Genomic DNA, 72,089 nt, shown 5'->3' with positions numbered 1-72,089 from the left:
CTCATTGATCGTTTTCAATTCATTTGATCCGACGGTCTAAAATTGAAAGAAATATATGAGAAGTAAAAATAAATATTTGGATAACAATACCCTATAGATAATGTCGGTGATGTAAAGTGTTAATTGCTTTACAATTTATGAATCTTAACTTTATAAAGCATTTTATCTGACTAGATGAGTTAAAACAAAAATTACCATCTTAAATTTGAGAAGTGACATTCCCGCTCCACTCTTACATTTTGATAAGTGTGTGAAAGTATAGTACCCAATCACAGTAACGTAATTCACGCGCTCTTACGTTAGTGTATATCAATCATCGACAACTCTTACTTGTTCTTACATTATCCAACATCAATAAATTTAATTACGCAAATTAATAATGACGGATTATTTGGAAAATCAATAACATTCCTTAAAACCCTTATAACCAAAAACATTAAAGTTTCTTAAACTCGTGCAAATTTCCTTTACACTATGTTTGGATAAGAGAAATAAACTTGAAATTTGAATTAAAGTCGGAATTTATAAATTGATATGCACTAATTCCCTTGTTTGGATTCATAAATATATAAATTTTGAATTTCCGCAAGGAAAAAAAATTTGGAATTTGAGACCTTCAATTCCCAAGTTTAAATTCAATGTAAATATGTGTCATTTCCCAATTTCTATGATTGAGAGTTTAAAAATAACAAATTATGTATTCAATTCCATTATTATTTTTTTTGGTTAACTAAACAAGAAAATGCACAAGTTCTAGAAAATAAAATCTCATCATTTTAAAATTCATTAGTAATCTTAAATTTCTTCATCCAAACATGTGTTAAATTGTGTAAATTTCCAAACAAAACCAACAACTCGCCCACACGTCGGGGACCTTTTTTTGTTGCATAACTAGAACAGCTATCTGCAACTGACGACGGATAATGTGGCAAAACCGAATCGCACATAGTACAACGGTCTGGTGGTAGAATTTTTCATTTAGAAGTGAGATGTCTCATGTGTTGAATCTCATGGATGATGAATTCGATACCAAATTATATTGACTATTGTGTGACTTAGCTACACTCTGTGTTCCCTTAGAGTAACTCCACCCATGGAGCCCCCCTGGCAATCCACTATTGAATCAACCCTATTGAACAGTAATTGCCTTTAATAAATAGTAAATGTCCTTAATGAACAGTAACTGCCCTTAATGAACAGTAATTACCATTTGCATCTGCACCCTTGGAGCCCTCCCCCTGGCAATAAGTAATAAAATATTAGTTTTTTTTGTTTGTTTAAATAATACAAAATAAAATTATTTGTAATTTCGGATAAGATTTTTTAAATCGTTCTCGTTGCGCCACGTGTCATTTTATAAAAAAAAATTATTTAGCGATGGATTTCGATAAGATTTTTATCCAATGTCATCGTGTCACGTGTCGTTATCTTTTGAGAATCTTGTCTAAAGATTTCGATCAGATTTTAACTCGTTCAAAATTGCGCCACGTATCATTATCCGAACAGATAATTATTAGAGATTGATTTTGATAAGATTTTTATCCAATACGATCGTGCCATGTGTCATTATCTTTTCAAAATCTTTGAGGATAGATTTCGATCAAATTTTTAACGAATGACGGCATGCCACATGGCCTTATCTACAATCCAATCCTTTCTGAATCGTCCATATAATCCACCATCCATCCTCACAAATCTCACACCAATTTTCTCAACATCTCTATCTCATTATTCATAGTTTCTGCTTCTTCTTCACCATCTATCCTTACAATGTCTTCTTCTTCATCAAGGATGATGTGGGAAATCGATCAGCAAGAGGAAGAATTGTTTAACCAATCTGAAGGAATGTTTAACCTTCAAATAGCCAAAAATGAGATGGAAGAGGATGAGGAGCGTAGAAGGAGAGATGACGAAACAAGAATGGCCAGAGCCTTACATTCCGGTCGAGTCATCCAGACTGTTGCTCAGATATGCAGGCCCAACCGTTCAAGAAACCTTGATAGAAGCAGGCAACGATGGGTGAAGAGCTGTTGGACGATTACTTTGTCCATAACAATGCATTTCCTGATACGTAGTTCATACGCCGTTTTAGAATGGAACGACATTTGTTCAACAAAATCATAACTGATGTTTGCAACCATGATTCTTACTTTGTGCAAAAGAAGGATGCTTGTGGTGTTATGGGTCTCCTGCCTCAGCAAAAAATCACTGCTGCGTTGCGGATGCTTGCGTATGGAGCATCTGCAGACCAAGTGAATGAGATAACGAGGATGGGGAAATCAACCATTCTTGAGGTCCTGATGAGGTTTTGTGGAGCAGTCGAATCTTTGTACACCGCAGAGTACCTCCGAAAACCTACTCACATGGACTTACAAAGGCTTCTGAAGAAGGCGAGATGCGAGGTTTTCCTGGGATGATAGGAAGCATCGATTGTATGACACTGGACGTGGAAAAACTGTCCAAGTGCATGGCAAGGCACATATGAGGACAGAAAAGGAGCAAAATCTATCATTTTGGAAGCAGTGGCATCTTTTGATACATGGATATGGCACGCCTTTTTCAGGGTTCCGGGGGCTCAAAATGATCTCAACGTCCTTACCCAATCCCCAGTGTTCAACGACGTCCTGCAAGGAAAGGCACCAAAAGTCACGTACGTCGTCAATGGACGTAGGTACGACGGGCCATACTATCTAGCTGACGGCATTTACCCACAGTGGGAAACATTTGTCAAAACAGTGCCACGTCTGCGAAGTGCAAAGGAAAAACACTTTGCAAGCTATCAAGAGGGGTGCAGGAAGGATGTGAAGCGTTGTTTTGGTATCTTTCAAGCTCGTTGGGCGATCGTCAGAGGTGCTGCCAGAATGTTCGATGTAGAGTCACTTCGATCCATCATAATGACGTACGTCATTCTTCACAACATGATTGTGGAAGATGAGTTCGATTATGATGCGGTTGATGAATATAAGCCAGAGCCAGACACGATGAACAATTCAAGAACACGGATATATTGTGCGCATGATGCTACCGAAGAACCCGCGCAGCACGAGCCATTAGAAAGGGATGGATGTTACATTGAAAGGGTCATTCAACGATATACTACACTTCAAAGGTCATCTATGCACAATGATCGGCAAATTGACTTGATAGAGCACCAGTGGGCATTGAAACAAGCTGAAGATACTTAAGTTTATTTAGTATGTTTGTTTGTATTTGGTGTGTTTATTTAATTTTATTTGGTGTGTTTTTTGTAGTGAGTTTTTTTATTATTTGCTATGTTTATGTATTATTTGGTGTGAATTATTTGGTATGTTTATGTAATTTTATTTGGTGTGTTTTTTGTAGTGAGTTTTTTATTATTTGGTATGTTTATGTAATTTTATTTGGTGTGTTTATGTAATTCCATTTGGTGAGTTTTTTAGTTTTATTTGGTGTGTTTTATAATTTCATTATACGTGAACAATTTGATGAATAAAGATTCTATTATTAGCATAAATATATTACGAAATTAAATGAATGTACTCTTACTTTAAATAAAGTACTAACTTCAATAAATTGGAAACAACATAAATAATAAATTACAACCCAAAATGATTGGAAAACTATGGGCTTCGATTACAAAATGTACCTTATTCATCATCACTTAACCAATCTGTGGTGCTAGGATCATCTTGTCTTGTTGTGCTAGGACCATCTTGTCTTGATCTGGCTTCTCTTGCACGCCTCATTTGCACCACATCCGCTTTCTCCGACTACCAAAAATATTTAGAATTTGGAGACATCCCTTCTAAACGCGTGTTCATAATGTCACGATCTCGTTGTGCAATTCTTTCTTCTCTAAGCAACTCCCTTTCTTGCCTAAGTAGCTCTTTTCCCTCTGTTCAGCTTGAAATGCTTGTTGAATAGTTGCAGCTTTTGCCTCATCTCTAGCCTTTTCAGCCTCATATTTCACCAATTCCCGCGCCAACGTCAATTCACCTTGACGAGCAAGTTCTTGCATGTACTTTCCAGAATCATTCTTGGAAGCACTCCCTTTCCTCTTTGAAGCCTTCTTACCTTGAGGCCTAATTGGATAATGGGTCGACCCCAACGCTTGTTCAGGAATGGGCGTTTCAGGCACTTCTTCTCCTTCTTGTTCATCAACATGGGAGCCATGATTGGGTGTAGAGTGTGGAGTGGTGCTGTGTAGAGGGGTGTTGTGTAGAGGGGTGCTGTTCATGCATACTTTTGGACCAACAGGCACAACTTTGAATTTAGGACAATCTTTAACAATATTCCAACATTCCCACCGGTTGAATGATTTGTTTCTTGATTTGATTTTGACAGCATACCATGCTTGTGCTTGAAGTTGCTACAAATGAATAATAATGAAATTATTAGGTAACAAATAAATAATACAAACAAATAATACTAATGAAATTAGGTCACAAATAAATAATACAAACAAATAATACTAATGAAATTATTAGGTAACAAATAAATAATACAAACAAATAATAATAATGAAATTATTAGGTAACAAATAAATAATACAAACAAATAATAATAATGAAATTAGGTCACAAATAAATAATACAAACAAATAATAATAATGAAATTAGGTAACAAATAAATAATACAAACAAATAATTATAATCAAATTAGGTAACAAAATAATACTACAAACAAATAATTATAATATATTCTTACCTCATCCGCATAATTTGCCCCACTTCGAACATTACTACTAGCTTGTGTCAAGGCATCTCTCCACGTACTATAGGAATGGCAAAGTATTTTCCAACGACTGGACATCGATTCTTTGGTTCTTTTCCCACCTATTTGCTCAAGAAATTTGGTATGAATTAAACTCCACATTTCTCGCAACTGCATCTCATTATCAGTAAGGGAATTATGAGTAACTTCAACCCAGCTAGTGCACAATGCAACATCTTCAAGAAGCGACAAATTCGTACCTGCATTAGTAGTCATTTTGTGGAAAAAAAATTGGATTGAAACTTTGAGAGAAAAGATAGGAATTTGATTGAAAGTAGTTGAGAAAATATGAAATTGTGGTGTAAGGTAGATGGAGAAGAAGTGGTATTTATAGAAAAGTAAAAACAATTTTTTACAATTTTTTTTCAGATTTTTTACAATTTTTACGGATTTTTTACAATTTTTTTAAATTTTTATTCAAATAATTAATCTCTGCCGTTGGATTTTAAAAAATTTGAATTCCAACACTCCAGATTGTGTCATGTGTCACAACGATAACTTTTCTTAATTTGAAAACTATTTTTTCTTTTTTTTTTAAAATTTATAAAGCAGATTAATATCAACCGTTGATCTCAGATCGAACGGTTGATATAAAATCAGCTTTTTTTTTTATTACCATTGGAAATCAGACGGCTCGTATGAAAGAGCCGTTGGGATCGAACGGACCGTGGGAAGCCACATGGCTTCCCAACGGTCACTAGGTTTTCTACCTCGCGCGGGCCCATGCCCTGAAATCCAGTCGGGCGACACGCCCCCACTCGCAAGTGAGGGGCACGCGCCTGACACAAAAAAAATAAAAAATAAAAGGCCGAACCCAGGCCTGACGTCACGGGCCTCGGGCCACAGGCTTGTCGATTCCCCACCCCCCCCTCCCGACCCTCAGGCTCTCCAAGGCTGGAGGCCTACCAACTGGCCCTCAAGCCCTTTCCTAGAGGCTGTCCCCCGAGCAACCACCATGGGTGGACTTGCTCTTAGTGTAAAAATATATGAATGTACCAAAAAAAAAAAAAAAAAACTGAATCGCACACGAAAAGCCACATTCTTTCACGGCGCGTACTAAAACGCGCTGATACGCGCGTCCACACGCCCTTATGGGAATCGAATCCTTGTGAAAAAGAACCCCAACAACCTCCATGCAAATAAAATATATATACACACATATATTTCATCTCCACAGAGTGAGTCCTTTTCTCTAAACTCTCCAAAATTCTCCAGAAAAAATCCAAAAAACCCAAACGAAGGGAAATCTTACTTTCTCACTCGTCAAAACCACTCTCTCTCTCTAACAGTTGGTGGTGCAATTACTGTAGATTCAAAGAACCGAAGAGAAACGCGGGGCATTTGTTTATTTTTTTTAATTATCTGTGTGCGATCATGGCCGTTAACAATTCTCAGACGGTGGTGGGGGGTGGGCTGACGGCGGGGGGTGTGCCGGCGGCGTCGCTTTACGTCGGAGACCTCCATCCGTACATGACCGAAGGTCAGCTGGAGGAGGCTTTCAAAGGCTTCAAAGGTGTCACGTCCGTACGGCTCTGCAGGGACACCGCCACCGCCACCAACCGTTCTCTCCGCTATGGCTACGTCAACTTCACCACGCCTGAAGAAGGTTGTTTTTCCTCGATTTAATTAATTTAATTAATTATTGGTTTTTGTTAAGTAATTGAATTTTGGTTATTTGTTCTGTTTGGTTACTGAGAAAGTGCATGCGACTAACTTGGATTGTCATGGTTATTTGTTCTGTTTGCAGTAATTTGATTTTGTTTTTTCCTGACTGGAAAAATACGATAAATTTTCATAAAAATTGAGATGAGTTTTTTAACTTTTTATTTATTTAATTTTTTAGTATATGTTTTGTATTGAGATTCTTGTGTTATTATTATTGGAATTTGGATATCCATAAACATTGTGAAATAGAAAAGGGAGGAATTACGATTTTGTAATTTTGGCGTGTTTGATTGTTCCACTGCGTGCGATTTCTCGATTGATCTGTTTGGTTTGTAAAGAGGGACAGCTCCTCTCATGCACCTGCCCGCGAGAACATAAACAAATGTTAAATTGCTATGTATATGGTCATAATCTTATTCTAATTGCGTTTGGTTTTCGTTTAAATAGCAATTCGAGCCATGGAGGTGATGAACCATTCAATGCTGCATGGAAGAGTGATAAGGGTCATGTGGTCACATCGTGATCCCGATGCAAGGAAAAGTGGAATTGGGAATGTGTTTGTCAAGGTATGTCTCGTTGCTTTAGACCTAAGTCATGGAGAAATGCTGATATGGTAAAACTATTTTGGTTTTCTGTTGTAGAACTTGAGCGAATCGATTAATAGTGTAGAGCTTGAAGAAATGTTTAAGAAGTTCGGACGTACTTTGTCTTGCAAATTGGCCATGTTTGAAGATGGGAAGAGTAAAGGTTATGGCTTTGTTCAGTTTGAGTCTGAGGAATCTGCGATTGCCGCTATTGAGAAGCTAAATGGCACCACTGTCGGAAATAAGCAGCTGTATGTGCAGGTTTTTTTTTATTGTTTCCTGTTTTCCTTCTTGTCTCTGGACGTTAATCATACAATAATTACAACTCGTGTCACAGGTATGTTGCGAAATTTGTTAGAAAGAGCGATCGGGTTTTGCCCAACCCTGGTGTTAAATATACAAATTTGTACATGAAGAATTTGGATCCAACTCTCAAGGAAGAGCTTGTGGAAGAGAAGTTCTCTGAATTTGGGAAAACTGTTAGCTTCGCAATTGCGAAGGATGACCATGGGAATTCTAGAGGTTTTGGTTTTGTGAACTTCGAGAACCCAGATGATGCTAGACGAGCAATGGAAGGAATGAATGGATCACAACTTGGTAAATTATGCATTTTTTATGGCATTAAATTGGGAATATAGTTTTCCATATACAGACCATTAATATTTGGTCCAGCGGTTTATTTTGACTAGGCTCCAAGGTTCTGTATGTTGCAAGGGCACAGAAAAAGGCAGAGCGCGAGCATATTTTGCGTTGGCAGTTTGAGGAAAAACGAAAGGAGCAAATGTTGAAGTTCAAGGTAGTTTGATTTCCCATTGCTCTCCCAAGATCTCTTGGCTCCATTAGGTTTACAAAAAATGGGGCTTGCATATGGAATTTTTTTGCTTTCCCATGTTTGGTATGGGAGATTAATTACACCGCGTCATTATTCCCAATATGCCATCTTTAATACAATTAATATTAGTAAATTCTATCCTTTGACAGAGACTGATTTATGGATATAATTGAAACACTGAACAAAATTTGTTTCCAACTCTTGCCCAAAACTAACATGGGAAAGGAAAAAAAAATGATATCCCATGGTTTACTTTCTCAACATCACAAACACGGGAATGACATGGGGATCAATTCCCACCAATGCATTTCCGCAAATCAAACGGGGCATTATAGTAGCATCTGATCTTTCTATTTCTTTGTATTATATGCAGGGATCAAATGTCTATGTGAAGAACATTGACGATGATGTCAGTGATGAAGAGCTGGTAGGACACTTTAGTCAGTGTGGAATGATTACTTCTGCAAAGATTATGCGAGACGACAAAGGAATAAGCAAGGGGTTTGGGTTTGTTTGCTTTTCTACCCCTGAGGAGGGCAACAAAGCTGTGAATACTTTTCATGGTACGAAGTTGATTACATGCATTTGTTGCTTTTAAAGCTAAGAAATCTTCGTATGGTAATATCCCTCAGTTTTGCTATTCAACGGTTTTCTTTACGATTATTTTTAAGGAACTAACACACACGTATTCAATGTTCCTCTTCCTTAATCATATAATATCTGCTGCTCTGTAATTTTTATGCCTACATTTTTAAATGTGTTTCTATTTATGGTTTTTATTTCACGGTAAGAATTTTAAGCTAAGTGTTAGCCTTTGTATTTCGTGTTTTCTTCGAGCTGCTAATCATGCTGCCTCTGATATCTCACAGGATACATGTTTCGTCGGAAGCCATTGTATGTGGCTATTGCTCAACTAAAAGAGGAAAGACACGCACAGCTGCAGCTTCAGTATGCACAGCGTATGGCAGGATTTGTGGGTCCTTCCACAACTGTCATCCCTGGTGGATACCCTCCTTTCTACTACCAAGCACCCTCTGGGGTTGTTCCACAAGTGCCTCCTCGACCGGGACTGATGTATCAACCTTTGGGTTTGAGGCCAGGATGGATACCCAGTGGCTTTGTACCTACGTCCGGACCAGCCTATCAACCACCACAGGTTCCCGTAGTGAGTACTATTCTTCCAGTGCCTAATTATCTAGCTCATGCAGTCATCTGCATGCATATTTTTATGCCTTTTTTTACGCAATCATGTGGAATAATTGGATTTTTTTTTAAAAAAAAGCAGAGAATTAATATAGCAATCGTGCTTATGCTAACTCAAAAATCTTCATCTGCAGATGCCGAATGCTCCAAGACAACATAGGCAAAACAGGGGCAGAATGAATGGGCAAATGATCCCACAGGGAGGCGCATATATACCACATTTACAACAGCCCACTCAGTTGCCACACACTGCAAAAGATTCAGACAATCAGCAGGCTTGTGTTCTCTTACTTACAAGCTTTTGTCACCGTTGTGTGTATACATATACGACCTTGTATATAACCGCACAACTTATACCTTTGAGTGCTTAACGAACCTATAAAGCGAGTACTGATATTGACTACTGTTGGGTTTCATTAAAAAATTAATAAGGAATAAAAAACCAACAAGTTCTTTAGGACTGAGATGAACGTTTGTTTCCCTGGCTTTTAAGTATGCCTGATGTGTCCGTTACTCAAGAAATTCTAATTCTCTGAATGACATTCATTGCAGCGGACGGGGCAGGCTAAGTATGTTGCTAATGAGCGTCAACGCGACATGAATAAAGGAGTCTCGTCTGCTGCTTCCAATTCTGTTGGAGTTGGGGTTCAACCAGAGATGCTGAGTAGCATGCTTGCTGCTGCTTCTCCTGAGCAGCAGAAACAGATACTTGGCCAACAGCTCTACCCACTCGTCCATAAACAAAAGGTGATGCCTTCACCACATTGATGTTTAATTTCTTTTTAAGCATACCGGTGTACAAGTTTCTATAGTTGTCGTCTCTAGCAGTATTAATGCTCCATAAAAATTTCTGAAGGGCCCGTTCGGTAACGTTTTTTAAAACTGTTCTGCAAAACGAAAACAACAAATAGGATTTTGCATTTTTCTGATTTGCAAGACGTCAATGAACATATCCAAATTTTCTTGATGCAGTTTCTATCATTTTAAAAAACTTTCAAACATGGTATCAGCCAAACACAGGCTATCAAGGGCCGATACTAAAATTTACTCACCACTTTTACGTGCAGCCCGACCTAGCTTCAAAGATAACTGGGATGCTACTTGAAATGGACAACTCGGAGCTGCTGAATTTATTGGAGTCACCCGACTCTTTGACTGCGAAAGTGGAAGAAGCAGTTCAGGTGCTTCAGATCTCCAAGACGAAAGTACCTAACAAAGAGAACATTCATCCAAGTTATCTTTCTGCCGAGGTTGCAGTCAATTGAAAATGGGAGATGGATAGACGCTTTATCGCAGCTCATGACCTTCTTTCTTTGGCCCATCACAATGTTTTCTTTTACTAGTTTTTTGTTCTCACAGCAGAGTATTTTTCTTTCCTTCATACAACATTAACTTCTTTTTTGCTCTACATTCTCTGGTATCGTAGTAATACTGATAGAACTGATGAATTTTCGGAACTTTAATATTTCGGGGTTTCGGATTCAAGTTCTTTTAATATTTTGGCAAACATAATTCTCTGTTTTCATTTGAATTTTCTATTGCATCTCGTCGTATTTCATTGATCTTTAATCGCCTAATCGTGTATCAACTCTAACCATAGTGTTGAACTTTTGATAAAATAGGAATTATTCCATCACTAGCGGTATCCTAATTTTTATAGTATAAAAATGTTTTAAATTTTAGCGGCAAGACCTTTGAAATAAAAAAGGCTTGTGACACTCCACCTGTAGACCTGACATTCGTGTCGTGTTTCTCGTGTTCATGTCGTTTTCGTGTCATACCCGATAGTTTAACGGGTCGTGTCGTGTAATACCCGTTAAATTAGTATATACATACTAAATTTCGAAGTTGATCCCTTTATGAAAGTTGTAAAGCTTTTCATTACAAGTGATTACATTTTTCACACTTCTACAATAATTATTATTCATTTTGCACTCAAATAAAAAAACATTGTTCATGAGATTTGGAGGGTTTTAAAAGTCTAAACGATCATGTAACTATCGTATAAGCGTTGAAGATGCAATTATGAACTTTTATTATGCTTTCACATATTTCAGACTTATACATTAATGATTATGAATTTTGTTTATTCTGAACTCCCTTAAAATTACTATTCATGAGAGTTTGTAAGGTTTTAAAAATTCAAACGATCATATACCCATCCTCAAAGCGTAAAGAATGCGAATACAAGCATTTGCATATTTTTTTTTCATATTTTTTTGCACATGTAAATTAATTATTATAATTTTTTAATGCGTTTGGTATTTTTAAATTACTTGATATTTTTATTTTTAATGTGTTTTGTGATTTTTAATCTCAATATTTGCCTATAATATCCTATAAAAATAAATAAATAAATAAAACTTACATTTAATATATAGAATAATAATTAATAAACAATATATACATATTCATTATATCTATTGTATTTTATAGTAAGTTTTTTTAGTAGTTTAAAAAATTATAATCATCAAAATAACTTTTTTCTTATCGTGTCGAAATAGGTTACTCGCGTGTCACTCTCGTGTAAACCTGTTAGAGCAAGTCCACCAGAGTGGACTTTGCCCAGCACTCAGTCCAAATAGCAGCCCGGCACCCTATCCATGTCCTCCAGCCCGCACAACAGCCTGGCACCCATCCCATGCTGGTCTCTGGGCTAGCACAAAACAGGCTGACCAAGAAGCGGGGCCATTTGCTGGCGCATGGCCATGTGCCCGATCCTGGGCTCTTGGATTTGAATATTTTCAAATCCAACAGTCCAGATTAATTAACTACATTAAAATTAATTAAAAAATATAAAAAAATACAGAATTTTTTTTTAAATACAGTAAAATTAAAAAAAAGTTATTTTTTTTCTATAAATACGTAACCCTCATCTTCCACCTTACACCACATTTATTTAGTGTGTTTTTTTTTAAGTTTATTTGATGAGTATGTAATTTTATTTTAGTGTGTATTTTTTTTAAGTTTATTTGAAATTTTATCCGAAATTGATTAAAAATCTTATCCGAAATAAACTTAAAAAAAAAAAAAAACACACCAAATAAATGCACTAGGTGCCAGTGCATTTTTTTTAGCGGTGGAGATGCCTTGGCTTATTACTGTTCACTCAAGTATATTACTGTTCACTTGAGTGGATAAATGCGCTGGGTGCCGGCGCAAAGTCCTTAGGGGGTGGACTTGCTCTTAAGGATCTGTTATTAACTGGTTATTATCGTGTGACCCGATAATGATTCGATTATTTATCATATTGATCTCAAACCTGTTATTTTCGTATCATTTATATAACGTGTTAACGATCGTGTAAGAAATTATCAGGTCTACTCCCTGACCCTGTGCCCAACTTTCCCTCTTTTTTGGTTAAAGGCATATGATAATAAGATGTGCCGGGTTTGGGCCCCCGAAATATATGACCGACTTAACTCCAATTTTAATTTGTACATCCGTTCGTTTCGATACAAACCCAAAAAAAACCTCTGGAAAATTATTACCGCGAAATATGGGCAGTCACGGACGCAGCAGCCGAAGAAAGGAGGCGCCGTCGTCTTCCTCCAAGAGTCGCCGCAGAAGAAGATCCGACGACTCCGATTCCGTGTCGTATACCGACTCCGATGATTCCGACAGCCACGACTCCTCCCCGGCGAGGAGCTCCAGGAAGCGCAAGGAACGAAGCAGTCGCAGAAAGAGCAGCCGTCGGAAGGACTCCGACGACGAGTCGTACGACAGTGATGAGAGCGAGGAACGTGACCGCAAGACGAAGAGGTCGTCGAAGAACGTTACGGAGGAGCAAATCGCTGAGTACTTGGCTAAGAAGGCACAGAAGAAGGTTTGCGATTTGGTCTCTTAGGGTTTCGTTTTGAAATTTTATGTGAATTTTATGATATTGACTGTACGGTGCTCTTGGTTTTGATTGAGTAGGCAGCTCGAGTAGCCAAGAAGATAAAATCGAAGACGGTTTCGGGTTACTCGAATGATTCGAATCCCTTTGGCGATTCCAATCTCAATGAGATGTAAGTTTTTATTAATTTTTGTGGGATTTAGACTCTATTCATTGGTTACATTGGGTTCGGTATTCGATGTTGGGTTATAGAGCACATTTGGACACCCTATTGCGAAATTAGTTGGCTTTGTGAAGCAAAAGGTTATTGAATGCTTATGCTTATCAATCGTGGAAAGCTTTCATTTATAATATGGTCAATTATGAGTGTTGAATATGGTTAACCTCAAAGGACGAGGAAGAGCGTTTATGCTGAAATGTAACTGTTTACATTTTGCCGGAAGCATAGGCCATTCATATGTTACAGGGTGTTTTGCTCCTTCTTTTATATTCTCGTTATAGTTGGTTGTATTTAGTAAATTTCAGATTTGAATATTTTTTTAGTACAGCTATAGTTTCGTAGTCTTATTGGCATATCTCATTGGCTCAACTATCTATCTGATATGTGGTGGCTGACAAATACATATGTTTCGTTAGGATATGCTTATGTGGTGGCTGACAAATACATATGTTTCGTTAGGATATGCTTATGTGGTGGCTGACAAATACATATGTTTCGTTAGGATATGCTTATGGATTGTAATGTTTTTTTTTTATTTTTTTTATTTTTTATTTAACTTTACACTCTGCCATTTTCAGGTTTGTATGGCGAAAGAAGATTGAGCGTGATGTGTCACATGGTGTTCCGCTTGACGAGTTTTCAGTTAAGGCTGAGAGAAAAAGACAGAGAGAAAGAATGGTACATAATTCTAGCCCAAAATTACTTCTCTTATGTTACTTTTCTAATTTTTGTGTTCTATTCCTTGTGGTTATGGAATTATTAGTCTTAAACAGGGGTTTATATATTCTAGCCCAAAATTACTTCTCTTTTTTAACTTTATTCTGTTGTTGGAAGATCCCTGGAGGATTCGATTGAAATTCATGACCAAAAAATTCGATTTTATCTTAGAAGTTACTGGAATCAGCATTAGTTGTCACTATAAGATGGATTACATGGAGTAACAAGCTTAGCTGCTGAAGTTTGTTGACATTGTACAAATAGAGACTGAGAGCCTTTTTCTGCATCCATATAAATGGATCTATGTAGATCATTGTTATTACATTCCAATTCTTCCCGATACCTCCCAAGGAAACTTCTAAATTGTATCACAAATTGACAGTTCTTTCTATTATATTAGAACGGAACATAATCCTGAGTCCTCACGTAGGATTGGATGCAGATAGAAAAGGAATTTACTAGTGCATAATCATTTTGATATCTCGATAAACCTTTTAGGATAATTAATAGGCAAGAGAGGCATTTGAAATTGCTAGGAATACAAAGGGAACTAAACCCTACACTGAGACTGAGGCTCATTCTTTTTCTCAAGGTTATTCTTTCTCTTAGGTAACTGTGTACTGCACACATGTACTATGTATTGTATTCCAAATAGATTAATCCTGTGCCTTGGCCATGACGAAAGTTAGGTGGGTTGGCGGTTCTGTTTCATTGTCTCTACATTTGTACTTTATTGACTGCGGAGACAAGAGAATGAGACTCTAGGGAACCATTTATATCCGGTTACCAGCCTGCTAAATTACTTTTTGATGGAGCTCCTGCTTAGCTAGGATGAAGAACAAGAAGAGTATAGAAACCATCCAATTATCCAGTAACCCATGTGCTAAAGAAGTTTTTTCATGGAGGACATGCTGCAGAAGTTAGCTAAATAGGAAGATAAAAACAGTAACGGGATAGCTTATAATTTTAATAAAGACTTTTGCTTTACTATAATTAATAAACATATCACTTAGGCTTTGTTACAACTATTTAATATATCACAAGACCAATTTCTCTTCAGATGCCATCTTGGGGCCCTGGGGTTGCAAAATAAATGAGTTCTATGATTAAAACATGGGATTTTTAACCTCAGTAATTTACAGCTGTTCAGTTTGCATCTTTAGAGTTTTAATATATTTATTACAAACTCATCCTTCAGGCAGAGATTGAAAAGGTTAAGAAAAGAAGGGAAGAAAGGGCACTTGAGAAAGCACAACATGAGGAAGAAATGGTAAGTTTATTGCCTGGTATGGCTTATATTTTTTCGTTGAAGATCTTGGGCATGTTTGGAAGTGCTTTTAAAATGACGTAAAGTGCTTTTGGTGAAAGTGTTTTTGGGTTCCGAAAGCACTTGAGGTGCATTTTGGAAGAAGCACCAGTGTGCTTCTTGCAGGTAAAAACTCCAGAATGCTTTTCCAGGATTCACTTGCATTTTTAATAAGGATTGGTTCCAAAAGTATTCCAAAAGCATTTTCATCAAAAGCGCTTTCATTCATTTTAAAAACACTTCCAAACACACCTCTTGGAGTAAAATCTGAATGCATTTTCCCATTGGAAATGATACTTTTAGTTCTATAGTTTCTCCTTTTCCTAATCAGTCTAGCATTGCTTTTCGGTTAAGTAAAGTTGATTTCTTTCTGCAGGCACTGCTAGCCAGAGAACGTGCTCGGGCTGAGTTCCAAGACTGGGAGAAAAAAGAAGAAGAGGTGTGGTGCTGAATTCAATCAATAAATTCCTATTCTTGCCGATTTTTGCGTTGAACTTGCATTTTTCTTTTCCAATGCTCTAGCTTACATGAACGTGTTGGGATTTTGTTTTACCTGTCAATTTGACAATCAACATGTTCTACGTACAGTTCCACTTCGATCAAAGCAAAGTCAGGTCAGAGATCAGATTGCGTGAAGGGCGTATTAAGCCAATTGATGTATTGTCTAAACATCTGAATGGCTCAGATGACTTTGAGATTGAGATAGACGAGCCGTATATGGTCTTCATGGTAAATATTCCTGAGAGACTGGTGCATACTTTCACAAAAATATATTTAATCTTCACAGCAATTTATTTGCTTCTCATTTCTACATTGTACGGAAATTATTAGGCACCTTTCCTGTGCAATGAGTGGAGATAGAAAGAGAGTGAATGAATGTTTCTTTCCATGACTTTTAGATGCGTGTGTGTCTGTACACGCTTGTGTGGGTGGGGATGGGTTATCTGGAAGGGCTTGGTTTCTGTTCTTGTTGATCGACTTGGTTCTTAATTAGAGCTCTCAAGTAGCAAGAGTCTTAATTCTTGCAATAGTAGCCTGGACCATCAATTTCTATTTTATTTTTTCAATATTTAGGAAATTATTACTTTCTTTCAGTTCTCCATCTCGAGACAGATGTTATAAAGTTGAACACATGAAACAAGCATTACCTTTTCCATTTCAAATCAAATGTTTATCTCTATTTAATGTCCAGTGTCTTCTGTTTCAATGTTGTAATTTGGTGTTGTGTGCGTTAATAAACATAATAATGACATAGATTGAACTGTTTGAATCATAATTCACATTGGCATTTGACATGTACAATGCAGGGATTGACTGTAAAGGAAATGGAAGAGCTTCGAGATGACATCAAAATGCACCTTGATTTGGACAGGGCAACAGAAACACATGTGAAGTACTGGGAGGTATTATTTTCTTTCTTTTCCTTTCAGTGCATTTCTACCTCTTACAATGTTTCTCATGGATACTTTACCTCCAGATATGAGTGCTTCAGATTAATCAGGTTATGCTAATTAGTTAGTGTCTCCTGTTTTATGATATGGTTTGCTTGCTTCAATATTTTGTATTATCGATGTGGTTGGAGGCTTTAACAAATATAATGCTCCTTTATTTGATTATTTTTCTTTTTATTCAATTTTTTTTTGTCCATTGGGTTGTCTAGAGTTAGTTAGCTGTACCCAACGAGCTAATCAGAAAATCAAAGGCATGTGAAGTTGCAACTTTGCCAGCTGCAAACAATAGTTATAATTAGTTGGACTTCATTTAATTGCCTAAACATTTAGTAATTTAATTTAGATGGTGCCTAAATAGTTATATATTAAAAGCTAAATTTGTTTTGGGACTGTATCCTAATATACAATTTGACAGGCACTTTTAGTGGTTTGTGATTGGGAGCTAGCTGAAGGTCGGAAAAAAGATGCAATAGATCGAGCTAAGGTTCGTGGAGAGGAACCTCCTGCTGAGTTGCTTGCGGAACAAAGAGGCTTGCATACTAGCGTTGAAGCAGATGTCAAGAACCTCTTGGAAGGAAAGACTTTCAGGGAATTAGAGGAATTACAGTCCAAAATTGAGTCAGAAATGCGTTCTGGAACAGCCAAGGTTGTTGAGTATTGGGAGGCTGTTCTCACACGCCTCCATATATTCAAGGCCAAGGTACTTTATCCTTACATTCTTTAATGTCTTTGAATTTTATATAGGATATAGTGTTTGGACTCATTATTTAATTCCATCCAATACAGGCTTGTTTGAAAGAAATCCATGCTAAAATGTTGCACAAGCATTTGCAACGGCTTCAGAAACGGGAGGATGGTGAAAAGAACTTGGATAGGGTTCATGATTCACAACCTGAAGAGGAGGAGAGTGAGTCTGATGTCAAAGGTATGCACACTTTTGACCTGTGGGTTTATGATTTTATTATGAATACGGGTTGCTAATATATTTTTGTATGTAGATGCTCAAGCATTTTCTCCAGAACCCATGGAGGAGGAGATTCATGTGGCTGAGGAAGAGGCCGGGTCATTTTCACCAGAGTTGTTGCATGGAGATGAAAATGAGGAAGTAATCGACCCTGAAGAGGACAGGGCTATACTGGTAATATTCAGGTCCTAATACTGGTAAGATTTCTTTGCACAAGTACATTGGTGTAACCGCATGAGTGTTGTGGTATGTTAACAGGAAAGGAAGCGTGTAGCTGTGTTAGAAGAACAACAGAGGCGGATTCAAGAAGCTATGACATCAAAGCCAGCTCCACCAGAAGATAATTTTGAGATGAAGGCCATGAAATTCATGGGAGAAATGGTTGAAGGAGATGCAGTTCTTGGCACGGGTTCTGAAGTGAACCTTGACTCACAGGTACTTCATCTTGTCCATTCTCTTCTTTTGCACTTTATTTTTTTTTCCCTCAGTTTTACTCAAGGAAAAATGAAATTGTAGTGGGGCACATCTCTCAGATCTTTATGCAGAATTTGATGAAATAAATGTGGATGTAGGTATACTGGTGGCATGACAAGTACCGACCTAGAAAGCCAAAATATTTCAACCGTGTTCACACCGGATATGAGTGGAACAAGTACAATCAGACTCACTATGATCATGATAACCCTCCTCCGAAGATTGTGCAAGGATACAAGTTCAACATCTTCTATCCGGACCTTGTTGACAAGACGAAGGCCCCACATTATACGATAGAGAAGGATGGCAACAGCAGTGAGACATGCATTATAAGGTTCCATGCAGGGCCACCCTACGAGGACATTGTAAGTTTTCTTGATTTGGTAATTGAATCTTGTTGGTTATGATCCTGTTCAGGATGAAATTATTTAGTCACTCTTCTAATTGGATCGCAGGCGTTCCGGATAGTAAACAAAGAATGGGAATACTCCCACAAAAAGGGGTTCAAATGCACATTTGAACGTGGAATTTTGCACGTATACTTCAACTTCAAACGACACCGCTATCGTAGGTGACGTGTTGGTAGGTTTGTTACTTTTCATTCCGAAGCTGACATATATAAACAGTTTGATCGAATCTTGATTAATTTTCTTTCTGTGTACTATAAGATTTTTTGAGTTTAATTGACGTGTAGTCACAATGCTGCCATATGAGCATGTATAATATGCGGGCAACGGTTTGTTTAACCTTAGTTGAGAACTCAGTTAAAAGAACAGGAGTTTGGATACCTTGCTTTTGTTTTGCATGGTAATATTGTACTTGTATGCCTCTAACTAGATTGTGGGTCAAGTTTTGAAAAGAAAAGGGTAGTGAAATTTACGTACGAGAAGAATAAGGCATGCTTTAATGCATTTTACTACGGCTTGGAAGTCTTGCTGGACTTTGTCTACGTCGTGTTTTTTTTTTTTTTTTATTTATTTTTTTATATATATATATTTTTTTATACAAGCGATATTGTGACAAGCGTGGAGAGAGGCTGCCTCATAAAACCCAGTTAGTGTTTGATTAGGACTGAAATATCCCATTGGTCCATAATCCTTTGTGCTAGGAAGTGTTCTTTTTTCACCTTCCACTGAAGTTATTGCGGTTATTTGTAATTTACCAATTTATCCTTCCCCAGTAAAAGAGGTTATGCTTAATGTCAAACATCAACCGTCCCTTCTTCATGGGCTCATCAACCATCCCTCTACCTCTGCTGCAAAGCTCCGGCGAGACCACCTTCGGATTGTCTCTCTGCAGATTCGATTTTCTGCACAGCCTTGCGAGAAAATATAAATAGGAGATTGAAGAGTTTGGTTTCAAAGGATGAGTATTAGGTGCAGTTAGAGACAGAAAAAGGAGGAAGAGGAGGAGAAAAGAGAGAGAAATCAGTTCGCTTGGAGATATGGGGATGAAGAGGAGGATAAATTATTTGGTAGTACTGATATTTTCATTTAAAATTTGACACCAAAATACAACAGGACAAAACCAAAATACAACAGGAAAGCCCACATAGAGGACTAACATACCTACAAACCAGAGAGACAACAAACATCATAGTGATATAAGGCCAAGGACCGACACAAGCAACAACTATATGTCACCCTAGATCACTCCAACAAAGACTCAATTTAATGTGGGCAAGGTAGACCATCTTTGTTCAGAATATGTACAATCGAAGATGACTTATAATTCATATTAAGGAATTAAAATTAAATTATGTTGAAGCAGGGGTGGAAGCTCTCAGAGAACATGTCCAAGTTGCAGCGGGCTTGGATAATTGTGAGGTCGACCCCGCCGTGCAGTAGGTCTACCGTTCTGATGCCTTTTCGGGCCATTTCTTCGTGGGTCAGTGTACAAAACCATAATTTCATGTTACCATATTTGTTGGGTTCGGGGTGAGCGTGAATAGTGACAACAAGTTAGGTTTATGGGGTTTGGCGCTGCTTGCTTGCAGACAGAGGAGATGGGAATTGCAGAGAGAACTCATGGCGCCTGGGAGGGAGGGACTTGGGGGATTTTAAAATCCCGTGAAAACCATGGCAAGTAGGCCAGTGGGTTGGAGCCTTGGAAAGAAAACAAAGGGAAAGTCAGCAACCATGGCAAACAATACCAAGCAAGTGGGATTGGAGCCGTGGAGGCTGAGGTGGATGGGAATTTTTTGGGCATAGAGGGTGTTCGTACAGGATTCTAGATCTGGTCCCTCTCACAGCTCTCCGAGGAAATTGCACGTTCTTGCTTGTCGGGCAAGTTCTTGTTGCTGGGTGTTCTGCAAGATGAGTCTACAATTAGTTTGAAATGTGCCTTTGTGGGGCCTTTGGTATAGTCCTTGAGGCTCACAATCAAAACTAACAAAGATTTGAGCGTACCACTGTTATCTTTGTATAACAGATTGTTGGATAAACGTGATTTAAGTTGATTACTTGCTTCCTAAGTTACTTAGACTTCTTGTTTATCAAAAGATTGTCACAGATGGGTTAAGTCTACATTAAGTTCTTTTTTTGCCTTGTAAATAAGGACTTTTAATTCATAGTTTTGTATGTCCAAAATGAAGGGGGTCCAGGACCCTTCCAACAACTTCCTCGATCAAAGTTCACTTTAATAAAAACAGGCTTACTAACTTGACCAGATTTGAATGCAAATGAAACTCTTAAGTAGAAAACAGATGAAAATGACTTAGATACATGAAGGAAAGTACATTAAACGACAGATCTACTAAATATAAGTATAGACAAAAGAGACTCTGGCAAGATTTAACCTTCTCGGGTAAGGTTGACCTTCTTGCAACCTCTTATCTTTGTGTTTACATAGGTTTGGGTGCTAAGAGGGATGGAAAGTAAATAGGTTTTACACGAGAGAATCGATACTACAACACTAAAGGAAGGTAGCTGAGCTTTTTCACTAGATAAAAGATGGCTTTCTATAAGGGAACTATAGCTAAAAGGGACTGAATCTAGACAAAGTTTAGCTTTCTGGATATGAACTAGCTTGAGAGCAGAGTTTGTATGCCTTTTGATTGGTTGGTTGAGTGTCCTTGTCTCTGGTGTCCCTTTCATCTTTTATAGACAATTTGGCTCGACTGTCTTGGCTCTGCTTTAGCTGATAACATTCGGAGGGCAGTGAGTCATCGCTTATTTACTTATTCATGCCATTGAAAAGTGCTTTTTGGCTGGTGGTGAGGTGCTATCTGTTGCCCATCACTTCAATCATAGGCATGTGGCCTATGCCTTAGCTGAAATGGCTTCAATTTGCCTCAGGCCTATCGACTAGACTCGAGCAAGTCCTCATTTGCTTTGGCGCCTTTGAGCCTTCATTACTACAAAGTCCAATGTTAAATATTAACCCAAATAGTGCCCCCTTTAATCATTGTTAAGTCTATTAACCAAGATATTTATAATGATTAAATATTAACTACTTGCTTTAACTCGGGACTCGCGCCATTTACTCAACCATTTTCGAATAAACCTTTGCACTAACCCACAATCTCCAACATTAACTAATTGCCCGTTAAATAACCTCAATTTAAATTTCCTCGACCAACACTTCCAACAAACCTATCTATCTGAATTTCTAGAATTCTCGACCCTCTTGCATTCTCAATCTTTTCTTGCTTGCTGTCTTCAATCGCCTTCAATCAACTTCATTTCTTTCCCTTCAAAATCAACCATGGCCCCCAAATTGTGCCCTGCATCCGAATCTGGAGAGGAGTCGTCAATTTACGCCTTCGACTCAACGACCTTCATCTCCCTCAAGTTGGCCTGAATCTGTCTATTTTCTTCGAAGAGGGAGAGATGCATTCTTTGGGGCCAGCCTAGATTGCCCAAGTCCCCATTGCAGTAAAGAACAAGATGCCCACTGCCAATGGGTTCACCTCCTACCCTTACTTCAACGAGGTTGGGATTTTTGCTTCCAAATGGTCGAATTTTAGAAGGGGTTTCCCTTTAATGAAGGATGAAGCCTAGTCATAGTGGGTGAATGAGCTCGAGCCCATCTGGAAGCAGAAATGGATGGCAAATGGCATTTACAAGCTCAATATGATGTCTAAGGTCACTGTCATAGCCAAGCTCGAGCTTTTAACCACTGCACTTATCTTCTGGAATAATGGGACCAATACATTCGACTTCAGAATGGGTCCCATGACTTCCACAATCCTGGATATAGCTCAGCTCTTCAGCCTAAAGCCCTCGGGCAGATGTGTGGACATCACCCACGATTGGTCATCGCCCTTTCTCCCAACTGTTGAAGACTCAGAGGCATTTGAGTTAATCACCCATATAGAGTACAACTCTTCAACTTTCAAGAGCTATGAGACATTCTTCGCGGGCTTCATTCCATTTGCCAAAAAGACGTTCAACCCACCCTCTCCAATCGTAGGTAGGGCTCAGGAACACATGCACTTCCTTGTTTACTGGTTGAACAAACAAGTGTTCCCAAACAAGTCAAAGGGAGTGAAGCTGGAGTGGATCCCCTTGGTGGAGGCACTGTACTCATTTGGTGACATTGCTACAGGGCCTTTCATCTTGGCCCACCTCTACCATTTTCCCCACAAGATGAACAAGGGTGAGCCATTCAAGACTAACCTCAATAGGCCTACCTAGATGGTTCGACTTTGGCTCAAATGGTACTTCCTTGAATTTCAGGCGGCCAACTTGGAATTCCCCAAAGGCGTAGCTCTAGCCCGCATCTTAGCAGAGGCTTCCACTAACAACCACTCTACTCTCGCCTGCCTTTACTTCTTCAGAATTTGTTGGACTCATGAAGATTTGGAGTGGGGTGCCTCTATGCTCAGAAATTACCCTTGGTTTTTGGATCAAATCTTCGAGGATTCTTTTGGAAAGGATGGCAGTAGCCTGTGCAAGGAGAAATTCATAAGCTGCATCCAACAAAGGGACCTAGCCTAGGGAGTTCGAAATGACTGAACTGGCTACTAGCATGGGCTAGAAGTCTACCACCCTAACTTCTGTGGTAAACAATTGAGATTCAGGTAGGCAATCCCAGTGCCATTCTTCGATTCTCTGCACTATGGAACCTCTTATTCCTCCAGAGGTTTCGGGCAACTCGGCTCAGCCTTGAGGTTATGAACAGGATCACACACAAGCCTGTGGCCTTGAACTTTGAGTGTACTTCCTCTTTCGCCACTTGGTAGGAGGCCAAGTGGTCAAAAAAATATGATGGGGATATTAGGAAGGCCCACGATCGTCTCTTTGGCCAGGTCTTCTTCAAGTCTTTCCCTAAGAAGGAGAAATTCTCGAGCTGGAAGGAGGCCATTAATCAAAATAACCATCTTTTGCTTATACGTATGTCACCTCATCTTTGTTGCTGTTTCTCTTTATGAGGTTTTTGCAATATGTGGTTATCTAACCCTTTTCCTAATTTGCAACCCAAGGCAATACTAAAGGAGTGGATGTTAGGCCAAATGAGGAGGTTGCAAATGCCCTGGTTCTCCAAGAAACTGCTGCTAAGGTAGCAAGGCAAGGAGTAAGGTCCAGCTAAGCTGCTGGGGATGTTGGAGACATTTCCTAGCTTTTTAATGAGTCAAAGACCAAGGCTAGGCTTGAAGTGGAGACAAGGGCTCATCGTCGAGCAAGGGCGACCGTGGTGGAGTCTTCAGAATCTGAGCTCGATGAGAGACCTCAAGCTCAACTAGCCTTGCCTGACCCGAGAACTACTCCTACCAAGAAGAGAATCAGGGCTCAAACCTCCCAGGCCTCCAAACCTTTCTCTGTCCATCCAATCAAAGTGAGCATAAAGAAAAAGAAAGTTGCTAGTAAGTGTTCTAGATTTGGTTTCTTCCCTTAAAACCTGATTCCTTTGTGTTTTGAACTAATCCCTCATCTCTTTTGTAATTAAGGCCTCCACTTACTAAGAAACCTGCCCCCACTCCTAGAGAGTCGGGCGTAGAGGTGCAACAAGAAGATAAGGAGGTCCTCGTTAAGATCATTGAGAAGTTGAAGGTATACCTTCTCAACCTTTGAGTACTAAATTGATGTTGAACATCTTACTCTTCACCACTCTTTTTGAGTCTTTGTTGTTTTCTTGGAATAGAATACCAGAGTTGAGTCTCCCAGCCTAATCTTTCTTATCACCCAGCTCAATCGGTGTGTTCTTCTCATTTTGGGCCAAGCCTTCAGAGGTGCAATCTCCTCTCTCAACATTGGTTAAGTTTTATGTTTTCTAAGTTTTCAAATGCTAACAAACACTTTAGTTATTTTCCAGGCAAATGGTGGCACCTCTACACCTCAAGTTGGGTAAACCTCAGCCTCTACTTCTTCCTCCATTCCTCTTCCTATGATGGTCACTCCCACTTCCCAATTTAATCCAATAACTGGGGAGATGCTTCATTACGTGGAGGATGATAGTACTTCAGTAAGATTTTTTTTTCTTAAGCCCTTATTTAACATTCTCTTCAAGTTTCTTCAGTAACTTTTAATATGTGTATTGCTTTTTCCAGTCTTTTCCAGTGCACGAGACAACACACCAGCCACCACCAGCTTTCAGGGAGCCTATAGTTCTTGAGATACCTGTTGTCTCAGAGGTAACTAACCCCAAGGCTCCCCCAACTATTTTTTGGGCCAACCCGTCAGCTTTTTCTAAAGCAGTAGCATCAATAAAGGTCTATTCTCCCAAAACTCAAGGTTCAACTCATGTATACAAGTCTTTTCACTTCTTCTTTTTCTCCAGTTTAAGTGTAAAACAACCTTCTTACTCATTATTTTCTTGGTTTAAAACAAGCTCCATGTGAGGGCTCGAGCATGTCTCCCCAGCCTACAGTGCATAAAGTGGTCATCCCTCGGCCTCTTAAGGCCTCTGGAGTAACAGGGATCCCCATCCTTAGGCCCAGAAAAGCTGCTACTGCCCTAAAACCTTCCTCTATTTCGGTTGAAGCTGCCTTTGGGGGAGTTGGAGTAATGCCTTCACCTCTTGCATCTATTTCAGCCACGTTCTTTTTGCCCAAACTAGTAAGAGAGTTCAAGCAAATAAGGACAAAGCTGAGGTATCCAAGGAGCATTTTTGAGCCTCAACATCTTCAGGATCTACGCCGAGTTTTCAAGGAATGGATGTAGAGGGACTTCACTACTTTCTTCAGTCTCAAGGCACTCCAAGAAGCTGAGAAAGCACTCACTGAGTTGTACAAGGCTCAACAAATGTCAAAGGTCTAATACGAGTCATTCCTGTCTTTCTTTGGGAACTTGAGGGCTCTGAGGAATCAACATCTTTAGGCAGAAAGGCAAGCAAACCGAGTGAAGTGCTACAAGGAGAAGCATAACAAAACTTCCAGCTCATTACAGCAGCTAGTGGAGGAGGGTTCAGCCATAGAAGATAGGATCATGGTGGGGACATCTGAAATCCAAAAGTTGGAGGAGCAGCTCTTTGCATTGAAGGCTGAGCAGATAACCTTCTCAAGAAAGTTATATCAGAAGATCGAAGAGGTGAAGAGGGTCAATCTTGAACTGGAGGACTCCAACGCCCAACTGGCCAATAGCAACATTACTTTGGAAGAGCTAAGCATGATTTTCACTATTATGCAAACTTACCATTCCAGAACAGCTGCCTTAGCTAAGGATGTAAATTTTTTAGGATATGATCTTTTGTAACCTCCTTTTGATGAAATGAAATGAACACTTCTCTCTTTACTTATTACTTGTCCATTTATACCAAACTGTTTTAAATAAATAAATAAAAGAATCCCACACTTCTTCCAGTGTTTAAACTTCATCAATGTAACAATCTCTAACATTCCATAGAGTTAGGTGATACTTCTTTAAAAACTTAGCATTAACTGGATGTTTCTGCAAACTTCCTTCTAAATCTGCCAAGTAATATCCTTCTCTATCTAACATTTTGTTGATGATAAAAAGGCCTTCCCAAGTGGGACTCCACTTCCCAAAACCTCTAACTTGAGCTCCCAAGGATATAATTGTCTTCCATTCTAACTTTCCTTCCTTGAAAGTTTTCAAATTCACTTTCCTGTTGTATGCTCGAGCAACATCCCTTTTTCCTTCCTGGATCTTGTTCAAGGCTTCAATTAGGCTATATCCAACTCTTCAATCCCTTGACACATGACCTGGATATATTCCTCACTATGTAAACCAAACTGGTTTTAAAGCCTTAAAGAACTTATATTGATTTCCATAGGGAGTACAACATCCTGCCCGAAGGTTAATGTACAAAGGGTGGTCCCAGTTCCTACTCTCTTTGAGGTTCTGTAAGCCCAAAGATTATCCCCCAACTTTTCATGCCATCTTTCTGAGCTGTCTGTCACCATCCTCTTAATGATATTCACCAAGATCTTATTGCTAGCTTTTTCCTGACCATTGGATTGGGGATAGTAAGGGCTAGACTAGATCATCTTTATTTTGAACTCATCCACAAACTCTTGTACTTCTTTTAAGATAAAAGATGGTCCTCTGTCTATGACAATTGTCTCGGGCACCCTATATTTTGTGTAAGATCTTGGTCTCAATGAACTTCCTCACTACAACTGAATTAATGGTTTTCACAACTGAAGCTTCTACCCACCTAGTAAAAACGTTGCCACAATTATGAAGGTATGCCCCTAACTGGAAGCTAGATAAATTTACTCGATGAAGTCCATCGCTACCCTTTGAAGGGCCAAGGCTTCACTACTGGATTTAAGGGTACTGAGGGTATGTGTTGGAGAGGTTCATGTTTCTGACAATCTTCACATCCTCTAGAATAAGCTTTACAATCATTTTCCATGTTAGGCCAAAAGTAACCATACCTTCTCAACAACACCCTCATCTTAGTTCTAGCTTGATGTGCCCCACAAATGCCCTTATGTACTTCAGCCATCACTTTCATTGATTCTTCTAGGCCTAGGCATTTCAACAAAAGCACACCTAGAGTCTTTCTTAGCAAAGTTTTGTCCCATATGACAAACTTAGTTGCTTGCTGCCTAATCTTCTTACTTGTGGGAGAAGAAAGGTCTTTTAAGTATTGAATGATGGGTGTTCTCCAGTCTCCTATCTCAGGTTCCTTAGTCATTATATCTAAGCTGAACCCTCTTTCAAAGATAAAAGGAAGATTTCTTCTATGTACCTCTACATTCACCTTAAACCTTATTTCTTGAATATGTGCTCTAGAAGCCATCTTTGCCATCTCATTGACAATTAAATTTACTTCTCTAGGGACATGATTGATTGATACTTCAGTGCCCTAATAATTTAGTAACTGAGTAGCTTCCAAGTAATAACCTGCTATTGTGAGATGTTTGCACTTATAATCTTTTTTCAACTTATAATCTTTTTTCAACTTTTAATCACTAACTCAGAATCACCATATATTTCCACCTTAGTTGCCCCCCAACTCTATCAGGATCTCTAAGCCAATGATCAATGCCCTGTTCTTTGCCCTGTTATTGCTATTATCTTGGTAATCCAGAAAGAGTGAATAACAATGTTGAATTCTATTTGGATCAATAATGACAATCCCAGCTCCAGCATGTTAAGTACAAGATCCATCGAAATACAACTTCTAGGGAGTGATCCTTAGGCTGGCTATTCTCCTTACTTCTTGCTGAATCCATTCTTCCTTGCCCGAGTGGTCTTTACTAGGTGAGATCCAAAGGCTAGCTACTTCTAGAGTTCTCGAGATGTTGACAAGTTCTTCTTGGTGCTCAATCAAGAAATGTGCAATTACTTGTCCTTTTATTGCCCTTTGAGGCACATATTGAAAACTGAACTCTGATAGTGCTAGAATCCACTTCCTAATTCTTCCAGTTGGCATTGGCTTAGACAACATACACTTGATTACATCAGTCTTGGTAATTATATGGATGTGGCAAGGTAACATGTAATGCCTTAACTTGCAGGTAGTGAAGTACAAAGTCAAACATAGCTTATCAATTGGGGTATATCTTGTTTCTACCTCAATAAGGATCCTACTGAGGTAGTATATTGCTTGCTCATTCCCCTTTCATTGTTTTGAGTCAATAAGCTTCCTATTGACTTTTCAAATGCAGAGATATTTAACTTCAAAGGTTTCCCCTTCTAATGGGGCATGAACACTGGTGGAGAGGCTAGACAAGCCTTTACTCTATCAAAAACTTCTTGCTGTTGTGGGCCCCACTTGAACTTTTCTTGATTCTTAAATCTCAATAAAGGAGTCCAATCTAGGCATCTCTGTGTAATACCATGCAAAGAAATCTTTGAATTCACGTAAAAGGTCAACTTTCTTTTCCCAATCCCCAACTTTCAACAAACCACTGATTTGTATTGGCCTTGGATCTTCCTTAGTCCTCAAATTAATGGTTTCTAAGGGGTCTTGCACTTCTAGTGCTGGTTTATCAAGCTCTGTACAAAAAAATTCAACTAACTTTGGACCCTTGGGCACATCATCTGGCCAGTCCAAATCATATATACATTCAGCCATATGAATGGCTGTTTCTACCTCATCTCCCAAAAACTCTTTTTCGTCCCTGTCTTTGGTGCTCAAAGCTCATTCTTCCCACTTTGCCACCTCCTTGGCTGAGCTATCTCCAATCTCTTTTCTCTCTTTCCCATACACCAGCAGACTCTTGATTAAGGATCTAACTGCAATCACTTGGTCTTCTTCTTCTGATTTGTCATCATTGGTGCTGGCGGGCAGGGACAATGTGAGGCTGCTCATTCCTTATTTATGAGAGATTGTTATCGTTCTAAGAGCTTTTGGGCGGTCACCTTGGTAGGGCGGCCATTCTTATCAGCTCCCAAACACTGCTAGATCCCAACATTAGGATTGTAAAAGTTTACTTCGGCAACATTGGCTGTGGGAAGAAATGGCCGTGATTCAGCTTTCATTATCTCCCAAAATCCTGGTTCCTTAGTTCTAGCCTTATAGTAGACAACAACTTGTTGGTGTAAGGCGGATGACACATACAGGCTCTGGTGAATCCAATCTCTCCCTAGCAATGCCCTATAGGTAGAGTTGTTGTCCACCACAAAGAATGCCAACATGATTTGCTTGGACCCCAAGTCTACTTCCAAAGCTAATATCCCATATGTTCTGGTGATGGCCCCAAAGAAACTAGAAATTGTAAGATCAGTGGGAAAAAGATCATTTTCACTCCTACACAGTCTCCTCATTTGTCTCAGTGGGAGAACATTGACTACTGCTCCACCATCTATCAATATCCTCTTAAATATAACTCCATCTATATGAGTTGTCACATAAATTGGCTCTAGATGGTTTGCTAAGGCCAGACTTGGGTTGCTGAAGACCATCTTGTCAGAATAAACCCTCTCAGTCTTCTTTGGTGTAGGTTCAGGCAAGTCTGCCAGGCTTCGTCCTTTTTCCCAGCTTCTTCAATGTTAACAAATGGCATCATTAGTTCTGGTGCCAAATAATAACCATTCGTTGTGGCTGGCTGATCTGGTTCGGCACAAAACATGACTGATAAAACATAAGCCATGTTTACATGGAAGCTGCTGGGTCCAAGTACTTCTTCTTCTTTCTTCCCTCAAATTGATCAATCCATACCTGTGCATCCTTGGTCAACATTAACTCGGGCACTTCCTATTCTCTTGTTATACCAAAGTCATATAGCTCATTCAGGATTTCACAAAGAGTATCTACCAATAGAGGTGGGGGTATCCCTCTTTCAGGGGAGATGGCCCCAAAACAGATAGGCTCTAGATTCTAGCCTAGTGTAGGCATCATCACTACACTCTCTTGAGTTTTTATCAGGATTTTGTATTTAACTAGATGGGGGTTCTGAGGCATATGATCTTTTTGACCCTCAGCTTTACTGTTAGCTTTTTCTATTTCTTTCTTACTTTTACACTAAAGTTGTTTCTTTCCTCCTGGTGTAACCTCCTCAAACTAACATTTCCAGAAGCCTCTGAAATTGTAGGGATTTTCAATGAGTTCATGTAAGCCTTATGTTATCTTTGAACCCTCCTTATCATGGATGCCCTTATCTCCCTAACAAGCTTCTCATCTTTCCATATTATGTACCGCTTCCGACCGAGTCAGGCTGAATCATTTTTAGTAACTGGGGGAATTGGGTTTCTGGTTCCCTCTTGCCACTCTTGTCTCACACTGCTATGATAACTTGGCTGGGGAGGCTTCACATCCACCCATTTTGGCAACTTTGCTTCTTTATCCTCAGTTTCTTCAGAGGTTTCATAGTTTCTGAACACTTCAGATAGGCCCTTAGGTTATGAATCTTCTCTCAATCTCTAGAACACATTCCTGAAGGTTTCCTTTTCTGCAACTCGAATAACACTTCTGCAGGCATCTTGTTATTCTATTTCTCTCATTCTAACTAACTATTGGTCAATAATGGCGCCCGATGCTGGCATCTCAAGCTCACACTAACACTGACACTTGCTGCATAACACCACTCCTTTGACCACAGCTGCTTGGGGTCTGTTAGGAAACCTTTTAACACATTCTGATGGTCTAACAACTTGCCTTTTCTCTCATCTTGCTTCCCAGGTAGCCTTTCCCTTTCCTTTCTCAACCCAATTAAGGCTGATCATGTTGATTAGGGCTCCAGGGAACGGATTTGTGTCAATCATCATATTAACTTGAGGTTTCTCTAATGACAACTTTCCTTTGACTACGAGATCTTAGATCCAATCCTTAAACTGTATAGTTGGTTATGGAATGATTGAAGGTGTAGTGGAGCTTGCAGTACTTCTTCCTTTTAAACTCCTCAAGTTTGGGCATCTTCTTGGTATTGTAGGGCAAGATTACCTTAGCCCTCACTAGTTTCTCATAAATGTCTGATGCCTTAGTTAGGTTAAAAGAATATGCCTGGTACTTTGGGGCCTTCATAGGCACAAAACCTCCATCATTCATCACTATCTTTTGGTCTTTGATTGGCTGGACCAATCCTTTCACCATTAAACGTTTGAAAGGGATGGTCATCTCTGCTACATATAACTCATTCCCTTTTCCCACACTGCTACCATTTTCTCCTGGCTCTAGGCCTTCAAACTCTAACTGGTGTATCGGGGCTTTGTTCTTATAGAATAGAGGCACTTTAGATGAGTGTTTCACCTATTGTTCCTCTATTAGCAGCTTCTCATACTTAGTAGCTACGATCACTAACTCTTGAAGCTCATTGGACTGCACATTGTAGAACTTCTTTCTTAAGGGTATCCTTAGAGCTTTTTAGGCAATGGATATAAGCTGAGCATGATTGATTGGGAACTGTCACCATATCTTGGTCCTCCTAAACCTCATCATGAAATCATATGTAGACTCATGTTCATACTGTTTCACTTCCACTAAATCATTGATGGTCATCTCAGGCTCCACCTTATAGAACTACTTGTGGAAGGCCATCTCCATTTCCCCAGTTGGCAATGGAATTAGGGGGTAATAAAGAGTACTACTGAGATGCCAAGCCTACTAACGAATTCCCAAACAGTCTTAACTTGTAGTTAGGGTTGTCTTCAAATGCTACACAGTAGTTGGAAAACTTGAAAATGTAGTGTCTGGAAGATACATTACAGTTATCCCCACTAAAGGTTGGGAATGCATGCATCTTGAAGTTCGGAGGGAAAGAGTTCTGCTCATCAATGTACTCAGGATAAGGCTTCTGGTATGTTATCCTGAACAACAGGCACACCTATGGCTGGGCATTCTAGACAATCATCCTTCTTAGTTATGCTAACTCATTTTTGAGTTATTGGTTAGCTACATTGTTGTGCGGGGTATAAGGAGGTATCCACTTCGGGCTACGCTCATTGCCTGAGAAAGCCTCCCTTTGTGGTTCTGCCTGCCTCTACCTAGTTTCCCCTTACTTATTGGCCAATGGTGGTGGCCTGTAAGTGAGGGGTTTGCCCGCAGTTATGGGTAAACATTTTCCACTAGTCTCTTCCACTTGCTAAGTCATCCTAAACTTCATTCCTTCTAGCCTGATTGCCTCCTACCATCTAGTGGGAATAACAGAGGATCAGGGCAAACTTATCTCGTGGAACTCTTCTTCCTCGAGTTGACTGGTCCCAACATCTTCCTTCTTCTTCCCCTTATCCTTCTTCTATTCAAGTAAGAGGAACAAATGAATCACTGGTTTCTTCTCTGGACTTGTTTCTCTGATCATTTCCCTACTAAAACCATCCCTTGGTGTAGAGCACTCTAACTCAAGCTTCCTATACAGAGTTCCTGTCAAGGAACAAAGTCTGCTAATCTTTCCTCTGGTCTCCAGAGTGATATTTTCCATACTTTTTAATACTTGCACCATTGTGGCCTATAAGTCTTCATCGGTAACTTTTCCACCTAACTTCTCATAAGAAGTTGGGCTCTCTAGGATCACATGGTTACGTAGTGAAGGGAATTCTTCTGGGTGATATATCATGTTTGCTTCTGTTGGACATGGATGTTGCCCAAACTCTACTTTCCACCTGAACACTCGTTCCTTCCTTCTTCTTGGCATACACAACTATTAATGAGGTTCTACCAGGTGTGCCAAAACTATGTTTAGGCAGGATTCTGGATCTGGTCCCTCGCATAACTTCCCGAGGAAATGACACGTTCTTGCCTGTCGGGCAAGTTCTTATTGCTGGGTGTTCTGCAAGATGAGTTTACAGTTAGTTTGAAAGGTGTCTTTGTGGGGCCTTTGGTGTAGGCATTGAGGCTCACAATCAAAACTAACAAAGATTTGAGCGTGCCACTGTTATCTTTGTATAATAGATTGTTGGATAAACGTGATATAAGTTGATTACTTGCGCCCTAAGTTATTTAGACTTCTTGTTTATCAAAGGATTGTCGCAGATAGGTTAAATCTGCATTAAATTCTTTTCTTGCCTTGTAAATAAGGAATTTTAATTCATAGTTTTGTATGTCCAAAATGAAGGGGGTCCAGGGGCCCTTCCAACCATGTCCTCGATTAAAGTTCCCTTTAATAAAAACAGGCTTAATAACTTGACCATATTCGAATGCAAATGAAACTCTCAAGTAGAAAACAGATGAAAATGACTTAGATACATGAAGGAAAGTGCATTAAATGATAGATCTACTAAATATAAGTACAAAAAAAGAGATTCAGGCAAGATTTAACCTTGTCAGGCAAGGTTAAACTTCTTGGAACCACTTCTCTTTGTGTTTACATAGGTTTGGGTGCTAAGAGGGATGAAAAGTAAATAGGTTTTACATGAGGGAATCGACACTACAACACTAAAGAAAGGTAGCAAAGCTTTTACACTAGACAAAAGATGGCTTTCTATAAGGGAACTATAGCTAAAAGAGATTGGATTTGGACAAAGTTTAGTTTTCTGTGTAGGAACTGGCTTGTGAGAAGAGTTTGTATGTCTTTTGATTGGTTGGTTGAGTGTCCTTATCTCTGGTGTCCCCTTTCTATTGCCCATCACTTCAATCAAAGGCATGTGGCCTATGCCTTAGTTGAAATGGCTTCGATTTGCTTCGGGCCTATCGACTAGACTCGGGTAAGTCCTCATTTGCTTTAGTGCCTTTGGGCCTTCATTACTACAAAGCCTAGTGTTAAATATTAACCCAAACAGAGGGTGATCGCCGAAATTCTATTTTAAGTATATAATTTAATTTTAATTCCTTAAAATAAATTATAAGGCCAGGTGTGAGTGAAATGATCCACATGCCAAATTTTAGATGGAAGTATCATGAATGACGTGGTAGTATTGTACTGCTTAATAATTTATGCTATTTTTTTTTCTCTCATATTCATAATTTAGGTTTTTGTTATCTATCAGATTTTATTTTTTCAAGGAAAACAAAATCAAATACATCAATGAAAAAACAACAAAATTAAACACAAATGAATGCAATATGATTTTGGTCAAAAGTAGTGAATCCAACTTCAACACCGACAACAAATAGATTACATAGAACATGGGCATTTTAGTAATGATTCATTCCAATTCATGTGAGTTAGTAAACAATTTATATGGTTCAATAGCATTCATACTCTGATTCGAGACAATTTTAATAAACAAATTTAACAAGAATCTGATTCTGATTCCACCTCATTCTAGTTCCTCCTTGATTTAATTCCTTTTTCAATTCTATTCCTCTCAATATGATTATGGATTAGTAAACGAGTCATTATTCCAGTATCATTATTCCATGCAGAATGCACTGCTCTAAAATTCCCGTCTTGCACCGCCTTGCCCTAATTAATCCATATGCGTTTGAAAATCAAGAAACAGTGCCTAGACTTACTTAGGCATCCTCCTAGTGCCTAGACTTACTTAGGCATCCTCCTAGCCCCCTAGCATGCCTAGGCGCCCGCCTTGCCCCTTGGCATGACTAGGCGCTCGCCTAAGTCGTGACTCTCACTTATGCAGAAAATAAATAACTTTCATTTTGTATTTATTTTCTAAATAAAATGTAAAAAACTTGTTGAATGGTCGGGTGAACACTCATTATATGTTTCCCTTGTTTTCAATATGTTTTAATACTTTATAATTTATATGTCATTCTATTATGCAATTTATGTATCCCAATACAATTATGTATTTTTTTTACTATAAGTAAGCATTTATTTATACGATATATAATAAATTTACTTAAATCAGCCTAGTATGCCTAGGCCCTCGCCTAGCCGCCTAGGCGCTAGGCCCCAGTAAGCACTTATTTCGTTTCATTCTATAGAAGTTGTGGGTTCTTATGGTATTTCACTCGCTATCAATCCATAAAACTATAATTGTTAATAGGCTTGTGCTATTCACACACCCCTTTTTACCCTATACACAAATCTTTGGGCATTGGATCAAATGAATTGCATAGGACCGAAATTGACTAGGAGTGTATGTGATGTAAAAAAAGGTATGTTGATAGAACAACCTTTTGTTAATAATACTAGTATTGATGCTTTTTAGTATTGACTTTTATATTTACTTGCTAAAACAAAACAAAAACAATTGATTTTTGTCAATGTTGATCCCAAAACTATAAGAATCACAATGAAGAAATAAGAACCATAGTATATCATATTATATAGGGTTAAGTACATTTTGCACCCTTCAGATTTGGTTGATATTCAAAGTGGGCCATAAAGTTTTAATTGACACTCTAAAGTATTAAAATTATATAAATTTGTGCCTTCAGTTTGATTGATTATATGCTAATTCATTAAATTGACAACCATGTGAGTTTAAGACTCTTATAAGGGCTATCATGTAAGCCACATTTGCAACACGATAAAAAAACTCATCAATTCAATAAATGATTAGAAGTCTAAAGAATTGCTAGGTTTGCTCTTCATTCGGAGGGTAATTGTACTTGGTTTGTTGATCCTCCTTTGTTTATCTATGATCTTCTTGGGAAGGACCTTTCCTTTCCTTATACTGTTTAGCCTAATTTATGGCATCTAAATGAAATATATCGTCTTTTTATCAAATAAATAAATAAGTAAAAAATACAAAATGTCAAGATACAATATGAGGAAAGTTGAAACCTCATGGTCCATTTTGACAATCACCTCAAACCTAAAGATTGTAAATGTAGAGGGTGTAATCAAATTAGGATTTGATAGGATTTTAATAGATTTTAAAATCAATGTGTAGTTAATTAGGATTTAAAAAGACTTTAAAATCATGGTGCAATCAAATTAGGATTTAAAGAATACATCTAAATCTAGGGGTAGTCAATTAAAATTTTAGAAAGTCCATACAAATCTAGGTGTAGTGAGAATGCCAAAGATTTACTAAGATATTAATGAATGAGAAATTTTGATGGATTTAAAAGTGGGTGGTATAAATATCAAATGCCATCAACAATCTAAACCTTCGCCTTCTGATTTATGTCCACGCCAGATCATAGGAGATGAACAGTCCATAAACTCTGTTTATACTATATTTAGGGCCTCGTATTTAGACCTCGTATAAATACTCGGGGGACATAAATGTAATTATGTGATAAAGGAAGGGGCAAATATGTAATAAGTGAGGAGTCCTTATTCTATAAAAGGACCCCTCACCCTCACAATTAGAGGAGGCTCATTCTCACCCTCAGAGGCCAATTTCTAGGCCCTTTCTCACCCTCTCAACGCTCTCACTCTCAGAGCTCTCTCTCCCTCAAATAAATACAATCAGTGTGGACGTAGCCCAAACCTTGGGGTGAACCATGATACATCTTGTGCTATTTACATATTATGTAGATTCACGGTCAGATTTACGTTGTTCCAAAACCTCCGGTTTTGTGCATCAACATTTGGCGCTGTCTGTGGGAATCGACACGAAAAGCTATGTCGGTTCTCTTTCATTTTTTTCATCTCATCACCGTGAGACCTCACCACAATATTCACCGTGAATCTGCAAAAACCAAGAACCCAAAACTTTCCCAGAACCCACAGAGCCACCTCCTCTCTTACTCAGTCTCTTTCTCTTTTTACAGAGATTGCAAACTCTTCAATTAAGTCTTAAAGTTTCAGACTTTCAGAATCAGAAACAGAATGGCAGTGGCACTATCAACAACTCCTCAACCTTCTGGGTCCTTCCGTTTTGGTAACAAGACCAATTATTACTTCTTCTCTCTCTAAAAAAAAACCGCCTTATCTTCTCTCTATCTCTCTCTCTCCTCACCCACGCAACCGGCAAAACAATTTTCCTTTTTCGGTTCAATCTCAACAGTCTTCAGGGTCTCCGAGGCATTTCTGATCAATGGAGCGTTGGGGAAATTGAGGATTCGTCGTCCTCGAATGGGGTGGAGAGCAACGGCGCTGTACCGGCGGTGAGGAGGGAGATCTGTTGAGGAAAATGGATACGTGTTGATGAAGGAGACAGAGATCTGTTGCTGCAGCAGAGCAATCGAGAGGAGCTGAAAGCCACCGGAGCTGAGCCGTTGACCGATGGGCGACACCACGCCTCCGTCTCCGAGATCCATCATCAACAACCCCAATACCCCTGACGCCCTGCCTGAAAGGAAATTACTCATTAGAGTGAATTTCAAGTCTAATAGAAGTCAGATCTGCAAGCCTCCGACGCCCAGCCGGTGGTCCTTTTCCAATATTTCACAGTTGTGTTGATGATTCTGGACACTGGGGTCGTGGAGGAATGTTTGATGCACTGTCCAAGTTATCTGCAAGTATCCCTGATGCGTGTCAACGAGCTTCCGAATTTGGTGACCTGCATCTTGGTGATCTTCACCTTATAAGAGTTTATGAGGATTCAGATGAGCCTGAGATGGACTCGAATCCTCCTCAATGGGTGGCCTTGGCTGTTGTGCAATCTTATAATCCTAGGCGTAAAGTACCCCGCGGCAAGATTTCTATCCCTAACTTGGAAAGTTGTTTTATCGAAAGCATTATTTTCAGCTGCTCAAAATTCTGCTTCAATCCACATGCCACGTATTGGGTATGAAGATGCATCAGATTGTGCAGAATGATCGACTTTCGCAACAAGAAGAAGAGGTCGCTGAGAAAGCAAAGCAGCTGCATGTCTGGGTATGATTATTAACAGCCCATCAGAAGGTAATTAGTTTTATTGAAACAATTGCAGCCCCAAAACAATGGGTCCGCCGAGACGAAGCTAAGCTTGTTGCTCAGGAAGCTGCCCTCAGTGTCCCAATCTCCCAGCTTTCCAATGATAACTTCACGTAGGAGAACATGCAGTGAACAGAGAGAAAGCAAAAGCAAAAAAAAGAAAAAGAAAAAAAAAAGAGTGATGGGCACGACCATGCTGTCCAAGAAAAGCAAGGAGAGTTAGCCCTCCAGTTTCGCCAAGAGACAGAGACGCAATGGAAAGCAAAAGGAAAAGAGAAAGAGAAAGTAAAAGCAAGAAATAAACACCACACCAGAATGATGTGATTTACTTTTCTTGTTTTTTGTATGATGTAAATTATTTTTCTTATCTTTCGGAGACATCTGTATAAACCCCATTAGAGGGTCAAAAAAAAGAAAAAAAGAAAAAAAAAAAGAAAAGCCCAAAATAAAATGGCTGAAATGTTGTGTGGAGGGTGAAGGTCCATAAGCCCAAAATAGCTCCAACCAGGCGATCAAAAGTACGCTTAGTACTCCACATTTATTTGGCAACCTGCCGCTATTACCACCAACCAGGTGATCAAAAGTACGCCCAGTACTTCCAAAATTATTCGGCAACCCGCCGCTATTATCACTAACCAAGTGACCAAAAGTACGCCATGTACTCCAAAAATTATTTGGCAACCTGCCACTATTACCACCAACCAGGTGATGAAATGTACAACCCGTACTCTAATATCATTTGGCAACTAGCCATTCATGCCACCAACCTGGTGATGAAATGTACAACCCGTACTCTCCTTCATGCCACCAACTAGGTGATCAAAAGTACGCCCAATACTCCAAATTACTAGCCATTCATGCCACCAACCTGGTGATGAAATGTACAACCCGTACTCTCCTTCATGCCACCAACTAGGTGATCAAAAGTACGCCCAATACTCCAAATTATACATGAGCATTACTCATGTCATTCATACATAAACATTCATGAGCATTACTCATGACAATCATACATAAACATTCATGACCATCATTCATGTTAACATTCATGAGCATCACTCATGTTAACATTCATGAGCATCACTCATGACAACATCCATGAGCATCGCTCATGTCAATCAACATAAACATTCATGAGCATCACTCATGTCAAACAGTTTCAAAAGCTTCATTTACAAAACTCTAGCTTCAAAAGCTTCATTTACAGAGCTCTAGCTTCAAAAGCTTCATTTACAAAAGCTCCAGCTTCGCAAGCTTCATTTATAGAGCTCTAGCTTTAAAGCTTCACTTGCAAAGTTTCACCCACAAAGCTTCAGTGCAGGGTACACAAATACCGCCTCCGAACAACCGCCACTTCAGCCCATACATGGATTCAATTTGAAGTTTCCAGCCAATAGACTCTATTGACCAAAGACTTGGGGGACTACATTATGTACCATATATTGGGCCTTAACTAGGCCTCATGAAACATACTTGGGGGACTTAGCCCATTACTTATGTATTGAGGAGTGAGCCTTTATTCTATAAAAGGGACTCCCTTACTTTCATTAGAGAGCACCCATTATTCATGTACTGAGGAGCGAACCCTTATTTTATAAAAGGGACTCCCTTACAATCATTAGAGAGCAACGCCGCCAGTTGAGCAACCGCCTCGCCGTGAGCATCACTCCTAACCCATCACTTATGTATTGAGGAGCGAGCCCTTATTCTATAAAAGGGACTCCCTCACCACCATTAGAGAGCATCGCCGCCTACTGAGCAACCGGCTCGCCGCGAGCATCAACTCTAGCCTATCATTTATGTATTGAGGAACGAGCCCTTATTCTATAAAAGGGACTCCCTCACCATCATTAAAGAGCATCAACCCTAGCCCATCATTCATGTATTGAGGAACGAGCCCTTATTCTATAAAAGGGACTCCCTCACCTTTAAACGCCGCAAGCCGAGCCAACCAAGGCAACATAAGCCACGAGCCGAGCAGCCGAGCAGCGTGTGCTACTTCTCGTTGAGCATTATTTTAGATTGAGCACTGCCTCATATCGAGCATCAGTTCAAGACAGTATCTAGTTACTTCGGCCCACACATGGACTGAATTTCAAGTCTCCAGCCAAAAGACTCTCTTGACTGAAGACTTGGGGGACTACTGTTTATACCATATTTAAGGCCTCGTATTTAGACCTCGTATAAATACTCTGGGGACTTAAATGTAATTATGTGATAAAAGAAAGGGCAAATATGTAATAAGTGAGGAGTCCTTATTCTATAAAATGACCCATCACCCTCACAATTAGATGAGGCTCATTCTCACCCTCAGAGACCAATTTCTAGGCCCTCTCTCACCCTCTCAACGCTCTCACTCTCAGAGCTCTCTCTCCCTCAAATAAATACAATCAGTGTGTACGTAGCCCAAACCTTGGGGTGAACCACGATACATCTTGTGTTATTTATATATCATGCAGATTCACGGTCGGATTTACGTTGTTCCAAAACCTCCGGTTTTGTGCATTAACAAACTCAAACAGAAGACAAAAGAGGAATGTTTGGTTATATTATGTCGTTGGTTTCCCTCAGCTGCACCAATCTTGGTACAACTAAATTATGTTGTTGTTTTTCCTTCCTCAGCTTACAACAACTTATGCATTTGAGGATATACATACTATGGTTTTGATGATTGATCTGTTTTCCATAGTATATATTTATGTTAGGCCCTATATGCCTTACTGTTATATCCTTTGTTACCTTTTAGTATATGAGGAAATGGTTGCTATATGATAACTTAGCAGAAGATATATTTTGGCTAATATGGCTAGTGGGTATATAAGCCCATTTGTAATGGCTATCTGTTATGAATGAATTAAGTCTTTAATTTTCCTCTCAACTTATCATTTTTTCCTTTTTCTCTAGCAACTAGAACTCTAACATTTGGTATCTAAAGCCCAGGTGTGCTTCCATGGGCAAGAGCAAGGTGTCGGTGATAATGGTCGACGTTTCTGAGGAGGAACTAGATCGAGAATTTCAGTAGCAGCAAACCATCACTCAATTCCGCGACTTCCATGACACGGTCACAATGATGAACCTTCGTCAAGATAATCTGCAGCACCATATCACAGATCTGTAACAGTCTCTCGCAAATTTGGTTATTCACCGATCTCGGCAAGAGCAATTCCAACAAACCATCCTTGAGGAGCTTCATTCTCTCAAAACCTAACCCACTACCCATCTTGTGTCCTAGATCCCCATAGGTTCCATTCCAATCTCGCTCAGCTCAACACCTTTTCCCACCATCCATAGCCACAACCACTCACTACCTCCCATCTATTAAGCTCTCATTTGACCGTTGGTCATTCATCCCTCTCTCACGGCACGCCACCATTCCATTCATCTTTTCATCTCGTTGCCCATCCCCCTACCTTCATATATTTACCCAGTACTCCAACAACTTTATTTTACATATGTTGGACTCCGAAACTCTATTTTAAAGTTAGTTAATTGATTAAGGAGGACCAATTAGATAAAAGGAAGAAAAAGGGCAGCAACCCAATCAGAAATTAGAAAAGAAAAAAAAAAAGGAGAAAGCTCCTAGCTTTCCCGTGCACGCCACCACCTACACCACCCAACTTCCAAGGACAATTTCGGCCAACTCCAGTGGAGTTTTTCGACGCCACCACCACCATCTTAAATCTCTCATTCCCCTCTACAAAACCCACCCAAGAACCACCTTTAGAAACCACCACGTGTGGCAGGGCGAAGCCACGAAATCTGACCCGTCAACACCGTGTTCGGCCACTCTTTTCAATTTTTTGGCAAATCGCCAAAGCGATGGCCGATGTCACCACTGGTCTTTGTAACCCATCATCCCAGGAGCAAATCCCAACCAACCTTGACCCCGTTGGTCCACCGTAGATGACGAATCGACGCCGGGAAGTTTTAGGCACCGCCGACTTTGTGGGCAAAATTGATCATCTTTCGTCCACTTTTGAGCTTCATGGCAGGTATGAAAGTTGTTCATCTCTTTGAGATTTTCACTTCTGTAAAATTTGAGAATTTTTAGAAATAGTAGAATTTTCCGGCGAACCGTGGTAGCCAACCACCACCCACGACATATGTGATGAGATATGGATAAGTCATATAGGTCACTAGAAGTGACTCCCGACTTATGAGCTAGCATATGTGATGAAATATGGATAAGTTGTACAGGTCACTATAGGTGACTTCAACTTACGAGTTAACATTGATTGATGAGATATGGGTGTAGTCGTACAGGTCACCATAGGTGACTCCGACTTGCGTGCTAGTATGGGTTATTAATCACATGATTTTTGATATTGCTGATGAGATGCTGTGTTATGGCATATTTATGGTTTACTATTGATATACTTTTGATTTCACATTGATACGTGGTATGATTTTCTGGAAACTATACAGGTGTTGCAGCGAGGGGTTATAATGTTTTAGATGGTTTCTATTAAAATTTCATTTCTAGGGCCACTCACCCTTATTTTGTTTTCACCCTCCAGGTTTTATTAGCTGAGCTTTCTTATCGTCAAAGATTCGTGGCGATTCTTAGTATTGGAGATTCTTTCGAGGGTACAATTCTTAATCCACCATACTGTACTTACTTATGCTTTAGCGTCACGTGTGAAGTGGGTTCCTTCCCGCTCACCAGCACACTATAGTATTTAGGCACTTTTAGGTTTAAATTTACTCACTTTTTCCACATCATCACACTTTATGGCTTCGTCACCTTCCAGGTGTTGGCCAGCCCAGCTTGATTCAGAGTCCTAGTGAACATTCCGGGTCGGGGTGTGTCAAATAGTCATATGATTTAATCTAATTTATGTGAGATTAAATCTTTACTGTTGGATATCCTTGAATATTTGGTATTTAGTAATGTACTAATGTTTTTTCATTAAGCTCTTATTTTGGGTATACTTGAAAGTCAAATGTTTTTTTATATTTATTTTTGTTATGTCGTGAAGTAATGTTTATGTGACAACGTAGTAGGCATATACTAATTTAGTATTAGGTCTTCTATTTGTTTTTTGTCAAATTATGTTTTTCATTTTCATTCATTCTTGATTTAAAATATATTTTCTTTAATGTGTAACGGGTCGGGTCATTTTAGTTGATAATATTAACGGGTCGATTTTGGGTCGGGTTAGATTACCCGTTTACTTTAACGGGTGCTACACGATACGACCTGTTATGATATCGGGTAAGTCACAAAAAAGACACGGATGTCAGGTCTAGCGCACCAACCATTGCAAACGCTCCGCCTATCATCCTCTTCCAACACTACTTGCGCAATTTTGTGAGCAACAAATTCGGGGACTGGATTCAGTGGCTAGCGTGGGCAGAGTGGTGGTGTAATACCACCTTCTAATCCGTCATCAAAATGACCCCCTTTCAGGCCGTGTATGCCTACCATCCACCCACGGTGTCGACTTACCTTCATGGTTCTTCTTCGGGGCACCTGGTCGATGTCACCCCCTGTGATCGAGATACCCTACTAAAAAGTTAGGTGAGCATCTGCAACTTGCACAACACCGAATGTGCCAGCACACTGATAAGCATCAATCTGAACACTCATTTCAGTTGGGGATTGGGTTTTCCTCAAGCTTTAACCCATCACCAAACCTCGGTGTCTAAAACTCACTGCCCGAAACTGGTCCCCTGTTACTATGGTCCTTTCAAGATGCTTGCTCCTGTTGGTCAGGTTGCTTGTACACTAGACCTTCCCCTTCAATCTCCCATTCACCCTACCTTCCATATCTCCTTGTTGAAACCGAAAATTGGGACTCATAATGTGACTTCTCCCGTTCTGCTACCAGTCTCCTATGAGGGTAATTTCATGTGATCCCCTAAAAAAAAAAAAAATCTTTCAAAGGGTCTATTCAAGAAGGCCTTCTGGAGCATGATGCGACTTGGGAGGATGTAGACTCAATACTCACCCGTTTTCCAAAATTTACAGCCTGAGGACAAGCTTGTTCAAGGGGGATGCCATGTTAGGCCGTTACTGTATTTGTAGTTAGGCCTTTACTGTTAACTATCATATATAGACCCGGCAGTTTCTGACACGACACCAAAACGACACGAAAATAACGGGTTTCGGGTCAACACGATAACTTATCGGGTCATTATCGGGTGACCCATTAACAGGTTCTTAACAGATATACACGCGGATAACACGTGGGTAACCCATTAAGAAAAAATTTATTTTGATAATTTTAAAGTTTAATTACTAAAAGATTTATTATAAAATACAATAGCCATATTAATATATACAATATATTCTATATTAAATATATAGTTTTGTAGTATTATTCTATATAAGTTAAAAAAAAAAGTTTTAGTCTTTATTTATTTTTATTATGAGAGTTCCTCATTATCATTATTAGGATAAATTTTACTTAACATGTTGTTGTCCAAAATTAAAATAAACTAATATAGTATTTGTATAGGCAAGAGCTAAGAAGACATACATACAAGTATGAAAAAAGTGAAAAAATATATAAACACTCGTGATTCATCATTATTCCTCCACGAGTAGATAATGGTTACACTTACATTATCGTTTAGATTTTTAAAATCCTCCAAACCTTCATGAATAATGTTTTTTATTTGAGGGAAAAATTAATAAAATTAATAATAATTATTGTAAAAGTGTAAAAAAAATGTAAAAAAAATATACAATCACTCATTGTGACAAACTTTACAATTTTCATGAAGGGGTCAGCTTCAAAATCCAACACTGTAATTCATAAACCTTAAATTTATATTTAACTGTCGATTGACATTTACGTTTTATTCTTCTTACTGAATTTAATTTTTAAAATTTTCTTTTTTAAAAAGATGATCATCTGGCAGATGTAAGAAGATGAACAGTTCAGATCTTTGATATCACGTTTCGATATTTACGGTTAACTGAAATATGAGTCTATGTTATATAGTTTGTAGAAACTTTATAAACATCAAGCAATATTTTCACTAACCGTAAAACTCTGAATATAATATCAACGATCCAAACCGTTTATCTTCCTGCATCCTCTAATAGATCAAGTTTTCAAAAAAGAAAATCTGAAAAAACAAAATTTGATGAGAACAATAAAGCGTAAATATAAACAACAATTAACGGTTAAATTTTGATCTATGATTTATATGATTATAGTGGCGAATTTCAAAATTAAGCTCTTCATAAAAGTTGTAAAGCTTGTCTTACGAGTGTTTATATATTTTTTCTATATTTTTTTACACTTCTACATTAATTAAAAAATTATTAAATACTTTAGGTGAGTGAAAATATAATTAAAAGAAAAATACGTTTTTGTTTGTGACAATATGGTATGTATATACTTATTTAGTATTATGTTTTTCATTTGATTATTTATTGGTTTAAAATATATTTTCCTTATCAGGTAATGAGTCGGGTCATATTACTTGTTAATATTATCGGGTCGATTTCAGGTCGGGTCATTTTACCCGTTTATTTTAACGGGTATTACACGACACGACCCGTTAAGATATCGGGTATGACACGAAAACGACACGAACACAAAAAACACGACACGAATGCCAGGTCTAATCATATATCACTAGTGAAAAAAACTACAAAATAAAGAAAAATAAAAACAAACATCCAGTTAACTTTCCATAAAGATACAGGCAAATCTGAAACGGTTATATCTTCCCAGTTTACCCAAAAAGGAGATATAATCGATTGAACACGGACAATAGAACACAGATGCAACAGAAATTCAATGGAAGATATAATTGGTCGATAGAGGAAAAATCATAAACGATGCGACTACGAAGATGAACGCCCAAATTCGAATCGATCCTAAGTGACAACGAAGAACGCAAACACGGCTTCGCCTACGAGAGAAAGGTTGTCTCTTCTCGACAGTTTTTTATGGCTGCAATTCAGTTTGTTTTTTTATCCATTTCGGTGCTGCGGGGCTCGGTTCGCTGTTGGGTCGGTTGCTGTTGCTTATTTACTGCTTCCGTTTGTTTCTAATCCTGGCAAGAATCTCCCTTTTTTTTCAATTTTTTATTCTGGATAATTTTTTGGTTAATAGGTTTGATCCAAGCAATTGTGTGTGTTCTATTGAGGCTCTTCAATCGATTATATCTCCTATTTTCGTAAACTGAGATCAATCAATTAATGGGTGTGATCCAAGCATGATGTTTGTTTTTATTTTTCTTTATTATGTAGTTTTTTTCACTAGTGATATATAATGGTTAACAGTATTAATTAAGAGTTAAGTGGAGGGACAATGGTGTTCTTATTGCAGATTATGAGGGTAGAGATTCAGATGGTTGGATTTTACAGGTGTTTGAGACATGATAGACGAGAAGAAGAAACGCCGGATCAACAAATACGCTTACGTACGCGTATTTCATTATATTTAGATTTTTTTAAATATTTAAATAGATAAAAAGTTAACAGAGTTATTTCTTAATTAAGTTCAGAACACGTGTCTATATATTGGTAATGAGACACAATAAGAGACGCTAAAAAAGCGACAGCAGATCTTTGGCCTACCATGATTCTGATGCGTGGTCTCTAATTTCAAATTTCTGACACAGGAATCAATCAATGTTGATGGGTTTTTATTTGATATATGTTTTTAGGAATTTTAGGATTTCAATTAATGCCCAATTTCTTATTTCACATAATTTCTACTTTTTATTATTCAAACGTTCACTTCAATTAATAGAAAAGATGGGAGCTTAGGATGATTTCACATAAATGTCTATTTTTCACGAGTTTGTGAGTGAGCTGAGCAGCTTTGCAGATTGCAATCCACCCCAATTTTTAAATCCTAATTTCTCTCCTACTCAATTTCGTCTGCCATTTGGTAAATTTTCACATATATTAGTACTCATGATTGAATATGTTGTTGTTGAACTCATCATTCTTGAATGGATATGCTGTTCGCTAAAGCTATCCTTTATAACTTATTCAAGCTCTTCGATCAATGTTCTCATGAACCATTATGTTTACGCGTTTTGCGATTATATGTAGTTCATAACATGTCGTCAATAAATGTTTATTAACTTGCTTATGATTGGGTATATATGTATATATGTGTGTGTGTGTATATATATATATACACGATTCTTTTTTTTTTCGTTAATTTGCTTATGATTTTATCTATTTGGTTGGGTAGTTTATAAAATGCCTCAATCAAGCATGGAAGGGGAAGTGGACGAAGAGGAGGAAGAAATGGAAGTGGAACAAATGGAAGAAGAACAAATTGAATAAGAAATGTCATGCTTCCTTAAGAAATGTAGTCGAGGATATTTGATATTTTTCTTTAAATCACAATTCAAATGAGAATGGGGGAAGAAATTCATTTATGTTGCAAGAGTCAACTAAATCCTAAGAAATCCATGAAAGAAGTCTATACAAATTCATAGATATCTATAATAGAAATCCATATAAATATGCCAAAATCCATATAAAATTGTGAATTTATTAAAATAGTTTGAAATCTGTCACTTAAAGAAGGGATTAATGTTAGGGAGATTAAATTTGTAAACTAAATGATGTGTCACCAATAGGAAATGATCACATTTATGAATGCTTAAGTAATAATTTAATCATCAATTTTCATATCATTTAGTTTACAAAATTTAGTTTCTCTAGCATTAATCTAGAAAAAAATCCATTAAAATTCTTTGAAATCTAAATTGACAACACTCGCAGTTAACCCTATTATATAATAAAAGACAATGTAATGGTTGTGTTTTGACTAATCCTAGTTAAAACAATAAGGGGGTGTTTATTTGGCCTCTTTATACTTCATTGGATTGGACTGGCTTAAATGGGATTGCCAGGCCATGCTTAGTGTGAACAATGTTAATGAGATTGAGTCGGACTCACCCCACTAAGTCCTTCGCTAGGTAGTCTTAGTGAGTCCCCCCGAAATGTATTGGATCGTTGATCCCATCTCCAAATCTGCTTGTTTGCACACTGCATCGTCTGCACGTTGCTTCGTCTGTAAGCATTCTTCTCTGCAACTCTGTTTGCCCACCCCCAAATCTAAAATCCCACCCCACCCATTGCCTAAATCTCAAAATCCAACCACAAAATTAAAATATATATATATATATATATATATATATATATATATATATATATATGCAAAACAATAACAACAACATGAGAAGCTGATTTGCTAGCATTCTTCCTTTTTCCCAGAAAATTCTGAGATGGCTATCTTATTCTGGAATTGCAGATGGAGAAGCCAACGCATGTATCAGAGGGTGGAGAAAGATTCGAAAAATTTTGGGAGAAAAGAGGTTGAGGAAGGTGGAGATGCTTAACAGGGGAAGAGGGTGAAGAGGATGAGCATATTTTGAAAGAACTCTCATGACCTTGTTTTTGAAGGGCTGCATTTTGCAGGAAAGAGAGGGAGGAAATGAGAGAATGGGACGGAGTCAAAGGAAAAAGATAGGAGAAGTTTCTAGAGAGAGGTAGAGTGTTATAGAGAGAAAAAAAAAGGTTAAAGTAATATTATTTGATAAAATAATAAAATATTATTAGATATGCGTTAAATAATTTAATATTATAGTTGTTTATATCCTACTTTTTAGTCCGACAATGCATCAAATGTTTCACTATGTTCGTTTTGCTTAACCTATTCTAAGACTGTCCAACTTAACATATTCTAAATCAGTCCAACTTAATCCCTCAAACTACAAATAATGAACCCTAAACATGCCCACTTTATACCCCTTTTTACTAATTAAATCTCATTGGCAATCGCATGGTTTTTTTGGTAACTTTATCGCATGATTCCCACGTGTATACTTTTCATTTTAAAATGCATTGCCAACACTAAAACCAATCTTAATGATGCTTAATTTCTACTTTAATCACATTGGTGCAGGATATCTTGAGTTCAAATTCACACGTTCCCATTTAATCTTGTTTTGTTTTCTTTTAATTTATTTAGCCTCTAATACTTTGTTTTCTTTTAATCACTGTTCTAAAAATCCTCACCTGGTGCCGCCACCGCCCCGATTAATGCCTAGGCATTTGAAAATTAAGAAAGGGGCTTAGACCTGATGAGACACCTGCCTATCCCGCATAGACCCTCCTAGGTACTCGCTTAGGTTGCGACTCACTTAGACAGAAAATAGATAACTTTCATTTTGTATTTTATTTTTTGCAATAAATTGTAAGAGACTTGCTGAATAGTTAAATGAACACACATTATATGCTTGTTCTCCATGTTTTCATTATGTTTCAATATTTCATATTATATATATCATCCTATTTTGTAGTTTATGATGAAATTATATATATTTTAAGTATAAACATACATTTATTTACACGAAATATAATAGATTTACTTAAATCCACCTAGTCCGCCTAGACGCCCGCCTAGACCCCGCCTAAGCGCTAGGCTCCAACCCGCTACTCGACTACCGCCTAGCGTCTTTTAGAATCCTTGCTTTTAATTAATCTTTTTTTTCGTGTGTCCATGGCAACCAATCAAAATCCAAAGAAAGCATCTGATCCCAAGAGCCCTAGTTTTTTCCATCAATCCAAAACCAATCCTTCCTTCCTTGGAATGGAATCACTACTTTGGCTTCTGTGGGCTGCTCCAACAATGATTCTTTGGCCTTCATCTCCACTCCTTTATTTTACAAATGAATATTCAAAGAAATAATGTACATATATTATCTGACGAAATTTGTTCGCTCAGTTAATAGTCTAAGTTGATAATCTGGCAACATAACAAGTTACATGAGAACATTTTCAAACTCTACTACTATACTTACATAGGACATGGATATAATTTCATGATAACTAATGATGTCATTAATTATGAACCACTTGTTGATCCAAAACTTGAATTATGCAGTGGAGTTCTTGAACAACATCCTTCATGGCTGGTCTATCTCCCTTCTTTTCCTTCAGACATGCAAGTCCAAGCTCTAAGAAAAGCTTTACACTTGCCACTAAATTCCCCGAAGGCTCTTCTTCGCTAAGCAGCCGGCGATCCACTACCTCCATAGCAACACCATTGTTGGCTCTTACACTCACGTAAATGGCTAAGTTCACGTCGTCATGATCGCGTGAGAAATCAATGGCTTTTTGTGATGTTAAAAGCTCAAGCAGCACAACTCCATAGCTATAAACATCACTCTTGTCAGTTAACTGATAGTTCCGGTAGTATTCGGGGTCTAAGTACCCTAATGTTCCCTGAGCACATGTCGAGATATGACTCAACCCCGGACAAGCCAACCTGGACAGCCCGAAATCTGCAACTTTTGCGTTCAAATCACTGTCCAGAAGTATGTTGGTTGACTTGACATCTCTATGGTAGATGGGAGTGTGCGCCGCGGAGTGTAAATAGGTCAATGCTTCAGCAGTTTGCAAGGCAATTCTGAGCCTAGTTTTCCAGTCAAGAAATGTCGAAAACTTGCCGTGTAAATGGTCACTGAGAGTGCCATTAGAGATGTACTCATAGAGCATCAATGGCTGCTCAGCTTCCACACAATATCCCAAGAGTCTGACCAGGTTCTTGTGGTTGACTTGGGAGAGTATCCCAACTTCATTTAGTACTTGTTCTGTGCTCTTGACGTTGCCAACTTTTGCAGACTTGACGGCGACGAGAGTCCCATCTTCGAGCTCTCCTTTGTACACTTCTCCAAATCCACCACTCCCCAAAACTCTGTCTTTGGAGAAACCATTGGTGGCTTTCTTCACGTCTTTCAAGTGAAACATTCGAGCCGATTTCCCATCACTATTGCTCTTCAACATGTCTTCTCTTGCCTTAGTAAGTTTCTTCTGCTCCGAGAACTTGCAGGATCTTTTCACTGTGACAATTGCTGTTACTGCCGCTACAACGAAAAATGAGATTACCCCAATCGAGACCTTTAGAGTCAGACCTGCTTTCGTGTTCCTCTTCTTCTTTGAGCAAGTGCCATCAAGATGATCCCAATAGTACTCCCTATTGCAAAGGCAGCGTGAGACACCGCTCGAACCCGTAGGTGAACATTTGGAAGCTGAAGAGCAATCAAGTTGTGTTCTACAAATTGGTTCAAGAGCGGATGCCCATTGAATTTCCAATCCCTCTTCCCATTGGCTCGCAGGCTTGTTTATATCCAAATGAAGGATGCTTCTGAAGGCTTTGCAGCCTGAGCTGTGAAGCCGAATCTTGTATGCTGAAGGCATACCACCAGCAACAAATGTGCAGCAAAGATTAAGCCTGTTTTCGCACTGTAGTGCTCGGTTTGTATCAATGTGTCCTGAGCTTTCTAAGTACCGGTGACAGAGGCTAGATGAAGTGCAATTGAGAGGAGAAACCAAGAGCCGCGGAGAGCAGTTGAAAAGAAAGATAGTATTCGACGAAGTGATGTTGAAAGGAAGTGACTGATTCAACCAGAGGCCCTCACTCACCACCAAGTCTTGAGTAACACATTTTCCGGGCAGCCATGGGGACGGTTGTACCACCATGCGCTGATACGGAGCCATGATTTGAAGAACAAGATAGTAACTTCCATTGAGGGCATGAACAAAGAGTTTCTTAGTGGAGGGGTCACAATGGAGAGAGTAGTCGGGGTCACCACAGTCGGGGCTTGTGCTTAGTGGATACGGAACTTTCATGGGGCCACAGTCGGGGCAGGTCTTTTGGGAGGAGCAGCAGTGATAGATGCAAAAAAGGATGAAGAAACAGCTGCAGAGGAAGCCTGGCATTATCTTTGTCCTGATGACCATATTTGCACGAACAAATGGGAAGCAATGAAAAGCTTATGGCAATACATATGGGACGCAAAGATGGGGTAAATAAAAGGATACGAGGTTAAGTCGGTTGGGTAGGATATTGTGGCCGTCCCGTTACACTCAAGTTCGAATCCCTCTACCCGCATTTTAGAGTAGTTTCGTCAAAAGTTGAAAGAAGGAAACAAGAAGAGAATAAAGTGGGTGAAACAGAAATTGGAAAGTGGCTGCAAGAATCTATGTTAAAATCATAAAAGCTTTGGCGTTTATATGAGCTGTGGATTCCTCCTTTATAGTGTGACCTCTACTTAAGGAAAGCAGTTACTACAAAACGCTTCTACTTTTGTGCTTTCCTTCAAGTTGAGGAACAAATCATTAAATCGAGAATACTAATCTACTACATAGTGAAAGAAAGATTTCCACAGCATAATGGCTAGTCACACCCAGCTTAGCTAGCTAGGATTTTTTCAATGTTCTCTTCTCCAATAAACATACACGTGGATCATCGACGAGATAAGTTAGGGGATGCAAAATACAGAATTATGCAGAAAAAATTACTATGTTCTGCATAAAAGATAAATGATTAACATTTATAACAAGAAAAATAAAGAAAATCGTGAATAAGCAAACGATGATCTGATCATTCAATCTTCGCAAATACTTGCATACCCAACTTCTGCACTATATCCTGAATATTAGATGGTCATGGAAGAAACAACATTTCCTAGTACAAGGGAACTTGCAATGGATGAAATCTCCAAAATATCATTCCCATGCGGGCATAGAGAAACCTCAAAAGTAATTCCTCTATTTTCTCGCTTGTAAGAAGGTAATCCCATTTTCTCTTCTTACTTGAAAGAGAGGTCTTAATGGGAGCAGCCTCTCCATAAATGGGGGTAAGGCTAGCCGACATTCACCTCTCCCAGACCCTGCGTAAAGCGGGGGCCTTGTGCACTGGGTACGATGAATGAAACTTGCAACGCTAATGATATTTGTATCACTTACGCGGTTACCCTAGTCATTGTTGAATTTTTCAGGTCGACGGGCCAAGGGCCCCACTTCAACTATACCGATACTTGATAATTACTACCTGCCCAGTCCGTAAAATGTGGGGTTTTGTCACAAATAGGCTGGGTATTAGGCTCTATGTTTAGAGTTCAGGTTTGTTTCCAATTCCACACTTCTCATGACAAGGACTTGGCTTGCACTGGCTGTAACCTGGCTCTGATAATTATCACCTGCCCAATCTATTAGTTTGGGGGGTTTTATCACAAAATGCCTAGATATTAGTTAGAGATGAATAATCATATTTAAGAGCGATTGGTTCGGTCTATTTCTTTATCTCCCCATGAATCGTACGTTTGAAACGAGAAACGAAAGAAGACTTACATCTCCAAATTTAACTTAGACTTAGCTTGCTTCTTTTTTTCTTTGGGGTTGCTTTTTCCAATAAACGTTGGTTACATTTCTAACTCTTTCTTTCTTCTTTCCCTCACCGCGGTGGGATAGCAAACAGTCATAGTGTCGAACAAAAGGACAGCTTTACGGTTTACAATGAAGAGAATAGCAAGATTTATTTTTCCCACAACCTTTGGAGCTTCTATTCTCCTCATTTACATTACACAAGAGCATGTGCATAAGAATCAGTAGGAAGAGCATAATTTCATTAACCTGTAACAATTTTTACACAGACCTGCACAAGAGAGAAACAAGACCAAACAACTGCTACGTATCCTCTAGTGTGTGTATAAAAAGTTTATAATTACAGTTCACAGAACCCATTACTTACCCAAATGGCATTTTTACTGGCGAGTAGTTCAACGTCCAACCGCAAGTTAAAAGAATATACAGAACAGTGAAGAGGAATATAGGGAAGGGCCCATGAAAGAGAGTTAGAGAGGTATAGAAAAAAGATGAAAAGAATATAAATCATAATGCGAAAGAGAATTGCGATAGAGATAGATTAGCTCCAAGAAATATAAAAAAAATAAATAAATAAAAAAAAAAACTTAAGATTCCTACACTTTGTATGAAAGAGAATGGCAAAGGAAGTCGATTCTGAACACCATCTGGAGGGCATTTTAAGAAATTTACAGCGCTGTAGTTACGTGCAAATATACATGTTACCATGGAAAAAGCCTAAGAGAGGAGGAGAGAGGAGGAGAGATTTGTGGATGAAGACCTTTGGGAGATGAAATTTTGTTACCTCTATACTTGAAACTCAAAATATCTCCAAGATATACTTGAAACTCAAAATATTTTTTCTCTCTGCATAAATCAAAATCCGTAACGGTATTCTACTCGAGGCTTACTACTAAACAGTGTTTATACCATATTTAGGGCCTCGTATATTTGGGCCTTGGGCCTTGTATTTAGGCCTCACACTAAAGCCCATACTTTGTAAAAGAGGAGGAGCCCCTTATTCTATAAAAGGGGACTCCTACCCTCATTCTAAGGGGGGCAAAAGAGCCAAGCCTAAGAAGGCTAAGAGAAGCTCTCATTACATTCAGGAGAGACCTCACACCACCGAGGCTCTCCTCTCCCTTCTCTTCTTTCTCTGGGGGACTTCCCCCAAACGCTTGTATCCATACACTTACAGAGAAACAGAATCAACTACAATGTGGACGTAGCCCAAACATTGGGGTGAACCACGATACATCTTGTGTTATTTACATTTCATGCAGATTCACGGCCGGATTTATGTTGTTCCAAGACCTTCGGTTTTGTGCATCAACATTTGGCGCCGTCTGTGGGAATCGACACAAAAAACTATGTCGGTTCTCTTTCAATTTTTCACCTCCGACGTGAAACTGCAAAAACCAAACGGAACCCAAAGCTTTCCCAGAAAACCCAACGATTCATTCTCTCTCTCTACAAACAGCCTCCTCACCAAACACCTTCTTTCTCTCTCTAGAAATTCCAGTTCTCTTCAGACAGTAAGAGAGAAGAAAGAAGAAGAGGGGAGAGAGACAACAACAATGTCTCTCCCCCCAACGACCATAAAAATTTCAGATCTCTGTACCCTCGATGGCTCGCTACATTTTCCCGAGAAATAGGAAACCCTCAAAAACATTTTATCGAGAAAATATGTCCGACGCTTTGATCAATGGACTCGCCGGAGCTGGCGGCGGGATCATCGCCCAACTCATCACCTATCCTCTTCACACTGTGAATGCTCGTCAACAAACAGACCGTGATCGGAAGAAGGAGAAGAAGAAGCTCGGAACTGTGGAGCAAATATGTCAGGTTATAAAAAATGAAGGATGGGAACGGTTGTATGAAGCTTTGACGTCATCGTTGGTGGGCATGGCAGCAGCTCAGCTGCAAGTCTACAACTCTCAGCTCCCTCTCATGGCAGCCAAGGCCACGCCTTACTAAGTTCAACGAAGTCAACTCTCTTCGCCAGGGCCCCACTCAACTTCTCATTCTCCACCTTTGGAAAAGAATCGTTCTCTCGGAAAAACCTCGTGGTGTATGCTCAGAAGTTGTCGGGGTTGGAGGAGGCCATGAGAATCAAAAGGTATGCGCCGCTCCTGTTTGTTCCAACCATGTTGTTGGTACCATATATTCCTCACCGCCTCTACACGTAACCCACCACGAGCAGAGGCAGCTGCAGCCATGGAGGCTGAGCCAGCATTCATTAGGAACCAACAAGAAGAGAGAGGTGGTGATGAGCTCCCTCCACAAGTCTCTTGTTAGTACATCGTCGTATCTGGTACCACTCTTACTAGAACCACCGCGGCAACTGAACGCATCTAGCAGCAGACTTTTGCGAAAACACAAGGCAAGTGACTTTTGCGAAACGGCAGGCAAGGCTGATCAAGAAAACTCATGAGCTTTCTGTGCTATGTGATGCCTAGATCGGCCTTGTCATTTTCTCAAGCACTGGCAAGATGTTTCGGTACTGCAGTGAGTCATCAAGTGTTCTTATACATGGTGCTCGACAATAATAACAAAGAGTTGCAGATGCCACCAACGCCATCCATGCCACCGTTGCCGGACCTACCAGCCACCTTCAGCTGATCGCCGAGCCCGGCCTCAACCTCCTCGGCTGCTGCAACGAGCTCAACGCCGGTTATGCTGCTAAAGGCTACGGGCGCGCCAGGAGGATTGGAGAGAACGTCGTTGCGTTCACTGTCGGCAGGCTCAAATGTGCTGAACGCGATCGTCGTTGTGTGCAGCGAGAACTTGCCGGTCATCTGCATAATAGGTGGGATGAACTCCAACGATTACGGCACGAGCCGAATCCTTCACCACACGATCGGGTTACCCGATTTCACTCAAGAGCTTCAGTGCTTCCAAACCGTCACCTGTCACCTTAGTAAGAGATTGAGGGTGGTGCTGCAAACTATCGATCATGGCGACTCGGAGGGTCGGCTCGTTTTTGAATCGTTCCTTCACTTCTGCTTCTACGTTTTCCGAAGAGATTTCAGAGCCTGCTGCTCTCTAAGTTAGGTCATTTGGTAATTTTATGTTAAGTGGAAGGGCAAACGACTAATGAGGAGCCTAGAAATTGGCTCTGCTTTTGATTCTGGCATTTACTAGTGCTGCTCAGTATGATGGAGAAGGGAATAAACTTTTTGATCCAAGACCTCACACTGTGTCACTCTTGGAGTTTGGAGCAGTTGAAGACGGGACCCAAGGTGATGGGACCCTGCCAGGAAGTAAGATGCTGATGGAGATACCAAGAAAAGCAAAAGATGAGATCACTGTCTGCTGCCAATGATGAAAGTAGAAATATAGATAAGCTGTCTTATAACAATATCATTATTATTCCACTTTGGCGTTTGCCACTTGCCAAAAGAGAAAAGAGAAAGAACAGGAGTGGGAGAAACAAAAAAAAAAAAAAAAAAAAAAAAACAAAAAACAAAAAACAAAAAACAAAAGCAGAAAAGAAAAGAGAAAGTAAAAGGGAGGAATAAACACCTCACAAGAATGATGTGATTTACTTTTCTCATTTCTAAATGATGTAATTTATTTTTCGTATCTTTCGGAGACATCTGTATACACCCCATCAGAGGGTAATATATATAAACCCCATCAAAGGGTTAAAAAAAAAAAAAAAAAAAAAAAAAAAAGGCAAAGCCCAAAATAAATGGGCTGCTATGTTGTGTGGAGGGCAAATGCCCATAAGCCTAAAATAGCACCAACCATGCCATCAAAAGTACGCCTAGTACTCCACAATTATTCGGCAACCCGCCGTTATTAGCACCAACCAGGTGATCACAAGTACGCCTAGTACTCTAATATTATTCGGCAACCCGCCACTATTACCACCAACCAGGTGATGAAGTGTACAACCCGTACTCTAAATATCATTTGGCAACTAGCCATTCATGCCACCAACCAGGTGATGAAATGTACAACCCGTACTCTAATATCATTTAGCAACTAGCCATTCATGCCACCAACCCGGTGTTGAAATGTACAACCCGTACTCTCATTCATGCCACCAACCAGGTGATCAAAAGTATGCCCAGTACTTCAAATCATACATGAGCATTACTCATGTCATTCATACATAAACATTCATAAGCATCACTCGTGACAATCATACATAAACATTCATGACCATCATTCATGTCAACATTCATGAGCATTACTCATGTTAACATTCATGAGCATCACTCATGACAACATCCATGAGCATCACTCATGTCAATCAACATAAACATTCATGAGCATCACTCATGTCAATCAGCTTCAAAAGCTTCATTTACAAAAGTTCCAGCTTCGAAAACTTCATTTACAGAGCTCTAGCTTCAAAGCTTCACTTGCAAAACTTCACCTACAAAGCTTCAGTGCAGGGTATACAAATACCGCCCCTGAACAACCGCACTTCGGCCCATACATGGATTCAATTTGAAGTCTCCGGCCAACAGACTCTATTAACTGAAGACTTGAGGGACTACATTATGTACCATTTATTGGGCCTCAACTGGGCCTCATGAAAAATACTTGGGGGACTTAGCCTATTATTTATGTATTGAGGAGCGAACCCTTATTTTATAAAAGGAACTCCCTCACTTTCATTAGAGAGCACTCATTATTCATGTACTGAGTGGCGAGCCCTTATTTTATAAAAGGGACTCCCTCACCACCATTAGAGAGTATCGCCGCCAGCTGAGCAACCACCTCGCCATGAGCATCACTCCTAAATTTATGTATCGAGGAGCGAGCCCTTAGTTTATAAAAAAGACTCCCTCACCATCATTAGAGAGCATCGCCGCCTGCTGAGCAACCGCCTCGCCGTGAGCATCACTCCTAGCCCATCACTTATGTATTGAGGAGCGAGCCCTTATTCTATAAAAGGGACTCCGTCACCACCATTAGAGAGCATCGCCGCCTACTGAGCAACCGTCTCGCCGCGATCATCAACTCTAGCCCATCATTTATGTATTGAGGAGCGAGCCCTTATTCTATAAAAAGGACTCCCTCACCTTCAACGCCACAAGCTGAGCCAACCAAGGCAACATAAGCCACAAGCCGAGTAGCCTCGCAGCGTGTGCTACTTCTAGTTGAGCGTCATTTCAGATTGAGCACTGCCTCATATCGAGCATCAGTTCAAGACAGTATCTAGTTACTTCGGCCCACACATGGACTGAATTTCAAGTCTCCAGCCAAAAGACTCTCTTGACTGAAGACTTGGGGGACTACTGTTTATACCATATTTAGGGCTTTGTATATTTGGGCCTTGGGCCTTGTATTTAGGCCTCACACTAAAGCCCATACTTTGTAAAAGAGGAGGAGCCCCTTATTCTATAAAAGGGGACTCCTACCCTCATTCTAAGGGGGGCAAAAGAGCCAAGCCTAAGAAGGCTAAGAGAAGCTCTCATTACATTCAGGAGAGACCTCACACCACCGAGGCTCTCCTCTCCCTTCTCTTCTTTCTCTGGGGGACTTCCCCCAAACGCTTGTATCCATACACTTACAGAGAAACAGAATCAACTACAGTGTGGACGTAGCCTAAACATTGGGGTGAACCACGATACATCTTGTGTTATTTACATTTCATGCAGATTCACGGCAGGATTTACGTTGTTCCAAGACCTTCGGTTTTGTGCATCAACAAACAGCATAAAAGAAGGAAGAACCTTAATTTTCTTCTGCAACGCGTAAACTAAAGTTATTCTGCTTCAAGACATAACAAATAAATTTCATGCCAATAAACTAATCTCAACTGGCCTCCTACCCGCATGCCTTTTACATCAAGATCTAAACCTTTAAAGACTGATCCCCTCTCAGATTGGCCTAGGTCAAATCTGAAGAAAGTTGAGGTTCTAGTTATAAACACATATAAGGTCTCTCATCTCATCAATGCGGGATTCATTTAACATGACCCCTCAAGTGTGGTGAATTTTCAAGCCTAACATTTAGACAACATAAATCGGGTGACGTGGAGCATGTATGGCCATTGGGTCTCCCATGTTAGACAACCTGCTTTGATACCATGAAGAAAGTTGCAGTTTTACCATAAAACCAATTGGCTTTATGGGGAACCTCAACTTCGTCACACGTGAGGGGATGTGTTGAAAATAAATTCCACATTAATGGAAGGAGGGACCTTGCATGTGCTTATAAGTAAGTTGAGTTACTTCACATATTGCCAATTGGTTTTATAGTGGAACCCCAACTTTTTTTATGGTAGCATAGCTGCAGCATCAAGGTATCAATGACAACCGGATAACTGGCGCTTCATCTTATGCAAGAGAGGATGTCTGTTAAGACTGTCAGCACTTTAACAGAATAAATATAACTGTTCTAGACTCAAGTGCAGTTTTATTAAGCGGAACCATTTTAAACAGTGCAAAACAATGATCCAAGTTTTGGTTAATGGACAATTAGTTATTCCACAAGTTAAATTTATAATCGTAAAATTGGTTGGTTCATTTTATCCTAAGTTTAAAAGGACATTAGTGGTGCCCGCTTATTCCTTACATATACATGTGAATAGCAGTACTACTCAAGTCTTACCGTTCCTCCACCAACACCAACTCCTTGTCTACTTGTCATAAAAGTGATACCCTTCCACTTCGCAACATAATGAACCTGCAAAAATGAGGATACCTTTCCGTGCATTTTCTACCGCTTGGTGCATGTCAAGTATCGACGTGTCGCGGCGACTCACATTTTTCTACTTCGCACGTATGCGTTGCCTGTGTCGAACAATATGGCTTCATCAACTGTTTCTATATTTTCCTGAAAACCTGATGCAACTACATCTTAAGTTGTGTAAGACTCATGTTGAGTTGTCTATTATTATGAATCAAATTATTTAAAAGGTAAATAGCTTGATTTTCAAGATCATGATTCCGTATTGGTTAGCAAGAATCATGGAACCAAGATATATTTAGTTGACTAATTGAAACCTTAATTAAGACATATTGTACATGCCTTGGTGGGACAATATTAAGATTAAATGGTGATTTGTTGTATTACTCCAATTACTATATAATAGGCGGGATTGGAGGAACCTTAATCACTATATAATGGTGTACCTGCTTTCACAAAACAAACGTTCCATTCTGAGCATTTCCTATTATTGCTGGAACACTTGTCTTGTTGAAAGTAGAAGACTCCTTAGTTATCTGCAAGAGTCATGTCTTCCGTATTCTAAGCATAATTGGTTTATTGTAATTTTGTTTATCAAATATGTGATCCTAATATCTTGTTGTTGTCTTTATTTGTAACATCCCACATCGCCCAGGGGAGTGATCCTTAAATGTATATTCACATCCCTACCTAGCACGAGGCCTTTTGGGAGCTCACTGGCTTCGGGTTCTGTAGGAACTCCGAAGTTAAGCGAGAAGGAGGCCAGAGCACTCTTAGGATGGGTGACCCACTGGGAAGTTGCTCATGAGTTCCCTAAAACAAAACCGTGAGGGAATGGTAAGCCCAAAGCGGACAATATTGTGCTACGGTGATGGAGTGGGTCTAGAAATGGTCCCTCTCGGGCTGGGATGTGACAAATGGTATCAGAGCCAATCCCTGGCTGGAAGTGTGCAGACGATGACGTCGAGCCCCTAAGGGGGCGGATTGTAACATCCCACATCGCTCAAGGGAGTGATGCTTAAATGTATATTCACATCCCTACCTAGCACGAGGCCTTTTGGGAGCTCACTGGCTTCGGGTTCTGTAGGAACTCCGAAGTTAAGCGAGAAAAATGCCAGAGCACTCCCAGGATGGGTGACCCACTAAGAAGTTGCTCGTGAGTTCCCAAAAACAAAACTGTGAGGGAATGGTAAGCCCAAAGCGGACAATATTATGCTACGGTAATGGAGCGGGCCCGGGAAGTGGTCCCTCCCGGGCCGGGATGTGAGATTATTATTTCAGTAATATCTTATGAGTTGTACACTAAAGGGGATTATTGTAAATAGTATTCTAGAAGTATAATTTTGTAAACTAGAAGTAGGAGTCCAATTACTTTAGTCTAAAGAAAGGTTTGGAATTGGCATAGTAGAAATGAATAGTGTTTTGCACTGAATTTCATTATAATTACAACTCTGCCACTATTTTGTTTGTTGACCAAAATGAGTGGGCTTTGGCGGTGAAATCGTGAAAGGAAGGGTCACATGTAGAGAGAGAGGTTTACTTTTGCGCACATTACCGTTTCGATCCGTTTCGATCGCTTCAACATCAAGCCACCACCACCTAGAACAAAAAATAAACACCCGCCACTGCTTTTCAGCCGTCGTCTCCGGCGATCCATTCAAATCTCATATTGAAACAGGTATTTACTTCCAATTCCATTGATATCAGATCGTTCAAATTTTCATCATAATTCGCATCAATCTCCCAAATTTGTTGGATTTAGGGCTTTGTATCTGAATTATTGCTGAAATTGTGTGATGGGTTGAATGCAGATAGAAACTTAGGGAAAGATGAGTGACGTATTCGAAGGGTACGAGCACCACTACAGTGAGCTCTCCGCCAACCTCACCAAAAAGTGTACCGTAACTATTGCTCTCAATAGAGGCCAATTTTTTTTTTCTCACTTTTCCTTATTTATTTATTTATTTTTGTGAATTTAATATATACATGTAGTTGCACTATATTTTGGATGATTCATGTTGTATTCAGTTGTGCTGGTGTCCTCTTTAATGTTTACTTTTGTCTCGAAATCTTCCGTTCTAGCTTTCCATTCAAAACCCCCAAATCTTTGGTTCTCTCTAACTTTCTCTTTGTATTCAATTGAGATTTTGAGGGATTTTAATTCTTTTAATGAATCAAGGGCTATTCAATCATGATTTTAAGTGATTCTCTGAAATTCAATGTGTATTCAATCAGGATTTTAAGATAGTTTATTAAAATCTTTAGAAATCTGGGTGTATTAAATTAGAATTTTAAAGAAGTTTATAACATTCCAGGTGTATTCAATTAGAATTAGAATTTAAAGAATTTGGAAAAGTTGAGGAATTTGAGAAAATTTGAGAAATTTTGCAGTGTATTTTAAGCATCCACAAATCTCACAACTCCCCATGAGATTGCGAGATAATCCCTTTGATTTGAAAAGGTACACTATTGCTACTTCATTTTGCAGCTTTATTATTTTCATTTGATTTTTATAATTTTTTGTATTTTACTTGCATTAATTTGTTGAGATCTGTTGAATTCGGCTGCTTGAGTAATTAGGGATTTGGTTCCTTGGTACCGTTTAGTATGTGGGACGGGACGGGACAGAACGGAGTGAGATGAGGCATTCCGTCCCACGTTTGGTGCGCCTAAAACGGGTGGAACGTGTTGTTCCACGGGACGAATTTTGGGTGAATTTTCGTTCCTCCTCATTCCCTGGAACGACTCGTTCCACATCCGTGGAACACAAAATTATAACCTCTCCGTCTCCTTCTTCTTCCTTGTTTACATCCGAAGGCATCTTTACTTCCTCTCCGTTCTGTCCCATCCTATCCCGTCCCATTCCATTATGTTCCATCCCGTCCCGTTTGCATAACAAACGATACCTCCTTAGGAGTAGCAGATTGAATCGATGAGATCGATGGCTTTGCCGTCTGGGATTCTGAAGTTGTTGCCAGATTTCTGACGAATTTCCATCCCAGTTTGTGCGCGGCCTGTATTCAGATCATAGTGAAATGAGTTTTATTCAACTCAGGTACTGTATTTGAGTTTTAATTTTGGATTTTTGTTAATTTGGACGACACCCTAACAGTTTGGTTTTATGGTGAGTTGTGGTGAGTTGTCAGGGCTTTCCCAGCTAAAAGGGGATTTTGCGTTTTGTCTCCTCAGTTGATAAATCTGAGATTTGGCAGTAGCTAGAACGCCACTGTTACTTTTTGGGTATGTTTTATGTCCTACTTTTTCCCAATTTGAATATGTATTCATAGTTGTCGAATTAAAACGTATCTGTAGTTTTTGGGAAGAGATGATGAATGATGGTATCTGTTCCTTCCATGATTAGTTGCCACCACCTCCGCTGTTTCATGTATCTTCATGTGATTTACCATGCAGGATATTGAGTCTGTATGACATCAATGAGGAGGACATTGATGGTGTCACTGATCGTTCTCAGCTTTCAACAGTAACACAACCATCTCCACTCCAAATGCAGCTACCCATATTAGAGTTGCCAAAAGTTTGTTCTAATCCATTCTGTTTATTTGTGATATTCATGTAATTTCAAATCCAGCATATGGACATTAGATGCTAATAATTGTGTTGCGTTTATCTAGAACCTCCAAGGTGTTTAGTGCTCCTGCCTCCACCTTTCTGGAGTTCTTATTGCGTCTACTTAGTTTGCCTGAGTCAGCATGAAATATCTTAGTTGTATCTTTATGATATTAAAGCAAGCCTGTTTATGCGTGTTCAACTAGGTCTAGGTTTCTTCTTTATATAATGTGGTCGTCACCTTTGTTGGAATTTCTGAACTTTTTGAGATGTGAGATATCTCAATAAAAATAATGCTCATTATATAACGTGTAATGTAGTAGAACAATATTGATACTGTTGCTTGAGTTGAGAGCATTCTGTTTTCCTCTTCTAGAATTCTGACTCTTGGAGCTTTTTATGATTCACTGTTTTTGTTTTGCTTCTGTGATGATATTTGGGTTGGGATTCCTATTTCAATGTCATTTTATCCCATCTCTATAGGATCTCTTTGCCACAATTAATCACCCCCGAAAAAATTATTTGCATTTGATTGTTTCCATCACTGGTCAGCGAACACAGGTTCTGTAGATCAGTTAGCATGTTTTGTTCATGTACTGTCAAGAGCACCTGTTCCTGAGAAGTTGAAGAATCTACCATTCAACTTTTAAAGTTTTGTATTTCAAAAGATTAATTGACTCCCTAAGCTATTAATAAATTGATTCCATAGAGACACCGGAGGGTCCTAATAAAGCCACTCAATCTGCAAATGTCAAATAAAGCAACTTATAAGTCTTATATATCACTCACCCAACGCATATTACTTTGTCTGCAATGGTACTTAAATATTGGTAAACATCCCAACGGTGAGCGTACATATTCAAATATCTGCCACTTCACGTCTTTGTGTGTGTTGTTTACCCTAGACTTTGGACATCAATTTGATTCTGTTTTCTTGATGGTTTGATGCATTTTATGTTGTGTTTTTCGGTCAATTGACTCGGTTCGTATGATTAATTCCCATGGTTTCCATGCCATATTGGTTGAATTTATTTTAACTATATTTATTTTTGGTGCAGCCATATCCTCATATAAACAAGTGGAAGGTTTGCTGGACATTAACCAATTAGTTGGGCTATTAGTTCCTTACTTTGTGGTGTCCCTGGTGTGAGTGAAAAAAATGTTCAGGTACTTTATAGTTAGGAAGATTTAACGATGCTTTTTCTATGTACTTTACTTTATTATGTTTTGATAAACGGAGGTTCAGCAACAGGTTACTGAAATTATCACTTATATATATAGCCTCCACAACAAAGTAATTTCCTAAGAAACGTGTAGTACTTTGTGTTCTGGGTTAGTGTTCTCTAATTTAGATTAGACATTAGGGCTTTGAGCTTGGTAAGGTTTCTTTTCTTGATGCACCTCATTTTTTTATTCATTGTTTGTCTTTTTGGAGTTTTTGATTTACAGATAAATTCTACATTTAAATTCTCTTTTTGTGATCCTGCAGATAAATTCTACTGATTTCATTCTTCTTCACTTTCAAGAAGCACCAGTGTTTATTGAAGGTATATAATCCGTTTAGACATTTAGTTTTCAATGTATCAAGTATTTTGCGTTGTTAGTTTTCTGTTACTTTTGTTGTTGCCTGCCTTTTTTTTTTCTATTTTTTTTGTTTTTATCCGCTTCTCTTTCACTTTTGTGCAACCCATTGTCCTCAGTTTAAAATCTTTCGTTGGATAATTTGATCACCTAATGTATTCTCAAGCGATATCTTTGGTTTTAAACTGTTCTAACCAGTTTAATCTTTAAACTGTTCAATGTTAACCCCAACATTTTATTTTCATTCTGTACGCATTGGAACCAAACTTAATTGGTGCTAAAAACGTATAGAGCCTTTAACTATACCATGAATGCAATGTTAGCCAATAAATAATTATAAAAGTAACTTTATCATGGGCTATAATCATATCCAGCATCGTTCCATGATTGTTACCAACCTTTAAAATCAAATTTAGCATCAGTATGTTTTACCTCTTTGTTTCAAACTCAACCACTAGCAGCTACAATTTTGTATTAATCACCGTTATCGATTGTTCTTAACATATGATCATCAGATCCCAATATGTTGATCGTCGTTTTCCCTACCTTATCGTATACGAAACGATTATATTTGCACTCACTTTTATTCATTGGAAACAGTATTTGTGTCTCTCCGTATCCAATCTTTGGTGCAAAATGTTTACAATTTGAATCTGTTTCAGCTTCCTACAGCCAAATTGGAATCAATCTGAAAGAACTGCCTCTATTTGCGGTCTTCAAGGTATAACATTGATCACTCTCAACTTTTAATTTATTTTTCAACATTTTTTCCTTTTGCATTTCAAAAGAAAAAACCTTTATTCAATATATACTGATATGGTCACTTATAACATAAAAAAAAAAAAAAACTTCATCTTTTTTGTCAATATTTAAGTTTTTCTTATTTTTCTTTATGAACCAGGTCAGCCCATAACTCTGTAACCATCCACGTATAAAACTTATCCATTTTTATCACTGTGGTATCAATACAAATTTACTCTTATTTTTTGAGGTGGGATTGGTCTTAAAACACATGAACTAGAATTTAATTGATCCCATTATTCTATACACAAAAATTCCATCGACCCAAAAACCTCACTTGGAAAACAAACGTATTTACCTGTATTTTTTTTTTCTGCTTCTCCTTAGTTTTTACCTTCTTTTTTTTCCGCATCATTCTCTCTTTCATGATTAGGTTTAGCACACATTTTTTTAAACCTCTTTAACCTTGTTCGTTTTAAGTGTTTTGCTTCATTATATAACATTCATTTGGATTTGTGATTGATATCAACTTGGTCAGCTTTTCATTACTTGCAAAGCATCTTTAGAGTAATGCCCTTAAACTGTGTCAATTTTTCAATGAAAAATCTTGAGAACCTTATTCAGTATTTGGCGATTAGATGAAACATCAACATAATTTCCCTTGCTTTGACCGATTCTCTGTGATTAAATTATGGAAAAATACAGTGAAAAAGATGCAACTTTTTTATGGGATTGACAATTTTCGGCTTAGTTTGGCTAAAAAAGAATTAGAGTGTTACTTATTAAGTTGATTTAACAAATTTGCAGGATGCAACAGAGCACATAGAACAAGTTTTCAAACGAGTTAAGAAGATCCAGCTGAAAAGAGCATACAAGATAGAGAATTGGTATGCTGCTTTGTCTTTGTGTTGGATTTTGATGTTTAGGTTCTCCTGCTCAGTAGACTTTATAGTGTTCTAAATCTGTTTTGTAAATGTGCTAAAAGATTGGACATGTTATTGAATATTAGCCATGTAGTTTGAATTGGATATGTGATTGAATATTAGGTATTTAGTTTGATTTGGATATGTGGTTTATTGAATTGGAATTTGGATATGTGCTAATTTGAATTGGATATGTTGAATTAGAGATGTGCTACTTTGAATTGGATAGGTTGAATTGGAGTGTGTTATATTGATATATGATGAACTGATGGTTACAGAACACACACGCACACACTCACCAGTTATCACATACTCTGGGGCTGCATATCCATAGGTTCCCATGACTCGCGTTGAAACATGAGTTTTATCACCCTCAGGACCATCTTTCGCAAGTTCGAAATACGAAAGATTGGCATTGTAATCCTAAAATAACTCATTCATCTAACACATATGAAAATTATGCATTTTCATAATTAAAGTTTTAAATTGTCATCATTCTGTTCAAATGCACCATTTCCTTTTTGTTTCCCTTCTCTCATCTTGCAAGCACTTATGGTGTCCATTTCCTTTTAATTTCGGTTAATGCAGGTTTTGAAATTTGTGATGATCATTTTCATATTTCTATAAATTTTGAGAGAAAAAAGGATGTGAAAAAGCACATTAGTCTCTAGGTATAAATCACATTAGTCTAATTATGGCTAGGATAAAAAACCATGTCACATTGCAATTTCAATTTGGGATTTGAATTTATTTACAAAATTACGATCCTTTTTAAAATTTAGAAAAGAGCATGTTAAAAGACCAATTTTCTTTACAGGAACTTGAATAAAAAATAGGCCATGAGTGAAAACCAACCAGCAAAGATTATGGTGATTCACTAATTTAAACATAAACCGGCTTTGAGAGTCATGCTCACCTATTGTCGATTTTCCTTGCGAGCATATTTCCTACCCAAAGTTTCCCAAACTGTGTTCTCAAACCACTGCATCGGCATGGTCTTTGGTGCTAGAACATCTTCTAACTTCATTCTAAAAAAATTGATTCATAAGTAAAGACACCTAAAAGCAGCTAAGTAAACAGTTTAATCAAGAAGCAATTCAGAAGTAGAACCAAATAAGCCACAGTCCAACTTTTGCACACCCTCCAGCGTAATTTAATATCAGAAACCATATCCTGAATTCAAGTTTGCCTAGAGCTTCTAATTGTGTGTGCCCATCGTGTCTTTCTTGGTCTACAACCAAGGATTGATTAGTGAAAGCTTCAAAAATAGATAGTTATCACAAACAAACAATTGATCACAATGATATTTTTTGTAATTTGGGTTTATAGTGCTTCTAAATGCTGTTTTAATTGAGTTTTATGTGCTTGGTTGATTTGTTGTTACGGATGGGTGATACCTTTTTTTTTCTTTAAGTTAGGAAACGGTGCCTTTCAGAGTTTGTAAATTTTTGTTGGGGTTTATTCAAGCTGTTGTGTTAAAGGTATATGATGTGTTTTTTTCTTTTCGCTTTATTCTTTCTGATTTGGGATGGTTTTTACATTGTATTTTTGTTATGAGTTTGTTGTCCCATTTTTGTGATGGACTTGGAATGAAATGGGATTGGAGGGTGATAAAAATTTCTAGCTAGCTAGGGAAAGGTCACAGTGTTCAGATTTTGCAGGTGGGATATTAGGGTGAGGGAAAAATGGGAAAGAGAGCATGGAAGACAAATTTAGGAGTAGAGATAGGAAAACTAATCAAAAGATTATGACAGAGGAATGGGTTGGGTTAATTTGGATTTTTTTTTTTGACTGATTTGGGAAATTTTTTTCTTTCTGTGATTGCCAAGTCAGCTTGAAGGAGAGCAATAACCAAATTATTCGAAGATAGGTTCTCTAAATAATTAGGTTCTCTACATTATAGCTTCACCACACATTTTTTATCATCTGGGTCTCCCTTTGCAATCTGTTTCAAGATGGTTATCTCATCCATGGCCGCCTTGGTGTAGTGGTCAGCACTCTTTTGCACTTTCAGAGCAACAAATCTCTGGCATTTTTGTGCAATTCAACACCCACCCAACAAAAACAAAACACATTTGTCATTAATTAATTTACTTAAAACTAAGCATGTCAAAGATAAAAAAAAACCAAGAACAAGATTAAAATTTCAATTACTTTCCCCCACATTCTCAAACGACTAATATCTACAACCTCATATCAAAAAGCAATAAAACGCAGTATCATAAAAAGAGAAGAAAGAAGGAGAGAGGAGTACAGAGTGTTGGGTGTCCCAGGCGAGCCAGATGGTGGAGAAATGGCCCCAGCCGAGCTTGGTCTGAACGACATACCGTCCGCTCTTGAAAGTGTCACTGATTCGGATGGCGTGGTAGCCGCCGCGCCGATAGTCCTCCGTGCCTTCGTCCTTCGACGTGTAGTCGCTGCTCTGACTCCGATTGAAATTTTCCATGGAAAAATCAAGAAAACGAACCTGGAGATGCAACGGCTACGGGAGAAGATCAAGATCGAACCTGGAGATGCAGCTGCTACGGGAGAGGATGAGGAGGAAGGCTATGGGTAAAGGCAGCTGCAGGCAGAGAAGATGGAACGAAGAAGATAGAATTTTAGAGTTTGTTTTTTTGATGATGTAAATATTGAAAAAGATAAGGGGTATTATTGTTTTAAAATGTTATAATTTTGTGTTCTACAGACATGGAACCAGTTGTTCCAGGGGGGTGAGTCGGAACCAAAATTCACCCAAAACTCGTCCTGTGGAACAACGCATTCCACCTGTTTTAGGCGCACCAAACATAGGATAGAACACCTTATCCCACTCTATTCCGTCCGTCCCACATATCAAACGGTACCTTATAACCTTACTCCATCTCTTAGCTATTTCATCGAACACTTTATCTTCATTCAAAGCCATCACAAACGTGCTCGCAGGAGACATATTGACCCACCCATTAAAGTCATTGTCCCACTGAATCCCTTTTTTCTGTATTTCAACAAACATTCTATTGGCAAACCCCCCTTCACCAAATGGAAAAACTTAACATTCTCATTGCCCTATATCCACTAAATACATATTTTCTAAACTCATCAATCGGCACACCCACTCATATGTTTCTTTCAAGTTGTTGTTTAGAACATCAGGCATTCTAAGCTTAATCCTTTTTTTGGACATTTCATCAAACACATCCTGGACAAGTATTGTCCTTCTACTTTTAAAAAATGGACACATTACATTCCAAGGTTATAGCAGACTTAGAAAATTCCGAATTCAATTGTACATTTTTCTGTGGAAAATGTGAGATTGGTACCTGACAGAAGAGTTCCTTATCGGGTTCTTTAGGTGGAGGGACTTGTCGGGCTTCCTGAATAACCTCTTCCTTGTTAGAAAAATTTGTAATTTCACCAGTAGAGCTACCCAATAGTGGCACAACTCTACTAATATTGCTGCTAGTTTGAGAGTGACTCTTCAAGCGGAATTCAATCACATCATAAGCACGATGTTACTGCAAAATGAACTGTTAGTGCCAAAGTAGGAGCACAAGCATACTGCTACAAAGGAAGACAGATTCGAAGAGTTCTTGGATCGACTGTAGTCAAGGAACCCTAAAACTTCCAGTTCATCTCCACATGCGAAATCGTTTTCAGGAAACACTTAATTTTCTGAGGAGTAAGGGTAGAACAATTTGTTGTTCGAAAACACTCGACCATTATGGAAGCTCGTGCCATGGACAGAGTCGCCTTTGCTGTCAACAATGGTGACGTCGACAGCAACGGTGGAATGCGATGGGTTTTAAGGGCTGGTAATACTGACGATTGATTCAGCGATGGAAATTGTGGCGAGGATGGTTCTTGTGCTTGTGATGTAGGTATCGATAGTAGTGATAGAGTAGCAGAAGGATAGAATCAGGGGATTTCGATGACGTCGTTGGCAAAAGATTATAGATGGAGCCTTCCTGTCCATGTTTCTACTTTGCTAAAACCTATTTAAGCAACGCTTTTTAGAGATGTGGTGAACACCTCTGACCACGCTGAAGACATTTCTTGCGTGCAGACTGTCGAACCAAGACCCAGGTCAAGTTCGTTAGGAGAGATCTGATAGGGGTCATGAAATCGTAGATGGTTCTCGGAATCGAAAACCCACAAATTTCCTTCATATAACGAAGATGGAGAGTAAATTTGAGAATCGTAAAAATTAGGGTTTGTGGCAAAGGAAAGAGAGCTTTGAGGGACGTCGATGGAGTCAGAATACATAACGGAAGGTAGTGTGGTATGCGGGAGGAAAATGGGACTGGTATATAAAGGAGCTACGGCAGGCCCATGCATATACGAGGATAGGTTATTTGGTGGTCGATTGGTATACAATCGGAAAAAGGAAAGGTGGGCTTAACTCGTATGGAATGGAATCTGGTAGTGATCGACAGGAAGATGAGGTCATACTGAGAAACATTGGTTGCTAGATTCTAATAGAATCCTTGATCACTGGAATCATCCATCACACTTTTTCACGGCGTTGGAAGTGTGGGATCGACGGAGGCAAACCATAATCCACGGTGGCTCTCTGGCTCTAGTACCAAATGATAGGATCATAGATTGACATAAACGAAAAAGGAAATTAGGGGAAAGGAAAATGCGAGAAAAGTAATAAAATTTAAGTAAATTCATATCATTCATTTATGCCCACTTTAGATGACCATATGTGTTTAAATACACAAACAAAATCTGAGTCTACAACGAATGAACAAACAAATAGATGAACAACTCCATTAATGAAGCTTGTAGGTCTCAAGAAGGCGGAGATGGTGACGGAGGGCTGTTTCTCCACCATCGCCATCCAAAGGGACCAATTCTCTGCATCGGGTTTCAATTTCTAAACAATTCAATTGAAATTTCTAAAGAATTATGAATTAATAAATTTAGAATTGAGATTATTTGCAAAATTTATCTTCGGATTGGAATTTGTTAGGGAAAGAAATGATGATTAACATATAATCAGGGATTGAGATATGCTGACTGATACATGATCCTTTAACCTTTGTGTAATCCCTTAATTGTAGGAATGTAATTACTTGTATAGGCTCAATTCCAGGATCAGGAATTAATCCCTCCAGTGTATAAAATCCTTGTAACAGTTTGATGTTGAATGCAATACAAAATTCACTTTTTTCTACAAGTTGTCCATGATTGTGTGCAAAATGGTATGACGATCAGCGCCTACTACACTAAACTCAAAGGTTTATGGGATGAATGCGATGCCATTTGTTCTATCTCCCCCCCCCACACCTGCTCTTACGGCACTATAAAGGAGACCCTCCAGTTCCGAGAGAGTCAGAAGACTATGAAGTTTCTTATGAGGCTGAATGATGCATACACTCATGGCCAGATCCTCCTCATGGATCCACTTCCCTCAGTCAGCAAAGCACACTCACTCATATTACAGGAAGAAAAACAACGGACAGTGTCCTCTACATCAAACAACACAGTTGATGCTGTTGCCTTTCAATGAAAAACAACAAAGGAAATTCAAGCAGAGATTTCACGCCACGGAACCCTCGCCTAAAGTGTGATCGATGTGATATGATTGGTCATACTTCAGATTCTTGTCGTTCCCATCTAAAGTGTGAATTTTGTGGGAACAAAGGGCATACCATCGAATACTGCTGGAAGCGCAAGAAGGCATACCATTGAATACTGCCGTAATCATGTCCCTACACATGATAGAGCATGTTATTTTCTTACTATCGTCGATGACTTCAATCGATGCACCTGGGTTTATCTAATGCACCACAAATCCAATACACACCACTACCTTACCAATTTTGTAAACCTTGTGGAAACCCAATTCTCAACTAAAATCAAAATCATTCGCAGCGACAACGGTCCCGAATTCACCATGAACCAATATTATTCTAATAAATGCATCATTCACCAAACTAGTTGTGTTGGAACTCCCCAACAAAATGGAGTTGTCGTGCGAAAACACCGTCACCTGGTTAACACGGCTAGACACTTCTTTTTCAAGCTCATCTACCTAAACGTTTTTGGG

The 72,089-nt window shown here is 38.9% G+C and overlaps 4 protein-coding genes, 2 long non-coding RNA genes and 1 pseudogene across 6 annotated transcripts; 5 read left to right on the top strand and 2 right to left on the bottom strand.

Annotated features, from left to right (window-relative positions):
• The first annotated feature begins 5,920 nt into the window (after nt 1-5,920).
• On the top strand, nt 5,921-10,531 carry LOC126598797 (polyadenylate-binding protein 7-like). The gene is made up of 10 exons (XM_050265154.1): nt 5,921-6,358; nt 6,865-6,983; nt 7,059-7,252; nt 7,339-7,598; nt 7,691-7,797; nt 8,207-8,396; nt 8,703-8,998; nt 9,171-9,311; nt 9,589-9,783; nt 10,104-10,531. Exons 1-10 carry the CDS (start codon nt 6,127-6,129, stop codon nt 10,299-10,301), a joined length of 1,932 nt encoding a protein of 643 aa, XP_050121111.1. The 5' UTR covers nt 5,921-6,126; the 3' UTR covers nt 10,302-10,531.
• Nucleotides 10,532-12,475: 1,944 nt separating this feature from the next.
• LOC126600005 (cactin) lies at nt 12,476-18,793 on the top strand. The gene is made up of 13 exons (XM_050266500.1): nt 12,476-12,862; nt 12,955-13,046; nt 13,673-13,772; nt 15,010-15,081; nt 15,494-15,556; nt 15,706-15,846; nt 16,425-16,520; nt 16,984-17,268; nt 17,355-17,493; nt 17,567-17,706; nt 17,791-17,967; nt 18,105-18,371; nt 18,462-18,793. The coding sequence occupies exons 1-13, from the start codon at nt 12,536-12,538 to the stop codon at nt 18,579-18,581; spliced, it is 2,019 nt and encodes a 672-aa protein (XP_050122457.1). The 5' UTR covers nt 12,476-12,535; the 3' UTR covers nt 18,582-18,793.
• Nucleotides 18,794-24,953: 6,160 nt separating this feature from the next.
• On the top strand, nt 24,954-25,640 carry LOC126599036 (uncharacterized; annotated as a pseudogene).
• A 19,465-nt stretch (nt 25,641-45,105) lies between these two features.
• LOC126598428 (uncharacterized) lies at nt 45,106-46,794 on the top strand. The gene is made up of 3 exons (XR_007614824.1): nt 45,106-45,338; nt 45,745-45,838; nt 46,624-46,794. It is a non-coding gene; the product is annotated as an uncharacterized LOC126598428 (long non-coding RNA).
• A 2,466-nt stretch (nt 46,795-49,260) lies between these two features.
• Nucleotides 49,261-51,359, bottom strand: LOC126598427 (wall-associated receptor kinase-like 20). The gene has a single exon (XM_050264797.1). It carries the CDS (start codon nt 51,186-51,188, stop codon nt 49,287-49,289), a length of 1,902 nt encoding a protein of 633 aa, XP_050120754.1. The 5' UTR covers nt 51,189-51,359; the 3' UTR covers nt 49,261-49,286.
• A 10,570-nt stretch (nt 51,360-61,929) lies between these two features.
• LOC126598545 (uncharacterized) lies at nt 61,930-67,082 on the top strand. Its single transcript, XR_007614873.1, has 6 exons — nt 61,930-62,483; nt 62,655-62,778; nt 63,869-63,977; nt 64,300-64,357; nt 65,054-65,112; nt 65,940-67,082. It is a non-coding gene; the product is annotated as an uncharacterized LOC126598545 (long non-coding RNA).
• Nucleotides 67,083-67,889: 807 nt separating this feature from the next.
• On the bottom strand, nt 67,890-68,791 carry LOC126598544 (uncharacterized). Its single transcript, XM_050264916.1, has 2 exons — nt 68,310-68,791; nt 67,890-68,081 (listed from the first exon to the last, which is right to left on the bottom strand). The coding sequence occupies exons 1-2, from the start codon at nt 68,499-68,501 to the stop codon at nt 67,953-67,955; spliced, it is 321 nt and encodes a 106-aa protein (XP_050120873.1). The 5' UTR covers nt 68,502-68,791; the 3' UTR covers nt 67,890-67,952.
• Nucleotides 68,792-72,089: the final 3,298 nt, after the last annotated feature.

Source organism: Malus sylvestris, chromosome 14 (assembly GCF_916048215.2).
Source record: "Malus sylvestris chromosome 14, drMalSylv7.2, whole genome shotgun sequence".
NCBI classification, from domain to species: domain Eukaryota; kingdom Viridiplantae; phylum Streptophyta; class Magnoliopsida; order Rosales; family Rosaceae; genus Malus; species Malus sylvestris.
This window is presented reverse-complemented; position numbering and strand designations above follow the sequence as displayed.

Coding starts and splice junctions, on each gene's coding strand:
- LOC126598797 (XM_050265154.1), top strand. CDS start 6,127: ATGGCCGTTAACAATTCTCAGACGGTGGTGGGGGGTGGGCTGACGGCG. Junction 6,359..6,864: donor CTTCACCACGCCTGAAGAAG/GTTGTTTTTCCT, acceptor TCGTTTAAATAG/CAATTCGAGCCATGGAGGTG. Junction 8,999..9,170: donor AACCACCACAGGTTCCCGTA/GTGAGTACTATT, acceptor CTTCATCTGCAG/ATGCCGAATGCTCCAAGACA.
- LOC126600005 (XM_050266500.1), top strand. CDS start 12,536: ATGGGCAGTCACGGACGCAGCAGCCGAAGAAAGGAGGCGCCGTCGTCT. Junction 12,863..12,954: donor CTAAGAAGGCACAGAAGAAG/GTTTGCGATTTG, acceptor TTGATTGAGTAG/GCAGCTCGAGTAGCCAAGAA. Junction 17,707..17,790: donor AAGAGGACAGGGCTATACTG/GTAATATTCAGG, acceptor GTATGTTAACAG/GAAAGGAAGCGTGTAGCTGT.
- LOC126598427 (XM_050264797.1), bottom strand. CDS start 51,188: ATGGTCATCAGGACAAAGATAATGCCAGGCTTCCTCTGCAGCTGTTTC.
- LOC126598544 (XM_050264916.1), bottom strand. CDS start 68,501: ATGGAAAATTTCAATCGGAGTCAGAGCAGCGACTACACGTCGAAGGAC. Junction 68,082..68,309: donor CCTGGGACACCCAACACTCT/GTACTCCTCTCT, acceptor CAAAAATGCCAG/AGATTTGTTGCTCTGAAAGT.